This window comes from Marmota marmota, unplaced genomic scaffold (assembly GCF_001458135.2).
Source record: "Marmota marmota marmota unplaced genomic scaffold, marMar, whole genome shotgun sequence".
Lineage (NCBI taxonomy): Eukaryota > Metazoa > Chordata > Mammalia > Rodentia > Sciuridae > Marmota > Marmota marmota.
Genome location: NW_026000037.1, coordinates 59,594,795 through 59,654,317, shown reverse-complemented (window position 1 = coordinate 59,654,317; position 59,523 = coordinate 59,594,795). Strand labels below are relative to the sequence as shown.

General features: G+C 41.4%; 1 pseudogene; it reads right to left on the bottom strand.

Annotated features, from left to right (window-relative positions):
* Positions 1-38,785: 38,785 nt before the first annotated feature.
* LOC107136714 lies at positions 38,786-47,942 on the bottom strand (annotated as a pseudogene).
* Between the last annotated feature and the right edge of the window lie 11,581 nt (positions 47,943-59,523).

The following is a 59,523-nucleotide window of genomic DNA, read 5'->3' as shown; positions in this document are numbered from 1 at the left end:
TTTTTTTTTTTTTTTTTTTTTTTTGGAGACTCTACATAAGCCATCCTATTTACACCCCAAGAAAATATCTCATCCCTATTGTAAGTAGAGGAAAAGGGGAGGCACCTATTGGTTGAATCACCTTTCTGATCTCAGGTCAGGAGACGACTGTCAGGGTCAAAACAGAGATGTCCCTATCACCAGAGAGCCTCTGAAGTCGTCCCCCACCTACCAGTACAAAATGGTATACCAGCAGGACTCTGCCAACCTGCACACCAGCCCCAAGGTGCAATACCATCTGCTCTTGTTTAACTCACCTCCACCTGGAGGTTAACTAGAGGGATGGCGGCAGCATGAGATGTCAAAAGCAGTGACCACAACCTCTGGGCATCAGCTCGCTATAAGGAAGCAGTGGCCCTTCCTCTGCTATTCCGCCATTCCCAGTGCGAGCCATCTGCAGTGGCGGTGGTCTGCTGATGTCGTCGCCAGGAGGATTTAGGTGAAATCAGTCTCTCTGCATGGCGTTTTAAACCAGTGTGTCCGCCACACACCAAACCCTTTCTTCCCCCAGCCCAGAAGAGGCTTCCCTGTTGGAATGAGGCTCTAAGCTTTGTACAATCAAAAGCCTTTGATTAAATAGGACCCAGTCCTTCTACTTGCCATGGCATTGTGTGACCCGGGGAAAGCAGCGGGGCCACAAAACAGCCCAATCTGTCACCAGGTGGGCTGACAAAGCAGGGCTAAACACACGGTTGATTTCAAGCCACGTTACATCTCCAAGTTGCAAAGCGAGCGATAAAGCCGGCCAGAAAAGCATCCCCTAGGTGAATATTTCTCACAGACAGAGGCCACTCTGCCTCTGAGAGGACTGTTGTCCTTCCCACTGAGAGTTTTTAAGCCACTTGGGGACAGCAACCATTTGAACAGAAAATTGTTCCTGTTTCTAAATGATTAAAGAAAAAAAGGGGGGAGAAAGAAAGAAAGAAAAGCTTTCAGGAAAGATGCTGCTTTTCTGACATCTAACCTGTAGTATACACACCTGGCCACACGGATAGAGACCGTTTGTAAGATCGACTCAAAGAGATGCTTGGCCTCCTCTGTCTTCACCTGCTGCTGCATCAGCCCCACACCTTGTTTTTGTCTGCCAGTTGTACATACAATTCCCCACCCCCAGCCCTCCCATGAACTCAGGGGAGCTCCAGCTGAATTTCTTCCTTTACTGGAATCCTGCCTGACCTACCTCCTTGGAGCCAGGATGAGACACCTAGGTAACCATCCAGGTCCACTTTAAATCAGGATCCTTTAAAGAAGCATTCAGCATTGATTTTTGTGAAAAGAAGTCATACATAGTCCAAGCAAAGACCACCTAGAGGACACATGTGATCTGCTCGGGTGGCACCCTGGTTGCCACTTGCTGTTACTCAAGTATGCACAATATTCTCCGACCCTTTGTGTAGAAATTCCTCCTAAGTGGGAGCTGGCAGTACCACCTGCCTAACTCAGCCCTAAATCCAACTCCAACATCCTATCCTGCTTATCTCTTAATATTCCTGAGATCTGACTCATGGGTGGATGCAGTAGGGAGGGACTAAGGGGCCCCAGCAGTTATAACAGGAGCAGATGAAGTCAGGGAACAGGATCCAAAGCAAGGGGCCTAACGGAATAAGAAGCACTAGCTATGCCTGCACCTTGCTGAAGCCTGGGATACGCATTGGGCCTGGGCTTGCACCCCCAGGCTTCAGGAAAGCCACCTCCGCTACACAGAGCACCCCACTCCCTATCCAAAGGTTTGGGCAATCCACCCGCCCCTATGCGTTTGGTCTTTGCGACAAATGAAAGGACCTGCTTGCTCTCTCTGGGATTCAAGGTTCATCATTTCTTCGACTCACTGGTATTGGAGTTCTCATTTAAAAAACAAGTTGACATTTGAATATTGGAATGTATTATCAACAGCCATAAAAATCAAGAAGGATAACAGGGCATCATTATTGACACTGGGCATGTCTAAGGGCACATTCGAAATAAAAATTAATCTCTTTAACACATTCCCACCTAGGTGGCTGCTCAGTGCCACCAACCCACTGGCTAATTCATTAATATTATTCAGCAAAAAACATTTCTTCCACTTCATTTGTTAATAAATCTATTTTCATTTTCATGGAAATCAGTCCCTTTCAAGTTCATTTAAGAGAAGTATTTCATAACTTTCTAGTGTGGGAAGTATTTTTATTTAAATATTTGCAACAACTAAATTGAGAACTTAACACCCTTCATCTTTAAAGATATTTTTCTCATAGTTCTTGTATGGTTATAAAAGATTGTGTGAAACTATAAAACATGACACAGAGAATTTAACAAAATGGAAGTTAATTTCAAGAACATTGGCTCCACTGGTATTGTTGATTGTCAGTCAATTAAATAGTGAAGGTTTATTTTTGTTTAAAAACTTAAAAGGTTATCATCTGCTTCAAAAGGAATGAAATAAATGTCTAAAATATTAGCATCTCTAGAGCAAAGTTTGCTGCAAAATTTTTATTTCTATGCAACTGTTGTGGAGAAAAACTCAGTAAAAATAAAAATAAAGGTCAAGAGGAGTAGATTCTATGGCGAGAGATGTTTCTGAGAGAAGAATTTAATCGACTGTTTTTGTGGCATCTTACCTACTCCCAAGGTGCTGCATTTTGGAGCCACGGGATGGTGTCATTTCTACGTTGCACTTTGAATTCAACAGAGGAGGCAACGTTTGTGTAGGTCTGAGATCTGACATGGGTAGGTCTCTGTCTTATTTTCTTTTTTTTAAAGAAAAAAGCATTCTTTTTCTCCATCTATTTTCACATATTTTGGACACATTTTAATACATCATTTCATTCTTATATTTGGACTTTTTCTATTCACCCAAGGTCTAACACGAAGGAAAGAGAAACAATACAATCAGCAAGAATCATTGCAGACCAACATCCTGCAGTGGGGGAAGGAGAGGGGCAGGCAGGGAGCTGAAATCCAGGTAAAAACCAAGCCTTGGTTGAACCCAGGCTGGGACTCATTTCCAAAATGCTTTGGCATTAGTCATCCTGGCTTCTAGAAATGCTTGTACATAATAATGAGAAAATGTTCATAGTGATTATTTTCAGTAGCATAGTACAGCCAAGCCCTCAAAAAGAGGAAGTTTTCATTGGTAAGGCATTTCATTTAAACATTGAAATGTGGTGTAATGTGAAGTATGAAATAAGTTTTGAAAAGAAGCTGATGATTAAGAAGAAATGCAGTGGGCATTTAATAAGTGGAGGAACCGCAAGATAATTAACTGGCATGCATAAAGATTCATGCTTTATACCAAAATTTTAATTTTGCACATAAATGTGCCTGATGTAGGCAGCATTTAATCACCTAGCTGACAGGAGTAACTACTTTCATTTAACCTTGACTGAAGATCATGAATTCTAACAGGTTTAATTGGATACATCATTTAACAGAATGAACAGAGCAAATTTTTCTCAATTCATAGGTTCTGATTGACATGCACCAGCAATAAGGCGTTGCACAATTACAGCTGCTCTGCATTCCTGCCCTGGGCAGCAATTGCCATAGTGATGTGACACTACTGGATCACTGTGGCACAGGAACTATACTGAATCTCCCCTTGTTTTGAAAAGGGCAATGCTTTAAAAAAAGAAAGAAAGATGGAAAGAAGGGGGGAAAAGAGAGGGAGGCTGGAAAAGAAAGGGGCTTGGACACTTAAATTTTTTTTTCATATTAATCACATTGATATGCATATCCCGTAAAGGAAGGGGTCTGTCTTGTTATCAGCCACATGGAAAATGGGGAAATAATCACATTATCTTTTATCTGTTTAGCACGTTTCTCTTCTAAGTGTCAGAAAAGACTATAGTCAAACAAAACAGACTCAGGAAGAGGACCTAAAAGAAAACCATTCCAGGTTGGAGTCTTCAGTCCTTCCACCACAGAAAATGCAGTGCGTGCCAGCCCTGGGGGCGCTCACCACCACTACAGGGAGAGCAGGTCCCTTCACCCAGAGAGTGGGTGGCTCAGTCCACCAGAGCCCGACAGGCACCAGGGGATACAGACCCCAGGTTTGAGTGAGAACAGAAGATAGGACTGGGAAGTATTCCCTTTCTTTTTCTTTGCTTCATTTACAAAAACCCAGATGAATCCAGGGGGGAAAAAAGGAAGAAAAGTTTCCTAAATTAAATTATAAATCTTTTCCTTCTCACAAAAGGAACAATATCAAACCTTAGAAAATTGCTCAGGGGACTAGTCTATTCCTTGATCAACCTCAGATGCCTCAATTGTGTGAATGTCCTAGAGAGAATCTGGTGCAAGTGCTGTTAGTTTCAGATATGGAGGCAAAAAATGTTGAAGATGCATCTTAAAAGACTTTCTGCTACAAATCAAACATCCCTACTTTCCTTAGGATTGTTGCTTTGCTTTCCACTGAGCAAACCTGTTCAATGGCAAACCAGGCAACTCCCCTCCAGCAGGCCTGGGGGGTGGTGTTCCGGGGCCTCTCTCCTACACTGCTGGTTGCAGATATTGATTCGCTCATGAGTTCTCCTTAAGCTTGTGACCTACTCCTCATACCCCCACTCCAATACTACCCAAATTGGGGGCTTCTTGAGGATACTTATAACCTTCATTACCATGTTCTCAGTTCCTGGGATGGGGTCTACTGGCTCACCCAGCCCCTCCATGACTATCCAGTGGATGGGAGTGGAGAGGGCTTGATTTTAGAGTTAAGAACAGAGATACTCTGCTACTCCTCTCCTGTTTTTTCTCTCCCTTCAACTTGACTTTCTGCCTTCTTTCTCAATCTTTTCTTGTGCAGCCCTCCCTTTCTCTTTGCTCAGGCTTGCAGATACATATTCATTCAGTAGAGATTTAGTAACATGAGCTCATGCCAGGCGGCTGGGTGCTGGGTGCCGGGGCCTTTGAATAAGACAAAGCTTTCCTCTTGAGGCACTTCACAGTCTCGTGGGGGAGACAGATGAGAAATATGTAATTATAATATAACATTATTTGTATTGTACTATGATGAGCAACAAACTGTGCCAACTAAGCGGAGGGTGGGTGTGCCTACTTTTTGCCTGAGGCTCAGAGAAGCTTCTGCGAAGGAGGTGACATATTTGAATGAGGAGTTGGTTTGGAAGCCTAGAAGGTTAAGCAGAGAAAACAGAGTTTACAAAGATTCTAGGGTGTAAAATCGCATGGCTTATTTTAGGAATGGGAAGTGATTTGCGAAGCAGCGGGTAGGGCAGAGCGCGAGGGAAGTTTGAAAGGTAGACAGAGTCAGGCTACGGAGGTTCCTGTGTCTACACCAAGGTGGCTGTCTCTTCTAGAGATGGGGGATGTGGAAGAGTTTTCAGTGGGGGATCAGCCTATGTTTTAGAAACGTAACTGACGTCAGGAGTGAAGCACAGGTTTGCGTGCGAGGTTCTAGGTGCCCTGGTCTCGCTCCCTCCTCCTCCCTCCCCTCTCTTCCCTGGCACGTCTGTCTGCCTTCCTTTTTCTTTCTTTACTCTTCTTTTCTTTCTCTACTTTCCAGTTCCTACCTTTTTTCTTCTCCTCCAAAATGAACTCAAATGATCTCCCAAAGCATGTCTGAGCCATGGGTCTTTGGAATCTGGTAATGGCTGGGAGAGGGATGGAGGTCCCCAGATTATGCTGCCATTCCAACAAGAGTTCTCCATTGGTCCTGGGGACAGGGCAGGAGGAGGAGGGCCTCAAGCAGCACAGATTGAAGTTAGAGTCTAGGAAGGCAGTTAAAAGTACATACTGGGCTGCTCTTTCCCCAAGGCCGTGGAGCCATGGGGACTGCTGAGGGGGACCCCTCTTCCCAGCCTGTAGCACGGGATCTCCGAGGCTCCTGAGGCACCTGGCTGAGGACAGAGCCCATCCACGTAGAGCACCTGCCCTTGGTGCTCACCCTTCCCCCTGAACCGAAGGTGCAAGTGCTCTGCACAGGGGTCTGTCCTAGTCACAGTGCCAGGGTGTCACCTCACCCACCTGACTTGGAAGCAACAGGTATTGCAATCCCTCCTGGACTCTCCCTTTGCTGGGGCACCCACTGCAACAACTTCCAGGAGGACTGGGGATAGCACTCCCCTCAGTTCTGCTGATACAGAGAATTTCAGGAAAAGCCTGAATCACTACCTCTCCACATAACAAGGTACTAGGGCTCCTCAGTGCCTCAGGCTCAGAATGGACTCAACTGATTACACATTCCCTTCTTTTATTTGTCCTCACTTGCATATCCTCCACCTCCTTCACTAAATTGTTAAGTATGTGAGGCCAGGGGCCATGTGTCATTCATCTTCATACTGCCCTCCCCCTGTAGTTTATAGAACAGCGTCCAGTACCTGGGGCTCTCCTGGGTTGAATAGTGTCCCACCAAAATTCCACATCAAAATTCCAGGATCTTAAAATGCCGCTGTGTTTGGAAAGTGGGTTTATACAGACCTTTACATTTGGGCAGAAGTTAAAATGGGGTCATTCGAGTGGGCTCTAATCCAAAATGACTAATGTCCTTAAGAAAAAGGAATTTTGGACACAGACAAGCACACAGGCATGAGATGAGTGTGAAGCTCTACCCGCCAAGGGACAGCAAAGATTGCCAACAGCCACCAGAAGCTAAGGGAGAGGCACAAATATTGGACTTAAATTTGCAACTATGAGATAATATATTTTTGTTGTGGGAGTCACCGTTTGGGGTACTTTGTTACAACAACCCTGGCAAACTAAAATAGCAGCCTTTTGGTCCAGTAGATGGCTTAATAAGAACAGATCTCTTATTGGGGAAAAATTGACTTCACCAGCCATGCTACCATCAAGGCAAGGTGAAGACACACTAAGACTTTGAAATATCTGGTCTTTCCTCCAAATTCAGTTGAATGGTTCAAACTGGCTTGATGGAGCACATCTGTAAGACAAGTGTTTGCAAACAAGGGAGGGATGTTGAAAACCCAGAGAGCTGGGGAAGGTTCAGGAATGTCAAGTCGTGAAAAGATCAGGGCCAGTCTAAGAAATAACTCTACAAGCCCAAGAAATTCTAAGTTATGTTCTTAAGGTTATGTAAACTGTTTTTTTCCCACTTCCTCTCAGGCCCTTGGCCTCAGTTTACCTAGGTGTGATATAGACTGATTCTAGCTTAATAGTCGTCCCCAGAAGGACTTGGAGTCTCTCACATAAGTTATATGTCTGATTATTTCTGGTGTTAATGTTTGTCCATAAATATATCATGAGCAACATTTTACATAATGTTGTATCTGCAAATATGCTGTCAGTTTCCCTTCTCCATTGGAAGTTCTTTGTGAACATTAAATAAACAGATGATTTGTTGAAAAAGAACAGCAAGTCAGAAACCTACAGGCACAGGGGGGAAAAAAGAAGTGTTCTTTTGCTGCCTGCACAATGACTGTTCTTGAGAGCACTGCTTTCTCTCTTCCAAATCTCCCTCTTGTCACCTTCCCCCTCGCCTGAAGAAAACAAGCCCCCTCTGGAACACACGTAGGCACGCGGCCTTCATTTTCCTACCCATTCCTTCCACTTATCCTCGGTGTGCTCCCTGTCATTGAGGCCAGCTAGGTGAGGTCCCCCAATCTCCTTGGCTTCCTTTCTCCATTACATCCACAGCTGGAAGTTCTACCCTGGCTGGCGCAGCCCCAGCTCCCCAGCCCCGGCTCCCTCCTTCTGAGCTGTTGATTCATCACAGCTCTTCAAATCTCACCTTAAAAGCTTCCCCCAGGTTTGATCTCGCCGTCAGCTCTCAATGCAAAATGTTTCGGGACATTTTGTATTAAGTGTGTTATTGGACTAATGGTACACACGCATCAATTGTATTAAATCTTCATGACTTCAGGTAATTCGTCTGGGAAAATAGCATTCTCCATTTCCCCCTAGGATTTTGAATTTGTCTGTGCGTTCTTTTCTTCCCCCCTCAGTGCTGTTTTGAACAAAACAACAAAAATTACATAAACTGTCGAATATCCTTTTTCTTCCATTTTCCCTACTGCACCTTCTCATTGTGAGAATTGGCACAGTCTCCTGACGCAGTTGTGTTTACTTTGTGGGCACACTGTATAATTTAACTTTCTGCAATATAAAATAAGTCAGCGGCGATATTTTTACTTGTTCTGACAATGTCCAAAGTTGTCTCTCACTGTTTTTATTTAAAGGAACTAGACACAAACCTGGCTGCTTTCACCGACGGCCTCTGGGAGGGCTACAGCTGAGAAAATCCGCTGTCAGGAAGAAGTGAATAGAACTAACAAGACTATTGAGCTGGCCAACAGATTAGTGAAAGGTCTGGAGGTGAGGTCCTACAGGGCAGACTAATGAAGCAGGCTGCAGAAAGCACTTCTTTGTTAGACACTACTGATCTGGCAATAACAGCAGCACTTAGCAAAGAGCCTGATGAGCTGAAAAAATTATGTCATTATCATTCATTTTTTTCATAATAGAAACATGTTTTTGACCTTTACATTTTCTTACATTTTTACCATGCTGCGGCCTGTATTAACTGTAAGATTACCTAGTGACTAGCATATTCAAGAAGCCCTCCAGGAAAGAGAACAGCCCGCTCTTGCCTGAGTATTGACAAATAAAGTTGATGCAATAAAAAAAAAATGCAAAGACTTTATTTGGAACAATTAGACAATGCTAATGACAGAGCCCTAGGTTGGTTTACCACGAAGCGCAATGCAATTTGTCCGACTTAGTTAAGGAATATGATAATGCCCTAATTATCTGTCTAAGATGTGCCCTGGATATTACAGAGGAGACAAAGAATAAAGAGTGGCAAACCATGAATTATCCGAAATAATCCATATTGTTAAAGGTTGGCTCCTGAGAAAGTCTGGTCACTGGCAGCTTTCTCATTTGCCATTCATCAATTGTTAATTTAATCTTTTGTATATATTCAAATTTTTTCCCTGGGTTAACATTTGTTGGGAGAATGTCTCTTCTCGTTCCCTGCCGTTGGAGGAGGCCTGTGTTTTGCAACCAGTCGCTTTCATGGCTTTCTTTCATTTGGGTAACTGGACTTGCAGTGGGCCAAGAAAGCATCAACCCACTGCTAATTAAACAGATTAATCCAACTGGATATTGTTAAAATAAAAATTGATGAGTGCTTGTTTAGTGCCATTTGAAGTAAAAACTGAAAGGATTTATCGGCTGAGAAGAAAAAGTCTCAGTGCCTTGGACGAAAGCCGGAAAATCTAATGAATTTAAATGTATCCCACCAGGGTAGCCATATTTCTTCTCACTGTGAGACATTGGTGTCTCTCAAATTAATGGAAGTAAATCACTATCTTAATCTGACAAATCTATCACTTTTTATCAAATCACTTTGCCAGCTCCCAAATAGATCAGGGGAAATAGTAGAGGAGTACCAATGGATTTCATTCTTTCAAAAAAGTAGTGCAAACCAAGACTGCGAAAAGAGTGTCATTCCTGTCTGACTTTCACTCCATTAAATAGAGATCTTGATGCAAAAAAAAAAAAAAAATACCTGTCGGAACAAGCTCCAAACAATTGCCACTCTAAGCCCAGAGTATGGGACCTCTTCCAACATGTTCCATATCATTCCCTCTGCCCTTTCTGACAAAGGATCTCTGGCCTCTGCAGAACATTCTACCAGGACTAGGGACATAGGTGGGTGGGGACACTTGCCTGCCCTCAGCAGCTTTGGCTTTGAAGGTTGATCTTTTACCATCCAGACTCACAGGCAGGCAGTTAAGAAGCTATATAGGTGTAACCAGCCTGTCAGCAAGAAAATTCTACCACCCCATGGTGGAAGTGCTCCCCGGGTCTACTCCAAATCTCAGCTGAAATACTTGTGCCATTTATTCTGAGCCATTTTAGAGCAAATGAAAGCATGGGAGCCTGTGTATCGGTGCAGAAAGACACATACTTCTGTGCTCACTTCCAGGATGACAGGACCCAGCCTCACAAGTGTCACAAAAACACCGGCATCTCTGCTTCTCTAGCAAATTGGGCAATTAAGGCTTATTTCCTGCAAGTGTGTCTTTCTTAAATTGTGTATTCCTAGCACTTAAAAATGTTTTGATATTGAACCCATTAAGCATTACCGTCCTCAGGATGGAGTTTGCTTCAAAATGTTTCTTCTGCCTCTGTTCTACCTATGTATTCTTTCCAATTTTCTCTCCTTCTGTTTTTCCTTCTTTTCTTCAATAGTCTGTCCTTCTAGCCTCATTACAAAAAGAGAGAGAGAGAGAGAGAGAGAGAGAGAAATCTTCCTGTCTTCTTGTTCTTTTTCTTCTTTCTTTCTTCTTCTTTTCATATTTTTTTAGGTATTTTTTTTCCAGTGTATTTTTCTGGGTGAAAAATTTAATTATTAGTGACTTTTTTTCAAGACACCCTTTTGAAGTAGACTATTAAATTTTTGTCTCTTCCTTTGTAAAATACAAAAATGCTCTATTACAATAAGTTTGGTGTTTACAGTTTGAAATTTGTGTTTGGAATAATCATTTGTAAGTAAGTTCTGAGCATGGCTTTCACTTTGGTACTGTACTAATAGCCACTTCATTATCATTTTAAACAATTCTTTGGTATCACTCATTATGAAATGTAGTTATAAGAATGGTTTTCTCCAAGACCATTTCATTACCATCATAAAATTCATTTAATTAGCATGTTTTGAAAATTAGTACACATTAAAATATGAAATGCAGAAATTTTACTAAGACTTGTTGCTTTCAAATATACTGTTATCTTACTGGAGGGAAATTTCAGAGCATGCATAAAAAAAAAATAAGATTACATATGCTCTTTGATCCAGAAATCCCGTTGCTAGGACTTTATCCTAAGGAAATTAGAATATGACAGACATTCATTTCTAGAATATTTATGATAGCACAGTTTATAAGAGCTATAAATTAGAAATGATCTCAGTGTCCTAAAACTTGATGTCAATTTTAAAAAGTTAAGGGTCATCCATAATATGGAATACCATATTTCCATTAAAAATACTGTTATGAAGAATGTTTTTTATCATATGGGAAAGTGTTTTTAGTATATTTTGAAGTAAATAATATGGATTACTAAATGAGACATGTGTTGCAATCTCAGTTTGTCAATATATTGCCTCAGCTCCAACTACTTCCATAATTTGTTCCACCTTCATGGGCTAGATACTTTAAGCATTCTCTTTGCAGAGAGCATGATGTTAAGCTTGAATGTCTCCTTTTGTTTTACTGTTCCACCACCATCCATATAGCCATAGCATACAGTCCCTCTGCAAGCACTCAGTCCACCCCAGTCAGTAACGACCTGCAGCTGCCCTTCCAGAAGGGCACCACTCACCCCAGACCTCCACCTGTTCTACCACCAAAGCTAACTCTTGGTGTTCCAGCTGTCTCTCAGCCCCTGCTCTGCAGAGGTATGTTCCCTACTTGCCCAGAAACTGAGGACCAGTCCTGGCTTAGACTAAAAAAAGTTATGGATCATCTGTAAAATGGAATTTCATAGACCCGCTAAAATAATGGAGAACTTCACCATCCAATGGAATGCCAAACATCTTCTTCAGTGTAGACCAACCCCGTCTTGAGGAGGGGTCCTCCTTCACAATTGTCCTTTCCTCAGATGTTCTTTCTTAGCCATCGGGTGGTCTTTAGTATTTTCTTTTAACCTTCCTACTTATGCCAATGTTATAGTTGATAGTTCTTTATAACAAATTTTCCCTGTTCAAACTACTGTGTGGTTTCTGTATGCCGGTTAGGCTGGTAAACATGTTTATGTATGGGAAGAAAGATAAAAGACACACAAAAGGTCAAAAACTTAATAGTGGTTAGCTCTGGATGGTGTGATTATAGGTTGTTTTAATTTTGTTCTTTGTGATTTATGATATTTTCCAAAATATTCTGCAAGGAGCTTTTATTTATTGATTTATTTTAGTTTCTATTTCTGAAATTCATTGTTATGCAAGCAAATTTTAAACCTTGATAGTTTATGTTCTGGCTACAAAATTCAGATTCAACACCAAAATAATGATATAGGTGTACATTTTCAGCCAACAGATTGTATGTAGCTTGCCTGATATTGGGACCACACAAAGTTCTGTAATTCCTGCCAAAAACTGGTCTATGTATAGTGACCATCCACTCCCAGCTTCCCAAACCTTGGGGATTCACTATGACTCTGATTTTATTTTCTTGATGTATTTTTTTTTTTTTTGCTGTAAGTATGATTTTTTCTTTTATTTTTATTTGTTCTTTTAAGATATATGTAATAGTACAGAGTATTTTGACATATTATACATTCATGGAGTAGTTACACTGGTCGTGTATTCATACATGAACATAGGAAAGTTATATCTGATTCATTCCACTGTCTTTCTTCCTCCTATCCCCCTCCCTTCCCTTCATTCCCCTTTGTCTAATCCACTGAACTTCTATTCTTCCCTTTCCTACCCTTATCCTGATGACTGATACAAAGGTGTGAAGAAATGCTTTTGTAAATAGTAAGATGATTTTTTTAAAAAAATACTGTAGCAATCTTGAAAAGTATACCAAGCAACAAAAAGATTTTTTTTTTTTTTTGTCATTTAGAGAGCTGTGTCTATAGAAACAGCAAACTGACTTGCTGCCATTGCAGTAAAAGTGCTGCAAATGCAAGAAAGATGGTGTGGTAGGACCCCAAGATTCACAGCCCTGGCTTCGAATACTCCTCCCAGTGAAAGGATAATTAAGGTCCCAAATCAATTGGCCTTGAACTAGGAAGCCTATCTCAGTGAACCAAACCAGATTCTAGGAGCCCTTTAACAATGGAGGATTTTGTCTGGCTGGTTGCAAACTAGAATAAAGTCAAGAGATTGGTAGCACAGAGGGGATGCAACACAGAGAATTTCTCCACTCCTGACACTGAAGATAAAGGGGCCAAGTGGCAAAGAACACAGGCAGTCTCTGGGAGGTGAGAGCAGAGCCCCACTGGTTGATAGCTACAAAGGAAACGCAGACCTCATTTCTGTGGCCACAAAGAAGTGAATTCTGCCAATAACCTGAACCAGGCTGGAAGCTCAGAAACTCCAGTGAAGAACAAGAAACTAGACAGTAAACAGATTGTATCTTACTGCCATTTCACTATTTAAGGATTCAGTGACGCAGTCCCTTGAAAGGACCACAGATGTCTGGGATTTTTGACTCTGCCTCTCACATATCAATGTGGTGTCCTTGGGGAGTGAACCTCCTACACTCCCAACATACATAGGCTGTTCTGGATTAGGATTGATGTTCTGGAATACAGAGCCAACAGACTAACTAGGATGTATTGAATTGCTTTCTTTATTCATATCCCTCGAGGATCTGCTTACCCAGGGTGACTTCATGGAGGGCAAAGACTCAGAAACTATAATACTTCACACATTTGGGTTACAGTTTTTAAATTAAATAGTCTCCTGTTTAGTAATAGGTCTGCATTTTCTAGTCTTATTGCTCTTCTACCTATTCCCTGACCCACACCGCCCACCCCCTCCCTTCTTATAGTCCTTCTCACCATTATCTTTCTAGTATAATTTTTGTAATTTGTTACTTTTTCCTCTTATTATGTGTGTGCTCTTTTCACTCTCCCTCTATTATGGTTTAGATATGAAGTGTCTCCCAAAGACTCTCGTGTTGAAGGCTTGGTCCACAATACAATAATGTTCAGAGGTGGGACTTTTAGAAAAATGATTGGATCATGAGGGTTTTAACCTCATCAGTGGATTAATCCATTTGATGGATGAATAATTTGGATAATGGGAGATGATATGAACTGTAGAAAGTGGGACCTAGTTGGAAGAAGTAGGTCACAGAAGCCCAGCTTCCTGTCTGTCTCTCTGCCAAAAGCTGAGTAGCTTTTCTCTGACACGACCTTCTGCCCTGATGGTTCTGCCCTGGAGACAGCCAACTATGGACTGAACCTCTGAAACCAGGAGCCAAAACCTTTCTTCTTCTAAGTTGTTTTTCTCAGGTATTTGTCATAGTACAGAAAAGCTGACTAACACATCTTCTTATTTTTGGTCCCTTGTACAAGAGTAGGAATAAAATGTATAAATGAAATCAGAAACTTTAAGCAATTTTGCCTCTCAACCTTCAAACCCACCATGAGATTTTGAAATCTGGTTTTGAAGGAAGGAAGAAAAAGAGGGAGGAAAAGATAAATAAGGAAGGGAAAAGGAAGACTGAGCTCCTAACCAAGGAGAGTGAATTTGGAAAGTCCTGAAGAGAAGTCTGTCACTTTGAACTCAGATGATGTCACCAGAGTGAAGACATTGCCCTCTTTCTGCAGGAGATGCCGGGGGCCCCTCCACCCACCAGCAGGCATCCTCTGCTCTCGGAGTGGCTTTTATTCCAGCTGCTTGATAGGTATTAATCCTGGTCCACTAATTCTGAATGCCTTTACAAACAGTTATTTCTCTAGTTTCCTATGGCCATGTCAAGAAGAAGGCAAAATAACACTTTATTTCCCTTTCAATAGTTGACTGGGAATTGAACTACAGAAGCCGTGAAATCACAGCAAAGCCCGGTGAGAGGATCAAGTGGGAAGGGTAGCCATGCATGTTTCCTCTGTTGACAAGACTGACATTGTGCGTCTGAAAACTCCTTATTGCCATTTCAGTCCACGCTCACTGGGAAGTGAAAAAAAAATTCAAAACCGAGCTGGAGATGAGCTGCTCGCCGGCCTTTGCTCCTCACTGGGTGACTTCCTTGGTAATACTTTCCCCAGTGGAGAAGCTGGAAACCGCCCAAAGTGGCCCCATGAGTCAGAATGGAGATTAAACCTGCGGGAAATCTATTCAGTGAGTGTTATGGATGGAATCCTGTCTGCCAAAATGTTTATGTTGAAGTCCTGGCCACAGACTTCAGAATGTGACAGGTCATTACAGATGTCATTAGATAAGGTGAGCGCACCCTGGAGTACGGTGGGCCCCTCATCCAACATTTGCTTGTAGAAAGGGAAATACGGGACAAAGACTCTCAGGCAGGATGAACTCCATGTGAAGGCAGAAGGTTTTGCTACCACAAGCCCAGAGACTGTCAGGAGCTAGGAGGGCGGCCTGAGCAGAGCCGCCCCGGGGCCTGCAACAGCTCGACTTCAGACTTCCAGCCTCCAGACAACAAATTTCTGTTTGTGCAAGGCTCCCAGGATGTGACCCTTTGTTTCTTAGGAAACTAATGATGAGGATACTGATTCTCCCTTTGTGACTTTTAACTGAATGCCCTCGGTGAGCCCTCCGTCCTCCTGGTCCTTAAACCCCCTTCACATTACAGGAAGGTTGAAACAGGAGGAAGGGGCAGGGCCACCCAAGGCCTGTGGACCCAGGAGCAAACCAGAGATCTCAGGAATGATGCTTCTCAAACTGACTTCTGCATAGCCCAGAAATGAGGTCCCTCACCACCAACAACTCACCAGGATGACTGAGCTGAAAAGCCGCGGTCCCCATACTTACAACCTGAGGTCCTATTACACTGAAAGCAGATGGGGCCAGCCAAGAGGCCATGTGGTATTTGTCTGGAGAAGATCATTAGTCTCTGCAAGTGATTGCGTGTGTGTGTACATTTTTTTTAAAACAGTGAAACTTAGGAAGTGAGGATTTCACATTTTTTCCGGCATAAAATATAAAAAAGAAAATACGTTAGCACTATTTTTCAAACTATACATTTCAAATGGTTGCCCATAGTTTCTGAACACTTCACTTCTGAACACTTCACTTCTCTTGCCCATTTGGGGAACATCTATGTTATTTTTAGCAAACCCCCCCCCCCATTTTGAATCACAACCGTTACATTAGTCAGGTTTTTCTTTTTTCCAAGCAGAGGAATTTGTGGTAATATCAAATTAACTCTTTTAAAAGTTGGCTGTGCATTTTGTATATTTTTTTCGTAAATTGAATCTTAGGTTTGGCTATAGTATTGTTTAATTTTATTCTATAAACAAGGAATTAAAGTTGTTTGATCTGAGCATGCAGTTTTATGCAAATATATACAAAGTATATGCAAGTTATCCTTCATTTTAACTACAGGGATCTTACCTTCCATTTTAAGACACTACAGATTCTGTACTTCAGAAGGAAGTAAAATTTTTAGAGGGCAGATAGAAGGGTAGCTTTCCTTTTCATTACTCACTGCAGATTTGAAGATGGATCCAATTCATGGAGTATGGTGGGCCCCTCATCCAACATTTGCTTGTAGAAAGGGAAATATGGGACAGAGACTCTTAGGCAGGATGGACTCCGTGTGAAGACGGAAGGTTTTGCTACCACAAGCCAAGAGACTGTCAGGAGCTAGGAGAGAGGCCTGAGCAGAGCCACCCCGGGGGCCTGCAACACCTTGGGAGTTTCCAGCCTCCAGAACCATGAGACAACAAATTGTTATTATTATGCACTTAGGTTCACCATAGTGCAAACTTCCAAAGGAGAGTGGGTGGACCAATCAGAGATGGAATGGGTCCTGTGCTTACGCTGTGATCTCAGGTTTCTCAGACTCTTAACCTGTCTGAATTCATTCTGCCTCATTCTCCTGTTTCCAGTACAACAGAGTAACAAATGTAGGAAGTAAAATCAGGGGTGCCTTCAGCAAAATGCAAAAGGGACACTTAGTAGAGACAAAAGATAAAACTCCCAATAGAGAGGAGAGTAGGTTTAAGATGTATGATCATTCCCAATACTTGGATGAGTAAAGAAGTTTACAAAGTATTTTATACATGACTGGGCAACTTCTTACCAACCTGAGATTCTTCTGGATTTTTCTTCCTTGATCATTCTGTTATTTCTTGGGAACCTCCCACGTTTCTGCCCCAGGATCCTCTTCAACATGGTGTCATTTGGCTTCCCCAGTCTTCCCAAAGAGCAAGGGACAAAGGGAGAAAAGCTGTGGACAAATTAGAGAAACTCCTTCCTGCTGCAGCAGAAGCCATTCCGAGAACATGTCTTTGAGAAGTGGCCACAGCATCCCCTCTCTAGGCATCCCTGGATAGAATACCTAAGTTTGTTAAAGCAATTTTTTTATTTGACTGTGTGGAAAATGGAAGTAACCTAGCAAAACATGAGGGATGAGGCATTCCAGTTTGAATCAGATTTTCTTCTTGACTCAGAACTTGGCAGGAAATATTTGATGGAGAAGTTTTATTTTCTTCTGAATGTGGTTGATTAAAGATATGTCTAGGGCCATTGGCTACTCTCACCTGTGTATTATTTTGCCTGTCACTTGGGAATTAAATATATTATTGGAATATATTTAAAGGCCCCGAGAGACTCAAGCAGTGGGAACTAATGTGCATGTAAAAAATCCAGAAAAATACAGTGATGTATATTTCTTGGCTTTATGATTCATCAGGACAGGCTGAAGTAGTTAATGCTGCCCTAAAAGAGAGCAATTTACTCTCCTCTCATAAGTAGGACTAGGGCCAATAAACTGTTACAAAGTGTAATGTTCAGGACATACATATAACTCCACTCAAGGATAATGTTCTGCATATAACTCATGCGGTTAGTTCTGATCAGTCCCCCTCCTGTGAACATACAGTGCTAATAGGTCTACTGTGGCCTTTAAATTTCCACCCACATTTTGATGCATACATTCACCAGAAAGCACAAATTATTAATCAGAGTAGCCTTTTATGTGCTTCTGTTATTTGTACCCAGAATCATCTGGAGTACAAAACAAGAGGAATAAAATTCAGAGGTCAAATGATGCCCAGTTTGCCATAAGAGATTGTGGATCTTTATTTCTAGATAGCATCAGTTCCTTTGCCATTCTCTCAAACTTTCTAAAACCACAGCCACTTATTTTTCTCCCTTTTATTGTAGAGAATCACAAAAAACTCCNCGGGTGGGGGAGGCAAGATGAAACTTTTCACCATCTACTTACTTCTAAGACTCTGCTCAGGTTTCAACTTTCTGGCTGCCTGTTGCTAGCATATCATGTGAAATTAGCTATCAGGCATTTGAAGGTGAAAAGCTGATTTTACAGCTCATTGAAGTTCTAAAGGATGCACTGCACTTAATTAAGATAGTTCTTTACATAGCATTTAAAAATATTTATAATGCTTTGCAGGCTATCAACAGGTGACGTTAACCAAACAACTGAAAAAAAAATTGCCTCTAGATAATAATGGGCCAGCCAAAATTTTACATATTATTTTCACATATGTACACACATACAAAAAAAAAATTCTTCTTAAAAAGAGTGATAGGGTGGAAAGAAAAAAATTACATAGATAAGAGTAGTATTTTTAAAACACAGCAAGTGTTCAATTAAAGCTGATTTAAAATGCACCATCAAATGGATTTAATCACAGGGAAGAGATTACCAACTAGGAATGGAGGCTGTGCAATCTAGAAGATAGGAAGTGGGTGTGGGGGTTGGATGAGTTTTTAAGACATCTGGACACCTGTCACCAGGCAGCTTCCTGTGCACATGGTTGGGCTTCTGGTTTACCTCCTCAAAGCCTAGAACAACGTTTCCCATACACATCTTAGCTTTGACATTTAAGAATTTTGAGATTATACCAGAAGTAAAAACTTAAACTGGGGAGTTTTTTGTGATTCTCTACAATAAAAGGGAGAAAAATAAGTGGCTGTGGTTTTAGAAAGTTTGAGAGAATGGCAAAGGAACTGATGCTATCTAGAAATAAAGATCCACAATCTCTTAGCTCCTTTGCACCAAATGCATTTCAAAAATGAGAAATGCTAGGCATTTAGAATTATAATTCAAAACACATGCTGTATATTATGTAATGCCTCCATTGGAGTCTGGGCAGTACTCCATAATCAAACATTCACATTTCTGCAGCTAAATATATAAACATTTATACCAAATGGGATAAACAAAAGTGATCGGTGGCCTCATATCTGGTCATGCAATGTTTTGCTGCCAAGAGAATTATGCAATGATTTCCTGCTTTTAGACTTTTTTATTTAAATTTCAGAACTGTGACTGAGGGGTTGTGTCCTGTATTCCTCTTTCCAATGCAGCATCACATGCAAATTTCCTAAGCATCAGTGATTGATGCACTAAGATTAGTGGGGGGAAAAAAAAAGATGATAACACCCACCTCTGAAAATGAAGGAGTGAGGGCTTGAAAGGTGAAATGCTTTGGTCTTACATTCAGCTCTTGGCACAGGGAAGGGCTTATGATCAAATAGTGGGAAAGTACAAAGAAACATCACACCAGCACTATGGTCAAGGTCCAGCTCTCAGAGGGAAGGCAATGACCTCATCACCTGCCTCTGCCTTTCCCATGAATACTTTCCTCCATGGTATTCCAACTGATGGCCTAGGAGTAAATTTCACAGATCCTCTTACACGTGCAGGGAAATTTCTTAAAATTTTTAAAAGATACAAATTATTTATACAATGGTTTAGATATGAGGTGTCCTCCAAAAATTCATGTTTAAGATAATGCAAGGAAGTTTAGAGCTGAAATGATTGGGTTATGAGAGCTTTAACCTAATCAATGAATTAATCCCCTGAAAGGAATTAGTTGGGTGGTGACTATAGGCAGGCAGGTAGGGATGGCTGGAAGAGGTGGGTCTTTGGGGGCATGCTTTTGGCATGTATATTTTGTGAGCTGAGCTTAGTCTCTCTCTCTGCTTCCTGGTACCATGTCCAGAGCAGCTTTCCTCTGTCACACCATGTTGTGCTGCCTCATCTAAGGCCCAGAGCAATGGAGTCAGCATTCTATGGACTGAGACCTCGGAAACCATGAGACCCCCCAATAAATCTTTCTTCCTCTTATTGTTCTTGTCAGGTCTTTTGGTCACAGCAGTGAAAGAGATGACTAAAACCATCTTCTAGAAAGTGATAAAGTTTTTCTCTTTACTTTTTTATAATTTCTAAGTAGAAGTGTACAAAAGGCCAAGATTCCTTTCATTCTTGCACTGAATACCCACTCCCTACTTCAACTATGTGGCTAAAAACTGAGAGGAAGGGAGAGATATAACATATCAAAAATGAGACAGCTGGGCGTGGTGTGCACACCTGTAATCCCAGCAGCATGGGAGGCTGAGGCAGGAGGATCTGGTGTTCAAAGCCAGCCTCAGCAATGAGGAGACACTAAGTAACTCAGTGAGACCCTGTCTCTAAATAAAATGCAAAATAGGGCTGGGGATGTGGCTCGGTGGTGGAGTGCCCCTGAGTTTAATCTAAAAAACAAAAACGAGACAAAACCTGGGTGAACACTCCTTCCCAGAGCATAGGATGCCAAGAGGTGGTGGAAGAGGCGACTTTGCAACAGAGAAATTTAACCAAGTGCTTCCCCAGCCATGTGGCCAAGGCCAACATCAACAGTGAGGGTATATTAGTCAGAGTTCTCTAGAGGAACAGAATTAACAGGAAGTATGATTATAAAAGGGGATTTATTAGATTGGCTTACACATCCTGGGGGCATGCTGGGCAGTCCATAACAGCCGTCTGCAGGCTGGAGAGCTGGAAGAACCAGTAGCTGCACAGTCCAAGAGGCTGAAGCCTCAGAACAAGAGGGATCAACCGCTACCCTGGTCTGAGACTGAAGGCTTCTGGAAACTCCCTGGAGAATCACTGGCAGCGTGGGCCAATCGCAGCAGCAATCAGGAACCAGTTCAAGAAGAGTGAAGCTTGCATCTGCTCCTGCTTCCTTGTTCTTCCAAGCAGTCATCCCACGCTTAGGGAGGGTCTCTACTTCAGTTGGCTGTCCCACATGCCAATCATTCCTAGACACACCCCCACCCATAAGCGTCTTAATCATTGGCATCTCTTAATACAATCAAGTTAACAATTCAAATTAACCATTCCAGAAGGTCATACTCAGAGTATGCACCCTTGGCATGCTGTACCGAGAAGAGCACTTTACTTCTGTGATTTCCCCTGCCCCCCCAAATCAGTCTAATCATGAGAAAGGCCTTTTTTTTTTAATTGAGGGTTAATCCACTAAATGCCTGACAAGTACTCTTCACAAGTGTCAAGGTCATCAGGAAAACAAGGAAAGTCTGAGAAGGAAGTCCAGAGGGGCCTAAGGAGTCTCAGGGATGGGATCCTGGAAGAGAAAAGGGACATTAATTAAAAACTAGGGAAATCCAAAGAAAGTATGAACATAGTTAATAATAATGTGTCAGTGTTGGGTCATTAGTTGTGACAAATGTACCGTACTAATAGAAGGTGTTAACAGCAGGGGAAACTGGAAAGGGGCATACAAGAACTCCTCGTACCATCTTTGCAATCATTTTACAAATCTAAAACTATTCCAAAATTAAAATTTATTTTAAAAATTACTATTCATAATATGCCAAATGTATATAATCAGACAGTAAAATGGAAAAAATTTAAATACATGAAGTATATTTCTAGATGTTTTTTTCTATATAAAATATACAAATGTAAAATAGCTTGACTTACAGAAAATATTATTAAAAAAGACTGTTCTTCATTGTGATTTTTAAAATGTGATTTCTGGTTATGCTCATTTATTGTGATTTTCATCTTTCCTATTAAATCTGGAAAAAGAAGACTGTAGATTTGGGGATTGTATAAGATTTTATCTATCTTTTTGTATCATGTTCACAAATGTCATTCATGTAGTGGAAAACAGAGTTAATGCCTCTGAATCCTCAGGTCTCCAAGGAACTCTCCTGCCCACCAGGTTGCCAGGTATCTGCAACCTCAGGTGCTGAGGACCACTGTTGGTGAGCTTGGCTGTCCTTCACTTAGACAAGGCGTGTGGGAGCCTTCGTTTCTGTCAGACTGTATCATTCAATATTAATGCAAGACACCCCTCCTCAAACCACAATTAATGTAACTTTTAAAGGGATGAAGAATATTTTTAAGTTACAACATCTTTAAGACAAAATTGAACTGTTAGAGGTAATCTCTTTCCATCTCCTTAAACAAGCCCTAGGATGACAGAGCCTTCTCCTTCAATAGAGGACTTTGATTAATCAGACCCCAAGTAGAGTTGTGTAGGGACAAATGATGTCACTTGGTTTCTCTAAAGTCAGATGTCATAACCCCATGCTTTCTAAAGGACTTGCCAAGTACTGTCTCCTCGACTCATTCAAAAAAGCTTAACAAAGTAAGGGAGGAAAGGAGGTGAATCGGATATCATAAAGATGAAGGGAAGATCAGTGGAGTAGAAGAAGAAGATGGAGCAGGTGGAGGAGGGACGGAAAGGGAAGGAAAGGAAGAGTGAATTCGACCAAAAAACACTATGTGTGTGTATCAATATACCACAATGAATTCCACCTTTATGTATAGCCATAGAGCACCAATAAAAAAATAAATAAATAAGAAGTAGTGGAGGGAAAAGCAGTAGGAGAAGGGGAGTGGGAAGAGAGGAGAGAGAAAGAGGGGGCATTAAAGACTAAAATGGAGTAACTTAAATTCCATGCATGCATGATTATACCAAAATGAGCCCAACTATCATGTATAAATATAATGCACTAATAAAAGCATTAAAAAAAATCAAGGGGACTCAGGTTAGGGTGTGGCTCAATGGTAGAGCACATGCTTAGTATGTGTAATGCTCTGGGTGGTTCAACTCCCAGCACAAAACAAAAAAAGAAAGAAAATTAAAAAAAAAAAAAAAAAAAGGACTCACAGAACCCATTGCTTTGGAAGCCCTGTCTCCGTAATGACAAAGGATTAGGCTTATAAAGAAGACCAACTGGGTCTTCGCAGATTAGCAGTTACAAAAACACAGGAGTCTTCCTCCTCCAGCCCTGTGTGGACTTCTCTAAAATGCAGACAGCCCCGCCCCCTCCTCCTCCCAAGCCCTGCCATGAATGCCCTGTAGAACCAGAGCCCCTCCCTTTTCTGGCCAGCAGTGGCACTTGCATCCAGGATGTTCTTTGTGTGAACAGACTGTGCTCCCCTTGTCATGCCAATAAAGTTACTGGGAGGAGGAGTTGTGACAGGTTAGGAATGCTCCGGGAACAATGAGGGGAATTGTGCCCCCTCCCCTCTGATTCTTTGAAAGGTTTGATCCCTCTGTGCCAAATGGAGAACTTCAACTCTCCTATGTCTTCATTTGGCAGGACAAGGGAAACGGTAAGGAGATTACAACTTTAATACAAGACTTTTCTGTCCAGAGTAAAATCAGCCTTCCCCATTACCTTCTGCTCTTTGCTTCACTCCCAGAACCAGTGGCATAATCAACACACCAACACAGGCAAAAGGCTGAAATCCATGGGGTGGCAAAGACTCTGAGAAGCCCATGATCACTGCAACTAGCTCAGAACCTCCTGAGTCCCCACCATCTACCTTCCAGCTTGAAACCTGCCACGCTCTGTGGAACCACATGTAGCCTCAAGGGTCTGCTGTACCATCCCCTCTTCTATAATGGCTTTATCTCAATCCATCCCTTTTTCTCTACTTAAGAAATTCATAACTCTCCAGGGCTTTTCTCTTCTTTCAGTATCAACTTAATCCATCTGATTACGTTGTATTATGATTATTTGTTTTCATTGTTTTTATTTTCTAGCAGACAGGATCTCCTTATCAGATGCACTTTTCTATTCTAACTTATACCTGCCACAGAGCGTGTGCTCAATAAATGTTGATTAAATAGATGAACAAATAAATGAGTATTAGAGGCATCAATAGCAGGTAAAATCCAGGAATGATGCTTGTAATAAATTCTTAGAGAAGAGCAGCCTCTTCACTAGCCTTGAAAATGAGTTATGACTGATCTGAGGCTAAAATCTAACTCTGGTTTACTAGTGATGGAACTCAAAGTGGGCATGTATCCACAGTTTGTCATGAAACGTAAATAACAACTCTGGAAGACCCCCAGGAAGGCTTTTGCTTTCCTAAGAAGCATAAATGTGTGATGTCCCCTTTCTATTCTTTGTCTTAAGCAGTTTTCTATTTCCAATGCCAAGTTTAGTATCTAACACAAAGCAGGTGCTCAGATGGTATTTGATGAGTGAATGTGTGAATTGATAAGTACTGGGGTATGAATTGTAAGCAAGATTCGAACACCGCCATGAATGTGGATGTGACGGTTGGTGCTGCAGAAGACATTTTGCTACCAAGAAGGAAAGACTGAGCATCCTAGATATATATTGTGCTGCTGAACAGTCCTCAGAGCTATTTATCTCTAGACTTCTTGTTATGAGAGAAAAACCACTATTGATTTAAATCACCATTAGCCTTTATTTATTTATTTATTTGTGGATAGTTACCATCAGAAGCATTCTAACAGCTATAGATGTCATATTATTTTCATCATTGCCGTTTTACAGTGTTCACACCACTCTCTCCTATGGGTGCATCTCATAGTATTGAGAGATCTCATAGTTCCATGGAGAGAAAACTTGAGATTTTCTAGATCTATAAATGTCTGCATTAAGACTTCTGGTATAATCTAGTTGTTCATGAGTGTATCGGAGTCATACAAATAAAATGTTTCATTGCAATGTGATATGTGCTCTACTAGGGTTTGGATAAAGTATTCAGCAGCCGAGGCTAAATTCCCTCACTAGGTGTTTGTCACTCCAAGGTGTGGTAATAAAACCACCGAGGAAATAAAATAAATAAAATCTTTATTATTCTATGTCCTTGTGAAGTAGTTTTATACATTTCAAACCAAAACAATTTTAAAAAATGATTATTATCCAAGTTGACTATCTCAGGGCAGATCAAAGTTTCATGTGAACAGCTAATTTCCTGGGGGGAAATAGACTCACAGCTTTTCCTAAGACCTTCCTGTCTCCCCAAAACAACTCTTCCTACTTAATCTCTTCCCAAACAAAGGTACAGATGGGACTCTCCAGCACACAACAGGGACAGTCAACAATCTCATCGATGAGTTATCCATTTGACTTTCATTTTTGTCCGTCATAGTCTCCTGAGACAAATAATATCACACTCAGCTTTCCTGGTAGGTGTCCCATTTTCTCACATCTTTAAATACTTACCTGTGGGTGAATATGCACACCTTTTGGGAGCTTGTGCTTTATAGTAAAGTAGGACACTACACTCTAGCTTTTTGATCAGCATGGGCTCCCCAGAATTACTCTTTTATCCATATTTCTGGAAGACAGGACATTCCACAGGTCTCCAAGGGGCTAAAGTGAGTTTCTATGATTAGAAATAGCACTTTGAGTAGCATGTTTTCTTATTATAGAATTACCTTGAGCAATATAACAAAATATTTGTTTTTCATCAAGAAAGATAAATTATAGCCACGATGCAAGATTTGCCATCTGAAGATAATGGAAAACTGAGGAAATCTGAAGCAAGTATTATATAATAACATTTATAATATTACAGTGTCTGTATTTTATGGTTTTTAAATTTTTTCCATATTTTATTGGTGCATTATGATTATACATATGGTGGGATTCAGTGTTTCATATTCATTCATGTACACAATATAATCTGGTCCATATCATTCCCCAGTAATTTCCCTTTTCTTCCCCATTCCCTCCCCCGGTCCCTTTTTTCTATTATTTTTAACTGGGACCCAAAGACACTAAATGTCTCACCTGATTATCCGTGAGAAGTTGTTGGAAAAAGCAATGCAGATGCCTTGATTAATGGTCCAATAAAGCCTTTGAACTAGTTCCTGGAACTATTTGTAGGAAACTATAGATCTACTTACTTCCACCCTTGCCTTGTGTTTGATTCCTCTGCCTGAAATACTTTCCCCACCTGCTCTTCCCTGACCCAACACAGAGGGGACCAGGCAGGTATGAGACCAATGCTTGCATATAGTTAGTGCTTAGTAAACACCGCTTTCCTTCCCTCCTCCCCTTTTCTTTATATTTTATATAGTGCATAAATTAACTATTAAATACTAATAAATGCCTGTATGTGATTGTTGCCCAAAACTAGACATTATACAATTGTTGCCTGCAAAAAAAAAAAAAAAAAAAATCAAATTTCCTCTAACCTGGTAAGTCATTTTTAAATGTGGTGAACCATCAGGAAGGGGTTAAAGCAATAGGTAAAAGGGGGAGCCTAATATATGTGCATAGGTATCTTTAAGGGGTCATGCCTGAACTTTTCAGAATGAGAAAAGAACAAAAGCACAAGGTCGGGCAGAGAGAGTGTGATGCTTGGGTCTGCTGCGCCATATGGACTCACTGGACAAAAACCATCTGGAGCATGACAGATTGTTTCAGGCTGCGGAGGCTGCCAGGTCACAGGATTTCTGGGATTTTTCTCTATTCTCTTGAGTGGGCTTCAAATATAATTTTAAGCATAGTCCGAGTAATTATTTTTATCTTTGGGATGTAAACTTGTATCCTTGACCAAGGGAGGCAAAAGGGTCTCAACTTATCCATTCAACCTTGACTGAAGTTCTAGAAAAACATCTCTTTGTGGGCAGGAGAGGGGTGAATGGCCAAAAATGTTGAGAGATACATTACACCATCCCTCTCCGAGAGTTGTATAATTTGAAGGGCAATTTAAAGGCCATGAGACATATTTCATTTGGGGGAAAAAAATCTTGTTTAATCTCGTGATTTATTAGAATCACAGAAGTTTTTTAAGCTTGCATTTGGGGAAACGTTGCCAGCCAGCAATGGGAGATAAGGCCTCTGTTCTCGCGGGACCCCCACATGACTCCAGACCCCTGTCACTCAGAGATGTGCAAATGGAAAGCAAGTACCTGCCAGTGTTCCTGGGAAAGACCGGATGCCAGTGATTCTGACTGGGAAGTAAAGTGTCTTTTTCAGTAACTGGATTCAGTTTTTAATGGGACCTTTGCTTCCACAGATTAGGTTTCCTTACTAAATATGAATTTAGACAACAGAGATTCCAGATGAGCTGTGAGAAACAGGGGAATGGAACTGCTGAAGCCAACCTTGACCCCTCTGCAAAAATACCCCAAACCAGAGTAACTAGCCCAAACTTTGAGAAATACATCAGACCATTGAATTCTGAAGTCCATTATGTGGCAAAGGGCAAGGTCACAGGGATTGAACTGCTGCTAAGAGAAGTGAATATTTTCCTGTAACATAATCTTGAAAAGAGAGCAGATCTTATGAAGAGAAAAGTGGAAGCTAATCTAGCTGAAGGACGAAGCCCTTCCTTTCCCCTGGTCTGTTCAAGGTTGGGGGCTCCAGGGAGGGAAATATAAGCACACTGCATATGAGAATCAGGACCTACTTATCTGCCCACTTACAGAAGATAAGTAGGTCTTGCAACACAGCTGCTGACAGAATCTGAAAAGAGTCCCCAGGTGGTATCCCTGTGAAGGATGGGGTGCCAGAAACAGAGCAGTCCTTCCTGCAGTCCTGGCCCCTGGGATTTAATTCACTTCCTGTACTCCCAAATCCTCCAATGTCACAGCCCTGTATACAATTCCACAGGGGGAGTTATGGGAAGCATCTGTGTCCACACTGAAGATGAAGCAGATCAGAGAGAACAATGGAACAGGGTGCTGATCACGGAATGGGAATCAGCAAAGCATGTTCAACAACCAACCAGGAGAAATACTTGAAAATTACAAAGCTGGTTGAACAAAGGAGGCCCCAGCTGAAGTTCATATGAACACCAGAATGAAGAATCTGGAACATTTGAGATACACTTCAATAGAAGACATTGCTGGTGTGTTTTTCTGATAACAATAGCTCCAATGAAAATATTATCTTGATAGAACTACCTCTCATCTATATTCTTCATGGCCAAGGATGATAGTACAAATGGAAATGATCATTCCTGAGTAAGAAAGTCCAAAGGAGGGATCAAAGGCAAGAAAAAATATGAGGAGAGGACAGTCCCTGTATCTTCCCTTACCCTTGGAAATAACTGTGTTTTGATGTTGATAAGAAATCATTGTCTGGGTTTTCAGAATCTCCTTAAAGTGGAAAGTATGCTGGACCCTTTGTGACCTGTCTTCTCGATGTTAGTTGAGAGTCCTCTGAGGCTTTTTGTTAACAGGTACAGCAGGCATTTTTTAAAATCAAACAAAGTGTTTCCCAACAATTACAAGATGAGTTTCCTCTTCTTTACTAAAGAAGGCTTTCTAGGACAAAGGGCCCTGAAGGTCCCCACCACCATCAAGAAAGTGTTCTCCTGTCTAAACACAAACTTGCTATGGATTCTCTGTTTTGAAAATTATCATTATATGGGCTGGGGATGTGGCTCAAGCCATATACAAACAAAGATGTTGTGTCTGCCGAGAACTAAAAAATAAATATTAAAAAAAATTCTCTCTCTCTCTCTCTCTCTCTTTAAAAAAAAAAAAGAAAGAAAATTATCATTATAATTTAACTGTCCTATGTAAAGAGTAGTAATGAATACAAGTTCTGTTGTAGGAACAATCGAGGCAAGGCACCGAAGATAGCAGGAAACAGTTTTATTGGCTGCAGCCAGGTTCAGAGGGCACAGCTTTTGCTGTAATCAATTAATCCCCTGAACCCCGAGTTCAGGGAGTTTCAGAGTTTTATACCCATCGTGTAAGGGGAAGGGCTCAGAAGTTCACAGTCTGCAGAAGTTCACATAAAAGCAGCTTTTTCTTTCCACTGTTCTGGGCAAGTTAATTCTTCAAGGACAACACCTGAGTAGGGAGAGCTTCTTCTCCCCTTTTTATTCTCTCCCTGCCAGCTGTTACCATGGAGCCCAGTTGATAACTTATCTTAAAAATGTAGACATCTCTGTGAAGCCCAGCTCAAGGTCAGAGCCTTGTTTGCACATTTCTTCAAAGTACTATACTGGATACGTTTGTGAAAAACTAGTAAAGGGGTGTCCAGCACCTGGAGTGCTGGTATCTTCTCGGCCAGTGGCCAGGTAAACAGGGCGACACGAAAATAAGAAGTTTATCTACAATGGACTCTTTTGCTGACAGTCCTAAAATCAGCCATGGTGAAGAGGGCTTTTCTGTGGAGAAAGGGGGTGCCACTTCAGTTCAATATCAGATCAATATCCAACTGAATGGAATATTCTAACTCTTTAGAAAGAAGAGGGAGGAGAAGGAGAGGAAGAGGAAGAGGAGGAGGAGGAGGAGAAGAGTAGGAAGAGGGGGGAAGAATAGGAAGATGGGGTGGACTGGGGGAGGAGGAGGAGTGGGGGAGGGGGAGAGGGAAGGGGGAGGAGAAGGAGGAGGAAGGAGGAGGGGGGAGGAGGAGTAGGAAGGGGGAGGAGGAGGAGGAGGAAGGAGGAGGAGGAGAAGTCACACTCAGTAAACAATTTAAAATGCTGGACCCAGGGCAAAGGCAACTGGGCAAAGCCAAGAGGCGTTAACATCGGGACCTCAGGAATATTAACTCAGAGTGTGTGGCGTGATGGGGAGTTCTGGGGACCAATTTGTTTACATTCAGAGGCTAAAACACCTTTTTAAAATGCCAAATGTGTAGGATATAAAGAGAAAGAGCAAGGTGAGTGCAATTAGCAAACATAGAAAATGGAGGACAGTGGAATTTTGGTATTTGTGTTTTGACCTCAAGTAGTGATAAGCAGGGCTGAGTCAACCCAACTTGGGGACTTCATATCCAAGGCTTGTCCTCTACAGCTGCACTGCAGAAGGGCCCGAGGGAGGTCCACAGGCCACAGGCTGCCAATAGCCTTGGCTGCTTCAGACTCCCCAGCCAGGGAGCCCAGTGACCAGCAATGGTGTCGCACAGGGGCATTAAGTTGGAAGACCACTAACCATGCAGTTTTTTGACCTAGAATGAGTTATTTGCATATTAAGTAATGATAAGTAGCATTTAAAAATAGCACTTAACGAGACATTACAGTCCATCGTGTCGGTTATTATGCATACCTGTAAGGCTCTCTATGGGTTTTTCTAGTCTTCCTAACATGAAAGAAAAAAATTTTCCTACATCTTTGAACAGGTCCCTGATTGGTGTTTCTCGATGGTCCTTCATGTGGAGTAGGGCACGTGCATGACATATAATACAGTAACATTTTGGGTAGATTCCTTTTTCATACAATTTTCATTAGTGCTATTACCTATGCAGTTTATCTAAAAATGAAAGAATCAATTATTTGTCATATGAATCCCCATTGAGAACCTTTGCAAATGACCTGAATTAAAGAAATTAGAAAATTCACAATATGAGAACAGAATTTATTTTAAAAAAAACTATTCCAAGCGTAACTGTGCTGGGAAACCTCAGGGGTGCAAAGATAAATAAAATAGGACCCTTGCTCTTGAGATGTACATGGTCCCCATGCAAAAGGCTGACTAAGATAGCAGGTAGAAAGAACGAAACACATTAGCCAGGCATGATGGCTCACACCTGTAATCCCAGCAGCTTGGGAGGCTGAGGCAGGAGGATTGTGATTCCAAAGCCAGCCTCAGCAAAATTGAGGCACTAAGCAACTCAGCAAGATCCTGTCTCTAAATAAAATATTAAAAAGGCCTGGGGATGTTGCTTAGTGGCTAAATACCCACTGAGTACCAAAAAAGAAAAAAGAAAATACCATAAGTGAGGACTGTCTGTGTATGTGTGTTTGAGAGACAGAGAGTAAGGAGCAGTTTGGGAGGAAATGAACTTATATCAATAAGAATGACTCTACTTAGGGGGGCTGGGGTTGTGGCTCAGTGGTAGAGTGCTCACCTCGCACATGCGAGACCCTGGGTTCGATCCTCAGCACCACATAAAAATAAATAAGTGAAATAAAGGTATTGTGTACAACTACAACTAAAAGTACATATTTAAAAAAATAAATAAAGGAGATATATATATATATATATATATATATATATTTTTTTTTTTTTTTAAGATGACTCTAACACCTGAGGAGAGGCATGTCACTATAGATCCCCAGGGAACGGTGGCTCAGTCCCTTTGAAGGTTGGAGGAAGAAAATGAGAGGGCAGCACTGAAGCAGGGAGGGCCCAGGTCCCCAGTTGTATCTACCTGGCTGTGCCAAGGTGGAGTATCTCTGCATCTGAATTTTTTGCCATAAAACATCTTGTCCAGGCCAGGAGCTCTCCATGCTGGCCTCCTACATTATAGCAGACTCACCACTCTCAAACCCAGGTGTCCTCTGCAGGCTTCAGCCTCAGCTGGTCACCATGTAATAATTCCAAAGTAGTTTCAGGAGGACCAGTTTTCCCCAGACCTTCTCAAAACCTCAAAACCTCTCAAAAGTCCAGGAATTCATCCCGCCCCAGAGTTTCTTTGGACTTTTGACATCTTGAGTAACAAGATGAGTAACTGACAGGCATCCGCTTAATGGCGATGGCACTTATCTATCTACCCATTCATTCATTCATTCATTAGCCAGGCACTAAACACCCACGTGTGGCTTGGGAATGTAAAGAAAAGCTAAACTCTACTGTCTTTATGGGAACAGATGATTCAATTCACAACGAAGCATTATAATTTAGGTCTGAAATGTCTCCCAAAGGCTCACGTGTGGAAGACTTGGTTCCCAGCTGGTGGCATTGGGCAGTGGTGGACACTTTAGGAGGTGAGGCCTAGTTGTTGGAAGACGTGGATCACTAAGCACATGTCCCTGAAGGGTACATCTTGTGCTGGGTCCCTGGCTCTCGTTCTCTGCTTGTTAGGGTCTGTAAACAAGTCAAGATGGCACCTGGCATTTTGCCAGGGGGAGTGGTTTGTGAAGTATCACCATGGAGCCATTAAGTGTGGAGAGTCCTTATTGGTTGACTGCTGCATCTAGTTTATGTTAATTAAGATAAGCTGTGTGGAATGTATATATACCCCTCCGGTCCTACAATAAACGGCTCCCACTCCTGCTGTATCAATCTACACAAGTTCCTCGTCACCCCCCCCCCATCCCCGGTTATTTTGCTGCAGCCGGACTGCAGCATCTGCTTCTCTGTGGCTATGTGGAGAGCCATTTTGTGTTCCATAAGCTCTACCATGACGCTCTGCCTTACCTCAAGCCTAGCTTTTCCTCAAGAGAAAAAGATTTCCCTGCAGGTTTAGTTTCTGAAGTGCCAGAGGAATTTCTGATTGGTGTAGCTTTAGTTGCCCATTAGAGACTCGTCTCTGTGGCAGGGCAGTGACTTCCATGATGAGCCCAGCTTGGCCAGGGCCTGGCTTATGATCCAGTACTTCTTACAGATCAAGTGGGGTGTCCTGCAAAAGCATGAACTCCCCACATGACCCATATGGATTAGAGAGAACAACTTCCTGAAGAAAAGGGGTGCTATTTCCAGAAGATGGGAGGAGTCAGGTCTCCCCAAACCATTCCAAGTTCCCAAGTGTCCATGGATTCTTCTGGTCCGGGTTCATTTCACTGCAGCAAGGTCAACATGACAAGCCTAGCTGTGTGAGCAGCTTCTAACTGGATGCCGACAGTGCCGGTCCCTTCAGTCTGCTCATGAGTCACAGCCTGCTAGAGCAGCTCTGAAATAGAGCAAAGAGGAAAAATTCAGGCAGAGAAGCCAAGCTGAGCTCCACCAGGGAGGAGCCCTGAAATGCTTATATCTTCAAAGCTGCAGTCAAGGCCACTGACCTTGACTGAGGAGGATGGACTAAGGGCACAGTGAGTGCTCAAGTTTGCAGAAGCAGTAAACATTTTATGGGGCTAGGTGGGGGGACTGTGGGATAGGTGAGCATCAGAGGTGTTGGGGTGATGGGAACTGAAATGGGCAGCATGTTGAAGTGGCAATATTAACTCCCTCACCTCTATTTTACCCAAGCGGAGGGAGGATTTTTCTATGTCCTTTTGGACACTGTATTAGACAGCTTTCCATCACTATAACAAGATACCTGAGATCATCAATAAAGACGAAAGGTTTATTTGGGCTCACAATTTCAGAAGTTCCTTTCCAAAATGGAGAAGACCCATTGCTCTAGCTTCCGGTGGGCAGCTGGTGAAGGCAGGGAGCACGTGACAGAGCTACACACCTTGTTACCGGAAATCAAAGAGAGAGGCAGGGGCCAGATTCCCAATGTTGCCTTTAAGGCATGCTCCCAGTTACAGGCGGACCTCCCACTAAGCCCTGTCTCTGAAGGTCCCACCACCTCCCAATAGCACCTCCCTGGTGACCAAGCCTTAACATGTGGGTACTGGAGGAACACTCAAGATCTAATCTACAGCAGATACCATTCCTCACAGTCCCTCCCTCACTCTTTACCTGGCAGCTTCTCTTGAGCATTCATAACCATCCTTACTGTAGGGCACCCCCTTCTCCACAGAAAATCTTAACTAAGCTTCTCCAGAAATCTTCTCCATAATTGATTTTAGGACTATCAGCAAAGGAGTCTCTACAAAAGAGTTCAATGTAAGTAAACTTCCTATTTTCCTGTTGCTCTATTTACTTGGCTACTGTCCTGGAAGAATTCAACACTCCAGGTGCTGAATGCCCCTTTACTAGTTTTTCACAAACATTTATCCAGTATAATGGTTTGTAAAAGTGTGTTTGCAAATGCAAAGTATGATTTAAAAAAAATACAAATTCTTTAACAAGTCCTCTGACCTTGAGCTGGAGCTTCACAGAGATGTCTACATTTCTAAGATAAAAGAAGTTACCAATTGGGCTCCATGGTAACAGCTGGCAGGGGGAGGGAAGAAAGTAGATAAGAAGCTCTCCCCTTCTCAGGTGTCGTCCTTGAAGGGTTAACTTGCCCAGAACAGTGAAAGAAAAAGCTGCTTTTATGTGAACATCTGCAGACTGTGAACTTCTGAGCCCCTCCCCTTACGTGCTGGGTATAAAATTCTGAAACTACCTGAACTTGGGGTTCAGGGGATTGATTGATTACAGCGAAATCTGTGCCCTCTGAACCTGGCTGCAACCAAGTAAAACTGTTTCCTGCTATCTTCTGTGCCCTGACTCAACTGTCCCTACACCATTACCATTGCACTTTTACTTATTTTCCTTGTTTATGCTTTGTGTCATTCAATAGATTGTAACCCCATGAAGACAGGGATTTTTGCCCATTTTGTTCACTTCTGAGTCCCCTAAGATAATGCCTGTCACAAAATTGGCACCCAATAATTTTTGTGACATTAATTTGTTAATGGATTGAATGCCCAAGAAAGAGACACAATCTCAAAGGGAATTGCCATCTGTGAGAGAGAGACTGTTTCCAGCGTAGCACCCTGAGCTCTCCTCTCCCCATCATTCCTGCCCTGGAAAGTTATAGTGATGTACAAATTGATGGGCTTAGGACAAAGAATGAGCTGCCTGCAGGAAGGAAGCTCTCCTGCTCTGCTCCTAACCCCCATGTGTGTCCAGTGGAGCAGACTTTGGGCAGCATTGACAGGGCTGGGGGCAGGAGGACTTCCATCTATCTCCTACAGATATGTCCTATTCTCAGTACCACATTGCCCACTAGCCAATGTGATATTTGGATTCTATTCTGATACTGACCTAACTCTTTTGTCTTATTTCTCTGTTGGTTCAAAACTATTTATTGGTCTCTGTTGAGTTCTCACTCTACCTCGAAATACCATGAGTAGTAAGAACGGGCTGTTATGAAGCATCATAGGATGGCTGCCCAGCTGCAAGTTGGATTTCCCAGACCTTAAGATGCTGCATTTCAGGGCTGGGGTTGTGGCTCAGTGGTGGAGCACTTACCTAGCACAGGTGAGGCACTGGGTTGGATCCTCAGCACCACATAAAAATAAATAAATAAATAAATACCATAGAAGTATTGTGTCCACCTACAACTAAAACAACAACAACAAAAAATTAAATGCTGCAATTCACATGCAAGAGATTTTGGGGGACGCTTTCAGAGGCAAACCCCTGTGAGGAGGCAGAGAGAGGAAGAGTTGAACTGTGAGGCAGAGAAACCTGGGCCAGTCCCACGTGGGCCCTGGAACTGACTGTGCCTGGGCCTGGGCCCTTCCTCCTCTATAACAAGTTACTGGTGGAGGCCACCAGGCAGAGAAAAGTCACCTTGGCCAAGGGCAAATCCCCTCCAAGTCCTGAAGGGGATTTGTAAGGGAACCTCCAATGGATCCACATGCCATCCCCCAGTGGAGAGCCCTGCAGAGTTTAGAGGAAGACATGACAGCGCTGTGAGCCACTGAGATCAAGAGAAGTTTCCTGTTGAACTGGAATCCTATCTAAGCTTGAGGACCTTCAGGCCTATTAGTGGCACAGAAGGGCATCAGATTGGCCGGAGCAGAGGATTATTTCTGGGAAACAGCTAAAGGAAGTGAGGTAAGGCAACTCATGTATGCAGAATTCACCTCACAGTAGTTACCAACAACACCCGGTGGTGTGCACAGCTCTGCAGTTCTAGAAGTGCCCTCAGCTGCCTGATCGCACACACGTCATCATGACAGCAACACCCATGCGGAAGGCAGGAAATGGGGCAGTGAGACTTTGTACAGGGGCTCCCTCTTTCCTATCTCCCCCAGAGTGAATAAAGGAGTTTTTTGCAGGGAAATTAATATGGTGACTGTGGGAAGGATAAATCCACATGTGGGGACAGGAAGCAGGAAACATGGTTGGCGAGCTCTAACAGGTGCACAGGTGGAGAGTGACAAGGGCCCAGAAGTGGAAGGAAAGAAGAGAACGGGTAGATGTGAAGCCATAACTACTGATCCAAGCAATTCAGCCAGTGCCCAGAAATGGTGAAAGGAAGAGACGGAGGAATCAATGATCATTCACAGGTTTTGGCACCGGGAATTCGGATAATGATGTTCCCATGAATATGAACAAATGCTAATCATATTATTAATAGTTAGTCATTGCTGAGTTCTTACCATTGTGGGCCGCTATTCTAACTGCTTACATTAATCGTTCACTCAAAACTCGAAAACTCGTAACATGAGAGCTATTATCATCCCCATTTTAGAGATACAGAAACCAAGCCATGGAGGGGTCGTTTGCTTTCCCAGGGTCTCTCATCTGATCCATAGCAGAAGTGAGAAGGAATGGAACCAGAGATGGAGAAGAGAAAAGGAGGTGATGAGCTTGATCTTAGACTCTTTGACATAGTGCAATGGCAAGTGACCCAAAGGGCCATGAGTGGTAGACAGTGAGAGATGTCACAAAATGGGTCTAGGCTAAGGACTAGGCTGAGCCCTGATCGGGTTCGCTGGGGAATGTTGGTGCCAGAGTCCTGATTGTCCTGTGCAGTCTCCAGCAAATGTGAGAGTTGATGACACTAGGCAAGTGAGGACACACTCTGACCTGGTCTCCCTGGCTAGTCTGGTGATTTATCTGTGTCCACACTAGATGATAAACTCCTTAAGCAAGGATCCCTGTCTTAGTCAACCTCATATCCACAATGCCTTGTGCTGTGTTTGACTCTCAGCAAATAAACAATAAGTATCTGAGGATGGAAAAAAGGCAGAAAGAGAGAGGCCGACCATGGAGTCAAGATCATATAGAGAATCTACAGATTCACTAGTGGAGTAAAAGCAGAGGCTCAGCAGTGTTAGATGGTCAGAAGACACCAACTCACAAGAGTTGCTTTTGCACATCTCTTCCCAACATTGGTAGCTTAAAATCAGCAATGGTGGAAATATTTAGATCATGGAAATGGACGATTGCTATCTGTCAGGGATTCCTTTTTTTTAATATCTTTATTTTTATTTTTGTTTTTGTTTTTATGTGGTGCTGAGGATCGAACCCAAACCTCACATGTGAGGGGCAAGTATTCTACCACTGAGTTACAACCCCAGCCCCACAGAGATTCCTTTTTTCAGAAGAGATGGCTATTAGTTACCATCACACCACTAGATAACACCCAGATACCATATAGGAGGAACCGTAGATGTAGTGATTCAGAAGTTGTAGACAAGGAAAGGGACCGTTGCACAGACACTAGCATGAGATCCCCTCTGCAGAGTCCACACTTTCCAGAAGAGTCTACCAGACCAATGCTCAGGCCTTCATTTTAAGGGCATTTTTTTTTTCTTTCCCTCTTCTGCTTGTTTCTGCTTATTGTTATCACACCTGGAAAGTGAAGATGCAGATGAGGAGTTGATCAAGAAAGAGCAGGCAACAGAGAAATGTAGGGTTAGGATCTCCTTTAAATTTTTGAGGAATTTTTTGGTTTGGATCTTTAACTTTTGCAAGGAGGGGGGAAAATGAGAGAATGGTGTTCTGCTTTATGCAATGTGCTTGTGCAGAGACCAGAGGAAAGGGCTGTCATCCTGCTGTCCTGGGAGGAAAAGCACTTTGAAATATCTGACTCCTCCCACATTTAAGCACTAGAACCATAACCATTGGCGGGAAGAGTTGAAAATATCTGCACTTCCTCACCTAAGGCAGGCAACAGTCTTAAGGGGTTTTTGCCCACAACCCACCCAGCTCTGTATGTCTTGATCATACATATTAACATGGACTCAAAATTCAAAGAAAAGCAGATCCAATAATAGTTAAGTATGGAAAACACAAAGTTTACGAAACCACAGTATGACCCAATCATACCACTCCTCCATATTTATCCTATAGAATTAGAGTCAGCATGCAGTAGTGATAGGTGCATACCTACGTTTATAGCAGCACAATTCACAAAAGCCAAACTATGGAACCAGCCTAGGTGTCCATCAGTGGATGGATGGCTAAAGAAAATGTGGTATATATACAAAATGGAGTTTTATTCAGTCATAAAGAAGAATGAAATCATGTCCTTTGCAGAAATTTGGATGGAACTTGAGGACATTACATCAAGAGAAATAAACTAAACTCAGAAGGCTAAGGGTCTTAGGGGCGATCTCATGAAAATAGAAGAGAGATCAGTAGAGTATAGGGAATAGGGAAAGAGAGAAGAGGAGGGAAGGAGAGATAGTGGGAAATAATACTGACCCAATTATATTGTCCTGTACATGTACAAGTATGTAACAACAAATCCTACTATTACATATAATTATAATTCAGCAACAAACTATGGGAAAAGACAAAGTTTAATGAAAATTCACAATCTCCCCAGGGCCCACCTTCAGTCTGATAAATAATAGAGGCTATTACATTACTGAGTATAAGCTTTACATTGAGAAAGCTGAAGCTCTCTTATGGGAAGTTAAAGGATTTTTATGCATATCAGTAGATTGTCATAGCATGTACTTGTACCAACAGCACACATCAGAATTCAGATCCAGCAATGCAGCCACATGTTTGTGGTCGGTCCTGGCTGTGGTGACACACCACAGAAATTGTCCTGTGCATATATCTTACATATAGATAATTTTCAGTGAAAAAACTAAAAGGTCCATTTGAACTGAAGAATGTTTATGCTCCAAAGCAGTAAAAAGGAAGCAATTAACCAAGAAGTATACCCTTTTTTAAAATATATACATTTACTTTTTAGTTGTAGGTGGACACACAATATTTTTATTTCATTTTTATATGGTGCTGAGGATCGAACCCAATACCTCACTCATGCTAGGCGAGCGCTCTACCACTGAGCCACAACCCCAGCCCAGTATACCCTTTTTTAATGATAAAAACTAATGTTGAAACTTAATCCATCATCATGTTTACAGACATTTTAGGGCAGGGTGGGCCAACAAGGCAAATGAAGCAAGCACCTTTTCCTCCATTCAACCAGACGCTGTATTTTGGCTTTTTTATGATACACAGGATGATTTAATTTATTAACTTGGGTTGAAAACTGGTAACAGCAAGTCTTTGTAGTTTAGATTCTTTTTCTACAGCAACTCCAAACAATGCAGTTCCTGAACTATGTTGTCATGAAATGGTGTTCATGACAACATTTTAGAAGCATTCGCATATACTCTGACACCTCTTGTTAAAGCAGGGAGCTGTCTGTTAAAAGCTGTCTTCCTCTTTGCTAACCCAGGCCACCAACAATTTTAATTGCATAAAAATAAACTGGATGAAACTGTTGTGCCTGGATACCTTTTTAAAGCATTAGCTCCTGAGAGAAAAGAGAAGTCCTAACCAATTGCTCTCATAATAATGACCCCAATTCAGTGTACATAATGTCCTTTGCAGCAAACACCAAGAAATCAGGCAACTCTGATCACGATAAGTAGTTTACTATTATTCATATACAAGATATATTCAAAGTTGATTCCAAACTACCTATTGCAACCATAATACCAAGAAATTGTTCAATTTTAACACACTAAGGGTCTGCAAATGAGAAATTGCCTCAAAGAAGGGAGTGGTTCATCATCTTTTAAAAGTGAGAGGAAAACTTCAGAAGGAAGAAAAACACAGCTCCCTCTGAAACTCCATCAAATCCCACAGCTATCTTCACAGCCTTGGTGGACAAAATCCAGAGCCCTCAATTTCCTAATATAGGAATCCTTTTTCTTTCTTTCTTCCTTTCTCTCTTTCTTTCTTCAGTTGTAGATGGATACAATTTCTTTCTTTCTTCTTTCTTTCTCTCTTTCTCTCTTTCTTTCTTTCTTATGCTGAGGTTCAAACCCGTTGCCTCACATGTACTAGGCAGGCACTCTACCACTGAGCTACTACTGCAGCCCTAGAATTCATTTTCAAGGTTAACAGTCAAGGTCAAGAAGAGCTTTCAGGCTTTTCTTTGCCATGGCCCATGAATTCCAGTTCTTCAATGGGACTCTCTTTCTCTTTCATTGCTTTCTGAACATGCTACCGGTAGCAATTGAAGAGATCCGTGCACCGGACCCTGGAGCTGTCTCCCTTGAGGAATTTCTCAGCAAAACAGCAACTGAAGCATTGGTTGGACTTGCGCTTCATATGGGTGCATGCCTCCCTGACACTGTTCATGGCTATGGTCAAGAAGTACATACTTTTAAAACAAGGCAATTAGGGGAATAAACCTAAGAAAAAGTTTAAGTGTCACAAGTAGGTCGATTCTTAATTCTTAAGGCATAATTCTTAAATTTTGATTTAAAATACACATTCTGAGGTCTTTTCTACAAATTTAATTTAGATTTTAAAACCAAAATTTTCCAAGGAAATTATGAAGTGGGATAAAATATTATATCACAGTTAAACTTGGCTATTAGAAAATCAGTGCATATATTAATCTACACATTTTAGAGTTTAAATTTTGATATTTCTTTATATATATATATATATATAGAGAGAGAGAGAGAGAGAGAGGGAGAGAGAGAGAGAGCATTTTTATGTATACCTCTATTTTATTTATTTTTTTATATGGTGCTGAGAATAGAACCCAGTGCCTCACATGTGCTAGATAAGTGGTCTACCACTGAGCCACAACCCCAGCCCTAAACTTTGATATTTCTTTATTACTCTTCTATAGTTTGATGGTTAGGCCATTTATGGAATGTACAGAGTGTATCATAATACCAGACTAGGATATCATAGTTTAAGTTAAAATATCTAATCTAATCACTTATATTCTCTACTAGATTGTTTAAATATTCATTGAATCCCTAAAAAAATGAAGTTATTTAATAGCTATTTATATTCTTAGATAAAGGTTTTTCAGGTAAACATTCAGTTTTCTGTTTGGTCTGGGGGTGTGGCTCAGAGGTACAGCACTTGCCTAGCATGCACCAGGCCCTGAGTTCAATTCCCCCAGTACTATGACCAAAATAAAATTTAAAAAAATAAGATGTCAGTAGGACACAGTGGCACACATCTGTAATCTCAATGGCTTGGGAGGCTGAGACAAAAGGATCGCAAGTTCAAAGCCAGCCTCATCAACGGTGAGGTGCTAAGCAACTCAGTGAGACCCTCTCTCTAAATATAATACAAAATAGGGCTGGGGATGTGGCTCAGTGGTTAAGTGCCCCTAAGTTCAATTCCCAGTACAAAAAAAAAGTAATATGTCTGTTTGATGAAAACTCTAGTTAACTGACAGTCAAAGCTACTTAATAACATCTGGGTGAAAATGTTTACATTCAATGATGAATTAATACTCCTATCTTTTATATCCTACTCAACAGTGGGTTTTTCCAAATGGTAGGGTTTGCAGATTAAACTCAAAATGTAGTTAACTTTATTCTATTATTCGACTTCTCATAATACAGACTAAGAAAATAATTCTAAAAATAAAAAAAAAACTCATGTTCAAAGATGTTGGCCTCAGCATTATCTATCATTGAAAATTTTAAAGTAACCAAAACGTCCAACAGGATTGGAATGCAATCTTGAGTTCACCAGCTCCATGGAGTAACTTGTGAAGTGTGAAGATCATGGTATCTGGAGCATATCTTGCCTAAAGTCAAGACCAGATATCTTTTCTTTGTTTTTGTTTTTTGTTTTTAGAGAGAGCAAAAGGGCAAATGGTGATGTTTTGATATGTATAACTGATCTCCTGTGATTCATTCTCCTTTGGAAGTTCTGAAAAGTGTAGTCAAGTCAGTATAGATATTTAAGAAGACCCTGTGGTTGCCTAGAGAGAAGGGAATATGGCAAGAAACACACAGTTAATTCCACTTTCTCCATTCATTTATGTTCTCTCTAGGCTCGCATACTAGAAAATATTTTTGGAAACATAAGAATTTGAAAATTTAACAGTTCATTAAAATATAGTGTAAATGAAATGAAATGCACTGAGGCCAAGAGGCAGGAGTGTAGAGGTCACCAGAGAAGTGGCGCTCACCAGGGCTGAACGGCAGCCTGGGGGAGCTGGGCAGGACCACACAGATCTGACCACAGTTACCCGTGAAGTTTTAAGGAATGGACAACGTGCAATTGCTGATCCAGTCAGAGGATCTTTGCTCACTTCATCATCTGCTTCCTACATAAGCTGTTCCTGAATGGGAAACAAATGCAAGTGCGTCAAGTCTGGGAACAGATGGTGCTTCTGTATGATGAAGAAAAAACGAGGGTGAGACGGACAGCAAGCAAAAAAGATGGGCTCTCTTCCCCTGCCCCCTGTCTGCCCCGCTTCCTCCTCAGCTCCTCCCACCTTTGTGAGGATGAAAGATGCTATAGGTTAGAGAGACAGAAGACAAGGCTTAACCCTAAATCCCCTTTGTGCACGTTAGTAGAGCTCTTGTCTCCCAAAGTAAAATAAAGAGGCAAGGGCAGCTGTAAAATGGCAGCGAGGCCGGACACAAAGAGCTCAGGGCATATGGTGACCTTCCTCTCTCTGGGATGGGTTGAGCCTCGCTTGTCATGCTGGGGGGTTGTTGTGAAATATCATTTGGATGCTATTGTTTGTCTGAGGCCCAGAAAAAAAAAAATGTGACTGTCTTGCTGAGCTGGAGGGAAGAAGAATCTAAAAAGGATTTATGGAAATGCCTGGAAATTTTGCCAAAATGTCAGTGTTTTGATTGTCTGCTGAATCGCATCTGAGGCGGCTCTCTCTCTGTGGATGGGTTTGCAAGTGCGAGTGGATGTTTATTTTCCTACTTGTTCTCTGGTCTTCTCAGCCTTGTTTTGGATCCGGATTTGGATTATGGTCTTACAGTAAAAGTGGTATAGTATGTGTTATCATGGACGTGGCAGGCTATGGTGACAAGAGGCACACAAATTAGATTTTCCAGAGTAGTTCTCATTTCGAATGCTCTGTTTCTGGGACTATTAGTACTTGTCAGACCATATGTCATCCAGGTTTTGGATGCCAAAAATGAATCAGTAAAGGTCGTTGTTTATTATTAAACAAGTATACAGTAAGCATGAAGAAACATTGGGGGGGGGCTGGGATGTGGCTCAAGAGGTAGCGCAGTCGCCTGGCATGCGTGCGGCCCGGGTTCGATCCTCAGCACCACATACAAAACAAAGATGTTGTGTCCGCCAATAACTAAAAAATAAATATTAAAATTCTCTGTCTCTCTCTCTCCCTCTTTCACTCTCTCTTTAAAAAAAAAAAAAAGAAAGAAAGAAACATTGGGGGAAGGAAGAAAGAAGGCAGGCAGGGAGGGAGGAAGGGGGGAGGGTGGGATGATCAGGATGCACAGGTGGAGTCACAAAGCTTTGACTTAATTCTAACTTTACCATGACCTGGTCGTGTGTGTGGCACTTGGCCAAGAAAAGTAAATTTCTGAGCCTTTCGTTTCTTCGTCTAGAAAAATGTCTGGACAAACCAATTTATTTCTGAAATCCATCCAACTCTATAGTTTAATAAAAGAGGGCTTTACCCAATGCTTTTAAGCCCCTTTCCTTGGCTTTTTGTACAGTGATTTCATTGTGACTAATCAGATCGACCAGTCCTCTAAGCAAACATGGAATATAGCACCTAAGTATCTCTATCCTACGTAGGTGGCAAGCCCAGCACTGGAAGTCGCTAAAACCACAATCTTTAATTGGGGCGAGGGAGGGGGACACTGCAGAAACAGAATTATTTAGACTTATTGCATTTCTTTCAGGAGAAAAAGGAGTATTATTTTTAGGGCAGAGGAGATTCCAAGTTGCAGAGGCAAAAGTTAAAGGAAATTTAGTTAAGAATTTGAATAAATGATTTAAGAAGAATATACTAAGTGAATCCAAAAAAATATCAAAGTGAAATATGAGAAATTTGGGACTTGCACAGGGTTGTTTTATAATGAAAAAAAGACATCTGAACTTACAGTCAAAGAAAGAATGCCTTGTAGTTAACTGCATGCACTCAAAATGTGGTCCGACTTAGAAGACAGGAGAAGTACTCTGGAAAATATTTTTTTGATTCCCATATTTAATAGTGCTGGAAAGAGTACTGTCATCTCAGGCAGGAGTTAAGTAAGAGCTGATAGAGATATAAGAAATGCATTCCTTCACAGCCCATCAGCTCAGATGAGCCCTTAGAGCTGAGACAGAGGTAAGAAACCACAGGCCACAGCAGCCCTGACGGTGCCAGTGCTACAGCCTCTCCCTTAGCAGTCTTGGTCCCAAAGCAGGCTGAGGTGGAGTTTTCCTCATGATTAAGAAGCAGGAAGCAAGGAGACCGGGGAATGAGGTCTGTGGAAAAGCATATGCAGGAGACTTGGGAGGAAAGGAGACTCACCTGTCCCAGGAAGGTAACATGCAACAGAAAGCCAGTATCAAGCAAGCAGTGTTTGCTACTGGCTACATTAGCCATGGTTATCTTTTCAGTTGCTTTTAGTTAACTTCTTCTGTTTTTATTCAATGATTTTTCTTGATCAGTTGGCAAACAGTTAAGTAAGTTTATATAAAGTGGTTTTTTAAAAAAAGAATTGATCATAAAAAAAAAAAAGGAAAAGAAAAAGGTACAGTGGTACATACCTGTGATCCCAGCTACTTGGGAGGCTGAGGCAGGAGTATTGTAAGTTCAAGACCAGTCTCCTCAAAATAAACAATAAAAAGGACCTGGGATGTAAAGGGCCTCTGAGTTTAATGCTCAGTACTACAAAAAATAAATTTTAAAATATGAAAGGAAAAGAATAAGAAAGGAAAGAAGGAAGGGAGAGAGACAGGGAGGGGGAGATAATGCATCATATCCCTTCTGGACCCTTATGTAAAAAAGTCTTTATATATTCTAAATCCAGGCTCAAAGCATGATCTGTTGCTAAAATTCTTGCCTATGATCCAGGCCAAGAGAGCTCACTGCTGGTCACCAGGACATAAATCTCCACCTGTCTTTACTACCTGTTGAAGTTCCTAAGGCAGCATCTAGGAATTGAAACCAAACAAAATGACTTAGTTTTCGTATGGCACTAAAGTGTGACATGAAATAGTGATTCTACTACTCTTCACCCTCTGCCCGGTGAATCCCCTTCTTCCTTAGAAAAACTTAATAAAGGCCAGGCATTGTGGTGCACTCCTCTAATCCCAACTATTTGTGATGTTTGAAGCAGGAAGATCACATGTTCAAGGCCAGCCTCAGAAACTTAGTGAGACCCTGTCTCAAAATAAGAAATAGTAAAGGCCAGGGATGCAACTCAGTGGTATAGCACTTGCCTGGCATGTGTGAGGTACTGGGTTCAATCCCCAGTACCAACAACAACAAAACTACCCACCTTAGAGTTAGTACAATTATGTTTGCTCTCCTACTGCTCTAAGTATCTGTCTGTCTGGAATAATATAACTGTCATGTCTTGAACACTTTCTGGGTAGTAGTCTAAGCACTTTACACCCATTAAATTTTTTGACCCTCCTAGTAACTCCTTCAGGAAGTTGCTAAATATTAGCCCCGTTTTACAGATGGAAAAAAAGAGGCAAATGAGGTTTAGTGATGCCGTGGCCACATGACAGGAATCAGTCACAGGCATTGCAACTCCAGCATCTGTCTCCTTAATCCTCACACTGTGTGATGTAGAAGATTTTTTGCTAGAACTAAGTCTCTTTATTTTAGTTTAAATTCTTCCTCATTAAACTACATGTAATGTTTCTACTTTTATTTCTTCAATGAAATCTGAAATCAGAATCAGGTAAAAAAATCAGGATATATATATATATATATATATATATATATGGAGAGAGAGAGAGAGAGAGAGAGAGAGAAGTTCAAACAACTTCAAGTCTGAGAATGCTTTGGAAACATATTTGTTCATTTTAAAGGATTTTCAGCAAAAAAAAAATGTTAGTGTTTTTAATCTCTACTCCCACATGTTTAAAATAAAACGCTTTTATTAGAGCAAGTCATTGAAATAAGATGCAAATAGTTTGAAAAAAAGGAAAAGGAAAAAAGACTCCTGAAAATGACCCTGTGCCACTGTCTCAGAAGAGAATGGTAAGTAACACACAGATATATAAGCAGTTTTTTAAATCTAAAAAAAAAAAAATTGGGGGGTTTAGTTTGAATATTTAGTTTGGATATATTTTCCATACATATCTCTCATCCATAAGGATAGCCACTGGGAGCGTTTTGAATCACTTCTTCCAGTAAACATTAATATTTCTAACCACAACCATATTGTTTACATAATTTAACTCTTGGACTGTGAATGTTGTTTTGGAGGTTGGTTGTTTCAGTTGTCTGTTCTGTTTGTTTGTTTAAGGACTTTGTGCCATATAGCCTTCGCAGCCTTGGGAGAAAGTGATTGCATTAATATGTCAAAAGAGAATACCCACAGCACCAAAAGAGCAGAAGGTTCCTTGAAGAAATTAGCTCTGATTCCAGTGCAAGTCCACATTCAGCATCTCACCATTTCTCCTCATAGCAAGGGCCACTGCAGCCCCAGAACAATTTGCCAACCAAAAAGCTAGAGCCTAGTTATTGAAATAAACCAAACAAAAATCTAATCCTGCAAGAGTTTCGAGGTCCCGAAAATGAACAAAGGAAATCAACCACTGCAAATGTCTGAGTTTTAAACTTTTAACCCAAGGTTTGACCCTGTGGAGATACAGCCTCATTTGATCATTTCCTTTCTTGAGTTATTTTAATATGCTTGGTATGACATAACCACTACCAGAATACAGTTCAATGCACTTGTTTAAAACATCTTAAGATTTGTTGAATTGGAATGAGAAAACAGAAAGAGGCCAGTACAACCCACCATGGCATTCTAAAGCGTGAGAAGTTCATAGAAAGGAAGTTCATAAAGTTCATAATTAACTAAAAATAGCTAATTAATAGAATTAATTATTAATTCTGTGAAGGACATCCACTTTTTATTGTATGTCCTGCAATGTAGATGACAGAATATCCAATGATTAGGAATTATTTGGTTCAGGTAAATGTACATGACTTACACAGATGTTCAACGTAAGATGGGGTTGTGTCCTGATAAACCTCTGGTAAATTGAAAATATCAAGTCAAAAACACATTTAATGTAAGCCAGGCGTGCGGGCATGTACCTGTAACCCCAGCAACTCAGGAGGCTGAGGCAGGAGAATCGCAAGTTCAAAGCCAGCCTCAGCAACTTAGTGAAGCACTAAGCAAGTCAGTAAGACCCTGTTTCTAAATAAAATACAAAAAAGGGTTGGGGATGTGGCTCAATGGTTAAGTGTCCCTGAGTTCAATCCCTGGTACCAAAAGAGAAAAAAAAAAAAATAACACACATACACAAATTTAATGTAGACTGACCCAGGGTTTCTTTTTTTTTTTTTCTTTTGTAGTTGTAGATGGACAGAATGCCTTTATTTTATTAGTTTATTTTTATGTAGTGCTGAAGATCGAACCCAGTGCCTCACACATGGTAGGCAAGTGCTCTGCCGCTGAGCTACAGCCCCAGCCCTGACCCAGGTTTCTTAACCTGGCTGTTGATTAGAATCATTGAGTGGTTTTCTTAAACATACTGATGGCCTGGTGCCAGCCCAGACCAATTGCTTCAGAATCTCTGCAGGTGGAACAAGAGCAAAAGTTCTTAACCAAACAATAGCATTGTACAGTTTGTGATGCACTGGTATGAACAGCACAGGCTTTGGATTCTGACAGTGGCTCTAACCCTGGTAACTGTGCACATTGAGGGCTGGGGATGTGACTCAGTGGTAGAGCACTTGCCTAGCAGGCACAAGGCCCCGGGTTCACTCAAAGGTAATTGTAACCATTAGATGAGAATATACTTGGAAAATGTTTGGTAATTGTAGATATGAATGTAGTTTCTTTCCCTTTACTCTTTAATGTTTTTTGTGCTCTGAAAAAAAAAATCTAATTTTGCTAAATTATTTCAAGAAAGTTGTTCAGATATCCAAATGTCTTTTCATTCCATTCCAGAATTGACTTGCCAAATGCTTCAGAGTCCCTGGCTAATCAACCACCTGGTGACCCTGTGCAGGAACAATGAAGTGTGAGTACCACGTTAGGGAGCAATGAGTCCCTATTTAGCAACACTGTCACAAGCCATGCCATGAAAGGAATAGAAATAGAAAAGTCTCACTGTTTTCTCTAACTGATCTGAGTTAAAATGTAGATTCCACCCTGAAGCAGCCCAGAGCATGCCTGCAAAAGTTCCTTGTTCATGACTCACTAAATAATAAAATTCTGATTTTCATTTCCAATAGTATCCTACTGTTGGCTTGTAACAGGAATCTGATAAAGGGATTTTCTTTAAAATAGGGTGCATAATGTGATCATAAGTCCACAATATATCTCACCTTAATGCCTTGAGAAAAGTCAGGACCTTCTCCAGGAGGCGCAGAGGAGGTGAATATTTTCCAAGTGGATGCTGCTGGGTAAATTAGAGATTCCTGGTGCACATGGTGGGTCTTGCATAGAAGCAGATATGCTTTCCTGGTAGCCTGTCCAGTGGAGGATGAGGAGTTACCATGTGCTGGGCCCTTCTCTTTAGTAGTGTTCTTCTTCCATCTTCAACTCAAGTCTTAAACCAGGAGACTTCCCTCCCCAGCTTAGCATTCCAGAAAGAATTAGGAATTTTGTTGACATCTATTACCACTTCAGAAAGAGAGGAAGAACTATTTTATTTTCATCATATTTGAGTGCCATAAGCTAAATACTATCCTCCCTTAGTGTTCATGATTTTGATCTGAAATGATATGTATGCTTTGAGGGTTCAAGTGTGGATTTTTACCAGTCAGAAAAAGACTCATGAGTATCCTTGTATCAAAGACAAGAAACTTTAGCACCAACGGCCATGACAACTGCATCAAAAGAAGGCCACTGGATTATACTTCAAATAAGTCCACATTTCTCATTGCATCTGTGGTACATTGCAAGACTGAAATCGAGCTTTTCAACATAATATGTGTCTAGATCAAACAGTATTAAATAATCATTAAAATCTGCTTTGTCCTTCTTGAATTGTTGCTCATAGCTTCACATTGTCCTATGTGTATTAATGGCACATTGGATATTATAGAAAATGTGAATTGCAACTGTCTTGTGTGGTAGACAGTTTACTAAAGTATTATCCAGAACCCAGGCTATCTGATTTACTAACTTATTATCCATTAAAAAAAAATCCCTGGGTAAATAAATGTGTAACTAAAAGAATTGTTACTCTGTATAATCAGATGAATAGATACAAACAGGGAAGATTGCTGTCATTATGTTGTATATTGTGCTAAACAGATGCACATGATTTTTTTCAAATAGTGTGCTATGTCAAACTGCTTCCTTCCGTCTGGGCTGTACTTTTATCAATAAGATGCTTCATATTTCAAATCAATCGTTGTTCTGAGAAGGCTATTCTTCTCCCCATCTCTCCTCTGTCTTTTACCCTCCTGCCCTTGGCTTTAGCCAACAGGCTCAGCACAGAAATGACTAGAAACACCAGGTCTATAAAGCGATACTTTATAGACCTGGTGTTTCTAGTCATTTCTAGTCACTGGGTCTGCTCTTACCCTCAACAGTACGTCATGCCCCAGGGCACATCAGAAACACCTCATCACAGTGAGCAGAAACTGAGTCTTCAGGAGCTTGCCAGCTGTGCCTGGTAACTACTCTGGCAGTCATGGCTGAACCACATGAGTCTCATTTGTGCTTTGGATTCTCAAATAGGAAACAGTGGTGATGCCACTAATCCACCCTGTCCTCATTCATTCTGTCCTGGACACGTATCTTTGATGCAATAGGTAGGATTTCTAAGAGCAGGTAGTGGTCATGGACAGGGACAGTAAGAGGCTCTCTCTTTCCATCCATCCCAGCTGTACCAGAAGCTCTCAGGCTCCTCAGGAGGCAGGCAGTAGGCAAGGATGTGGAGGTGCAAGCTTCTCAGTAGATTAGAGTCCAGCAGCAGGGCTTGCTGGCAAAGCACCAGCTATAATATAGATAAGTGGTGTCAGGCTCAGGTATCAGATGTTTTTGGAGCACAGAGGAAAGAACCAACGACTGCACCAAAAGCTGGAATCAAGGAAAGAGGTAGCCTTTGGACTGAAAAAGCAAGGGATGTCAGAATGAATTCTAAGGTTTTAATTTGGCAAGATGTGCTAAAAAGCAAAAGGCATTTATTAAGATAAATAACTAAGGATGGGGCTGGGATGTGGCTCAAGCGGTAGCGCGCTCACCTGGCGTGCGTGCGGCCCGGGTTCGATCCTCAGCACCACATACAAAGATGTTGTGTCCGCCGATAACTAAAAAAAATAAAAAATAAAAATATTAAAAAAAAAAAAATAACTAAGGATGACGTGGGTTTCTGCTGTGTCCTCAGCTACTCCCGAGAAAATTGCTTCTATGAAATCCTTTAAAAATTTTTTTTGTTCAGAAATAATTCACTTACCATACAAATGTAAGAGTCAGTGGCTTTTAAGACAGTCACAAAATTGTACAACCATCACCACAATCAATTTCAGAACATTTTCATCACCACAGAAGAAAATGCATATTCTGTAACTGTCCCTCTTCAGTCCCCTACTCTCACCCCTAGCCCTAGGCAACCACTAATTATTTTCTCTATCTACAGATTTGCCTACTTTGAGCATTACATGTAAACGGAATCATATGACTACATGTAATCATATAATGTAGATACCCTAATATCTACGTTAGGTGAATAAACCTAACATAGATATTAGGGTAATTGAAATGTTCTGGAAAAAGGCAGCCCATGGTCCTACCCTTGGCCACAGCTGACAGATTGGATCAGTATGCTCTTGACATGAGGGTAGTCAATTCATACGCTGTGCAACAACCAATGAGGTGATCTGGCAGGAAACATCTGTGCTAGATGATCAGATTCTCTCTCATTTGAACTTCAAAAATACTAAGAGAATGAGGCAGGCTTCAGTAAAATCTAAAGCTGCTCCAAGATTCCCTGAGCTAGAGTTGCCCTACCCATGAGGGTAGGGAGGCAAGCTGAGTTATGCAGAAGTAGACCCAGCCATGAGCAAGTTGAGAAAGAAGAGTCTACCTGATAGCAGAAGCTTTAAGGTAAAAACAAAAATGCTCGCCCTATCAGGGGGATCAGCCACTCAGCAAGTGCCAAGTGGGGCAGACCCTGGAGGAGAGCTGGGAAAGTTAGCAATGGCACCCAGACTAGGCGCACACACATTCCTCCTGCTGACCTTCCAAGGTGCTCTGGGGTCTCACTTTTCCTGACCTACTGTGGTTTCCCTTCCCCAAAGATCTGATTTGATTTTTGTGTTCTGAGCTCTATGTTCTCCTATATATGTATCCTTATAATAAAACCACCATTCCTGGAAATTATTCAAATGAACTTAAAAGAAAGAGCACCTAAGTGGGATGAGGGAATAATAGATTCAGTACAAGATGTGCTAACTTTAAGATGAGGCTTTGAGATGAGTGGGTGTAAGGATATATATGCACCTATAGGAGCAGAATCAGTGCTGTGCATGACATAGACAGTAGCATGAAGGCAGACAAAGAGGCACCTACAGAGGAGGACAAGAAGAGGCAGCCAAAGACTGGGTGAAGAACCAGGCGATAGTGGTTGGAGACTGAAGCCATAGACCTAGTATCATTATACTCTAACCTAGTATAATGTCACATGACCTTTGCCATGTGACAGCCTAGGTCTTCATTATTTTCCATACTTGCCCAAGAGAGCCACAGTTTGTGTCCCTGTTAGCTTTGACTTCCAGTTAACTCAATAAACACTTACTGAGAATCAACCTATGCAATAAAAGAGATTAACTAGCACAAGGATGGGTGTGGGTAGGTCCCTAGCCTCAAGGGAAAGGAAAGAAAAACCTAGGGCTTATTGTGAGCTTACCGCACATCAGTCTGGCACCATGTGAGTCGCTACAAGTTACATGAACCCAGTCAATGACCAACACAGAAACTGTGGATGATCATGAGCTTAAAACAAACATGACTATAGATCCAAGCAGCAGCAGTTATGATGGTGAAACCTTCATGGAGACTCCATTGTGAGATTGCTCTGGTAAAACATGTTTCCAGGGGCTGCTATATTAAGTGAGATGATATGAAAACAATCCTTTGCACATAGTGAAGACTGACTCTGCCTAGGATGTTGGCATCCTTATCTGTTGAGAGCCATCGGCTGTGGCTCTCAACACTTATCATTAATATCCACTTGCTTGAGACCTAGTTTGGGGGTCAGGTTGTCAGATTGACTACAGTGCCTGAGGACACCAATAACCACACTTCAAGGCAAAATACAGAGCAGGGAGATGCTGGAAGAACCAGGCAGATCCAGGCCCTGCCACCATTTCCTCTGTCTTGTGTAAATCATCTACCACCTGCTTCTCCACAGCCACCCCCACTTCCTGGGGTCGTTTTACAGCTCGCCTGATCTAGTACATGAAAGTGTCTTCTAGACAGTAAAAAGTGTATACAAAGATTACAGTTTGAGCCATTTGGGGAAATCAGCCAAGTTTAGCTTTGTAAAACAGTTTTGGGTATTCATGATCAATTTTTCAAGTAAGTCTGCATTTGGGTGGGGACCCGTTCTAAATACTTCATCAGCCCTACTGGGCTTGGGCAATGGGACTTTGCAGCAGGGAATCCCTAAATGAGAAAATGAGACTCTGGGAGAGGTGGAGACAGCACCTCCAAGGTGGGGGAGGGTGCTAGCAGGAAGAGAGAAAGAAGGACAGAGACAAGTCCACAACCAAATTGCATTTCCCTGCGGGCCTCTCTGAGGAGCCCAGACATGGCAGCCCCACCAATCTCTGGGCCACCTGAGGTGCTGGTGTCATCTGTGGCTGCATCATCTGATCCAAGTCCACATAATTAGCCGCAAGATGGTGAAACAGAAAGCCATGGGGAAAGACCACATCAGTGCAACTTGCCTTTGGAGATGAATTCAGACCACCCAGAAAGGCACTCAATTCTGTATAATTCAACAAATCCTAATGCACAACATCATCAATAACAAATTGGTGTAAACCCCAAATCAGACCCTCTAATTCTGAAACAAACAGAAACCAACTGAAAGAAAGAGAGATGTTACCAATAGATGCTGCAGTGCTTGGGCAGCACATATACTATTGACTCAAAAACAGAGACTGGTCATCTGAAGGATTTCCCAGACTCTGGTGATTTGCTCTCATTTGGTGAATTGTATACATAGGTGCAGCATGGGCAAGGAAAAGGTTGTTAGGACATAGCTCCTGCTCCCCTGAGGCTCACTAATGAGTTAACATTCATATGAAACCACAGCAACAAAGCAGTGCATAATGAATGCTAAATTGTGTAACCCCAGCTATACCAATTTAAAATTTACCAAGTAATCAATTAAGGCAGGCTGGAAATATCAAGAAGACTGCACAGAGTAAATAAAACTTGAGCCTCAGAGCTTGGAAAGAGGACTTTGCACTTGATGGGAATAAACATCTGGCACATAGTAGGTGTTCAAGCAAAATTTGTTGGCTAAACATTGTTGAACAAGGGGCTAGGGATGTGGCTCAAGCAGTAGCACGCTCGCCTGGCATGCGTGTGGCCCGGGTTCAATCCTCAGCACCACATACAAACAAAGATGTTGTGTCCGCTGAAAACTAAAAAATAAATATTAAATAAAAAAAAACATTGTTGAACAAAGGAATATAGATAGGCATGGGCAAGGTGGATGGTCAGTAATGTCAAACTGCAAGACCACATATCCTTGTCTTCCATCTGAAGCATTTCCTTTGTAAATGCCCAAGAAAAGGCATTTACAAAGCTGGACACAGTGGTATATGCCCATATTCCCAGCTACTCAGGATGTTAAGACAGAAGGATTACAAGTTGGAGGCCAGCCTGGAAACTTAGTAAGACCTTGACTCAAAATAAAATAAAAAGGGCTAGGAATATAGCTCAGTGGTAGAGTGCTTACCTAACATGCAAGAGGTTCTGGGTTCAATTTCTGGCACTGTTAAAAAAAAAAAAAACTATAGTAATTTTATTTCTTTTTACATTTCCACTCCAAGTGAAGGAGATAGGGATTTTGGAAAAAAGAAAAAATGCCCTGATAATCTCCTGACCACTTCTGCCACTGCCCTTTATAACTATTTAGAAATAAAACTTCAGGTCTACGCTTTACAACTTGCACCATTTATTACTGTGGGTCCCTAACTCATGCACTCTGCTCTTTAGAGGAGACTATCTGCCCTGGAAATCTCTAGAACCTCCTTTAGTTTAAAGTTCTGAATGAATATTTCAGTATTTAAATTTCTTTATTACCTAAGTTAAAACAAAACAAAAGTCTTTGTAGTCTTTTCCATGAAACGCAAAGAGAACCATCGTGCAACTCTTCCACAGATTAAGCAAAGCAAAGATACAAGTAGCCACAGGACTGGCGTGATTAGTGATTTATAAACCAAACACAAAGAGAGGGGAATATTGCTTCCTCTTGTCAATTGATTTTGTTCACTTGTAGACAAAAGTCTACAATCTACTTTCAGTGTAAATGTGTGATCATTTCCATCTTCAGAAGCACAAATTTTAGAAACTCTCAGTGTATTGGGGCCACTGCCATTTCCCTTCCAACCAGGAGTCACACAGGTATGTAGAAATGGAGGAATCATTATTTTACAGAAGAGGAAACTGAGGGCCAAAGAGGTTACCTGACTTGTCAAAGCTCATTGCAGCCATTAGGTTCAGGACCAAGCTACAGAAATGCACAATTTTCTTCACACCTTGAACTTCACTCTCTCATTCATACTCAGCATTTCTCAAAGTGTGCTGCATGGAACCCAGGTGCCTGGTATAGGGGAACTCTGTGGAATGCAAGGAAGAAATTCATAGTCAGAAAAGTTTGGGAAATGCTGAATTAGATAAAATTGGGTGTTTGGTGTTTGGTTTGTTGTTTTTGCTGTTTCATTTTTTGCTTTGAACTGTAGAACTTCTAGGACTTGGACCAAGCTTTCTTTCCACAAAGTTGGGCACCACATATACTGACTCAAAAACAGCGTACTTGTCTGGATAGTGTGCACAGCTTCTTTAACTATGACCACAGAAATAACTGGGAGCTCCGGAGGGACAGGAACAATCCACCCAACACAGCTTCAAAAATGCTGCCCGAGCTCGCTGCTTCTCTGGTATTTCAAGGACTGAATGGTTTTTATATTATGTGTCCGCATTTTGTGATGCTTCCATTTTATGATGTCTCCCTGCAGACTATACTTTAGCTGAACATGGACCGACCATGTGGAGTGGGGTCTCAAGGCACTGATATCTATGGTGGGAGGGTTTTCTGTTTCTCCTTCCTAGAACCCAAAGTGAGAGCTGCAGAGACCCAACAGTGACCCAGAGCTGATGATTGACTGCACGAGGAAATCCAGCCCATCCCAGCCACAGGCAGCTCTTATAACCCGGGGCGTGGCACCCACCGAATGTACCTTCGAAGATGTCACAACAGAGCGCAGTTCTGATAGAGAAACAGAGTTGCTCCTGGCGGAGGAGGGGAAGTGGAGGAAGAAGGGCCCTTATTTCCATTTCCATTTCCATCTCTCTCTCTCTCTCTCTCTCTCTCTCTCTCTCTCTCTCTCTCTCTCCCTTTGTAAGACTTCGGTCACTTGTTCTTAAAATGCCTTGCCAGCTGTTTCTATAAAGGTATTAACTGTTTTCCTTGTCCAGAGACCGTGGGAAGGGAGACCTCTGTTTCTGGTTCAGCGACATCATCTGTGGACCTTGTTACCAACCTCCGTGACCAGAGAACGCAGAACTGGGAAAGGTCGGACTCGGTTACCCTGCCTTGGGTGACCGCCGTCGGGTTTCCAGAGTCAGAGCTCCCCCTGCTGGAATCCGCGGCACTTCGTAGCCCGGCCAGGAAGTATTTTATCTCAGCAAGAGGACCCGCAGCCCTGATTGAGCGAGCTTTCAGCCAGCCACTTTACCCTCATACAGAGGCTGTTTCCAAGGACTTGAGCTGACATCGCTGTTCAGCCATTTGCGACTCTTCCTTCCCCTCCTCTCGGTCCCCTTTACTGAAGGGTACTCCAGCTAGCCCCGCCCACGTCTAATCAGACTCCCCCTAGGCTGGGAATTGAGGTTTGGGGGATTTCTCAAATTAAAACAAGGAGATCCTTGTTTTAGGACAAGCTTCTCAATAACAAAATACGTTTAAAAAAAAATCAGACTGTATTGCTCACCTGGATGGAAGAGAGACCTGCTTTTGTATCGTGGTTAAAAAAAAAAAAGTTTTCCTTCATTGGGAGCCAGGGGATGAGCGTGAAAAAAATATCTCAAGGAAGTTCCCCCTTTGGAGGGAGGACAAATGGCACAAATGTTGGAGACCTGGTTCCACCTTGCTCTGATTGCTAAGCCTGTCCTTGCTGTAGGGCCCTGTGGTCTCTGCCGAGTAGAAGAATGAATGTGCCTTTCTCTCACTTCTAGCGTCATCTTAAGAGACCAGAGTCTCCATAATCTCTGGTGGCTGAGAAATGTCATGCCCCTCAATCTAGAAAATTCCCCTAGATAAAACCAGAATAGACACCACCTATTTGAAATTAAGAATTCTGTGCCTCTTTTCATTTGCCAAAGGGGAAAATGAATGGAAAGAAGGAAGGAATAGAACTGAGACTGTGTGAAATGGTTATCTGGTTTATCATGTGAAATAGGGGCAAGGTTTTCTGCTGTTTTTCTCCACCAGACGAGGATCCGTTATGATCCATTGGCACAGAATCTGGAGGCTCTTTAGGATCTTAGAATTAGGGGGGCATACTGCGGTTTCCCTCCTCTGAGGGTAAAATATGTGCCCGTTGAAAATAAGAAACAGAAAGACACAAAATGAAAAACCTAAATAAAGGCATACCTCCTCCAAACCAGTGAATAATTATTCAGATTTACAAAAATGAATAATAAAGAAGCAGATCTTCATTTTACAGAAGGATGCACCATGGGATTTCTTTACATTCCAAGTTCCTCTGATGCATAAAACATATGATTAGATTTACAAAAACTTGATTTACACCGGTTTTTTAGGAAAACATCTTTGAGGCAAGATTAGGTGTGATTAGATGCAAGAAGAGCTCTTCTCAGAAGGGAAAACGAGCTGAGCTAACAGGCATGGTAGAGTTAATAGTTAGGAACTCTTCTTGCCATCTGACAGAATTGGTTTCAGTTTGGGGGAATTCTTGAAGATTTCTCAGGTTAAGTCTCAATGACTACTCACGGGGATGGGACTGTATCTCCTCACTTCATGAAATGCGTGTTCGACCTTCCCTAACTTGTGAGCTCTAGAAAAATCCCAATAAGGTCTGTCTCCTGCAGGGTAAAGAGACCCTGTAGAGTAAAGGTTTTCTTGTCTCCTGAATACAAGGTCTTCCACTACTACAAGACAAAACACCATCAGCAGAGAGGGAGAAAAAAAGAAAAATCTCTGGGTGCCATCAAGTACATTTGGCTGAAGCTAAAAGAAGAAATCTATCATTCTAAATTAGTAAATTTGTTCCAGGGAGCACCAAGAATACTCTCTGAGCCTACAGAATAGAGCTGGGGTTTTAGTTGCAATTTCCACTATTTCCACAGGCCTGTCTTTCCTATGAAGTTCTGCCAAATGGCCATGTAGAGAATATGTACCATGATTTTTCATTTCACTCTCCCTGGTCAGAATCCAGCATACACACACACACACACACACACACACACACACACACACACGTGTGTGTGTGTGTGTATTTGGGGAGTGACTGGGGACTCAACTCAGGGGTAATATATCACTGAACTACCTTCTACATTTTCTGCCCTATTTTGAGACAGGGTCTCCTTAAGTTGCTGAGGCTGGCCTTGACCTTGTGGTCCTCCTGCCTCAGTCTCCTGAATTGCTAGGATCAAAAGTGTATACCACACCACGCCCAGTTTGGAATCCAATTTATATTCAAATACAGATTTAGGATAATTGTCTGTGCTAACCTTTAAGAAAAAGAGTTCATATATTCTCCTTTCTAATGAGGAAATACTCCCCTGCTCCATTTTGAAATGTCTAGCAATTTTTTGTCATCTTCTGGTCTAATTCCTGATTTGCTTTGCACTTTCGGATCTGCAGGAAAAAAGGAGATATGAGAATCCACACTCAGGTTTCTCTCTCACCCTTGTATTCTCCCCACAGCAGCAGTGTAAGGAGGAAGAGAAGGGGACATTCTATTCCTCTCTCTTCTGCTGTCTTCTTACAGACTCAGAGCAGCAACGATGCTGGAAACCTGTGTACACGTCCACTTCCGGCAGATTCCATTTCTGTTCGTGCTACAGTATTTGTTTATGATCGTGCACAGTTCTGGTGATGCAGCACATTTGCAGCTCATGAATATTTGATACTGAATTAAACAATTTGTCATTCTATTACATAAAGAACACAATTTAGTTCAGAGCAAACCATTTGAAAGAGAACTCATTATTATGATACCACGATTTTATTTTATTTCATTGTAGTGTTTTGATTGTTAAATAGACAATACATGTCTTTCTTCCTCTCTCTCTCTTTTAATTTTTTTTTTGTCTAAAAGATGAAACCCTGCCTTTTACTTTGCAAACTACATTACTTATTTTCATTTAAATAAGAAAAAGTACTTTTCTAAAATATGAAATTGTTTAATTTGGGACAAATGGAATAATAATGTTTTGCCATGAGACAGTACTTCAGAAATTAGAGAGGGAACATGAAGAACATGTGTTCCTTTAATGAATATTTTTTTTAAAAGACCATGTTTGTATTTAGTAACAATTTAACTAAAAGACAATTCTGAAACTCCACAGCAGCCCCCTTCAAATGTGTGTCAATAGAGAACCTGTGATTGCGTTCTACACAGGTTGCTTTAAGGCAGGCGTGGATGTCTTATAAATGTTGGGTCTTTTTCAACGTGACCGCTCCAACTGGGTCTTTCTTTGCACTTCTGATCAAGGTACCTCCTATGAGCAATGATGAAAATAACTAGAGTTTTTGTTAGGAGAGCTGGAGAAGCAATGTGCTCTTATTTCTAGAAATGACCTGGGTTCAGGGATAAAAGATCACCTTGGGAGCCCCTGCCCATGTACCCCACACTCTGCTGTCCAGACTAACGTGCTGGCAGTGACTTTGGGCAGCCTGTTCTGCAGCCTGGGCACCCGTCACTGATGAGAGGAATATGGTCAGTAAATACAGAGTTGCTCACAGGGAAGGGTCGTAAATTTACAGAGGTAGAAAATTGTTCACAAAAGTGGTAACTATGTGTGTTCTTCTGTATGCTCATCGATTTCACTTAACATAGCTATTTTCTGGTTTGATTTTTCTTTTCCCTTTAATTTGAGAAAGCAAAGCAAGAAACGGTTTTGTAGTTTAAAAAAAAAAAGCCAATAAAATGAATCAAATTACTTAAACCACTCTTTGAAATCATAAAGATTTTCCTCTCTACTTTCAATAATTTACAAGAATTGGCCATGTAAGATATTTTGTTAAGCTAGAGAACTAGTTTTCAATGTACCCCAAATATCTCTTTGTTTTACCCTGTAAGAATTTTTCCCTCAAGAGCCAAATTGCTTTATAAAGGTCCAGGATAATATTTCTCATGCCCAATATTTGCTGATTCACATACTAATAGTGAATTGTAGGGGTTTTTTTAATTCAAATGCTTTTTTTGGTGTACAATTTAGATTAATTTATGTTCAGACATAACTAGGAAAACTAGACCCTTGCCTTCTACTTTACTGTGTAAAACATCAGAAATATTTGGAATTTCTCGGTTGTCTCTTACACATAATAATCCTACTGTATGATATTCATTAAAAACTGACAAAGATGAATGATCTATACTTGCCACTATCCAAAAACAGCAGAAGGTTCTCCATAATTTTTGTTAAGTTTTCAAGAATACGGAGGAAGGACAATACTAATCAAGTCATGCTTTCTTTTCAATAATCTGCTTTAAGTCAATAGATAACTCTACATGTGTTTCTGGTTATTTTTCCCATGATTAAGTCTATGCAGTCATCACCTGATTACATCTGAATTAATCAAATTAATCAATGCCCAGCCCATGGAAATTTGAGTTTTAATATCAGATGCCTGTTATTGACACCTAATTCTCAAAGACAGCTAATGCAAATTTTTTTATAACTGTTATTAGCACAGAAACTGGAGTGGTGGAACTGTTTCAGACCAAGATCTGTGTCTCTCTCTTGGATTGTGTTTTTTGCTTGTTGGATG